This window comes from Argiope bruennichi, chromosome 9 (assembly GCF_947563725.1).
Source record: "Argiope bruennichi chromosome 9, qqArgBrue1.1, whole genome shotgun sequence".
NCBI classification, from domain to species: Eukaryota; Metazoa; Arthropoda; class Arachnida; order Araneae; family Araneidae; genus Argiope; species Argiope bruennichi.
Genome location: NC_079159.1, coordinates 55,894,442 through 55,966,530, shown reverse-complemented (window position 1 = coordinate 55,966,530; position 72,089 = coordinate 55,894,442). Strand labels below are relative to the sequence as shown.

Below are 72,089 nucleotides of genomic sequence, written 5' to 3'. Positions count from 1 at the left end.
ACAAACTTGTAAAGAGCATTTTTTTCTCCTTCTTTTGTGTGGTAATATTGACCTGATTGCTTTTCAGGTCTTTTTTTTTTTTTAATTGACAGATATTTGTCACATAATTTAAGCGATACATCAATTATTTTTAAATTAAAATTTTCAACAAAATTCGCAAATAGTTAAATTAAACCAGTTAGCGATCCCAGAATTTGCTACAAGATGATGTTTAACTATTAATTTAAGTGCGTCATTAATCAGACCCACAAATACGATGGTATTTATTTTTGATTGAATCCATTAGATACTTAAAGAATTATTTTTAAAACTGCTACCCGTAATAACCAACTGATCTCCAAACTATATTAATATATTAATCTAATTATATAAACCAATTTTTTAATTAAATATTATCACAATAAAAGAGAGCTCTGTTTTAAATTAAACTTGCATTATAAATTTAAATTATTTCGATTAGTTAGTAGTTTCTGAAAATTGATAGAATCAGACCAGCTGGGGGGACCCAATTGTGTGGAGGGGGGATTCTGTCAAAATTTTATTGCGACATGACATGAAACTTCAGGAATGTTGGGGGTAGAAGGCTCATTATGATAATGGAACATGAGTTTTCTTAAGAAATAAAAATTTTCAAAATTGATAGAATGGCTGTAGATGGAGAATTTAGTTGCTATTATCCTCCATAAAGAATGTACTACAAAGTAGAGTTTTATCAAAAACGAAAGATTAAAAAGCAGTGATCATTGATGACGTATTTAAGGGGCGTGATATTTTATTTGAAAGAAAAATTGCCAAACCCAGTTCGGTGATTTAAGGTAGTTCTACGGATTATTTTAAACATATAGAGGAATTTTTCATTAAACTGAAGATATTTTTTTTTTTTACCATAAAATGATCCAAATTAATTCGCACCCTTTGTATTTTCCCCTATAATTATCAAATGTTGATTTGCATAAGTAAGAATACATGTCAACATTTACATACAGAAACTCTCTGGAATATCCCGGGGTTTTGGCACATCACGTCACGTTCTATTGCATTTTGAGTTTGTGATTTGAAGCATTATTTGGTTTAGCAAATTAAAAATTAAATTGCATTTACATACAGAAAATATTTATCATTTGTCTGTTCTACAAATAAAAAATAATTAATATATATATATATTTTAATTTCATTTAGTCCCTGAAAGTTGTTATCGAAGTCAAGTCTTATTTCAAATTTTATTCTTTAGACCCATTTGGGAAAAATATGGGCTTTTATTTTAGTGAAAGAAATCAGAATGGTTTTACACTTTATTTTCTTTAAAAAAAACTCAAAATTATATTTTCATTGTAATCCTGCACCTTTAAGTTTAAAAAAATAGCTAATTTTTTAAATGTTCTCTACCCCCCCCCTCCCCTCCCCTTCTTAAAATGTTATGATCATTTTATTCAACGAGTTGAGCCAAATCGAAATGTGTTGATTTTGAAAATATCAGGGAATAAAATTTAGTTTGTTTCAGATTTCTTTAAAAATGGACTGTAAAACTCCCCGAACTATATAAATCTCAGCACTTTTGGTAAAACCAAAATAAGCGGTATAGAGTTTTCGCCAATCTCTGTCAAATCTTACCAGACATTAGAAATTCACCAAATATTAATTAAAGAATACAGTTAACTATACTCATCATCAATTACTATATTCATCAATTTATCGCCTTAAAAAATTATAGTTTGGCAATTGTATCGTATTCTTTAATTTAGGCGCATATTTACACAATAAAGTTATCTCTTTAAATAACATTTTAAAATTAAAAGATAAATTTAACGTCTTGTTTTACCAGAGTTTCGTATTTTAGCAGCATTTATTAATCTCCCGTTGATTGCAAATAATAACTTCTAGATATAGTATTTACATAGTAATTTGACAGAAGATGTGGTTTATGATTTCCTTAAAGATAAATAGTCGTTTTTTTTTCTTCTTTTTTTTAAAGAATAAAAAATAAAAAAAAGCGACATAATTACTGTAATGCTTGTTAGGAGTAATTCATTTCAGATTTAAAGAATATACGTAAGAAGGAAAGGGAATTAAACATCCTTCAGGAAATTTTCAGTTTGTCTTGTGTACTAAGAAACTCCTTAAGCAATCTGAATAAATAAATAAAATAAAAAATAAACCAGTGGTATGGTCTCCCCAAAACTTTCTCATATATTGTCTAATAAATTTATGCCACAGAACGATTTACATGGCACTGGTGTACAATAATTACAAAATCTATGGTGACATCTTTGGCTAGTTATTTGGCGATGAATCCTTGGCATGAGTTAATAGTATCTAAAAGTCGAATTTGTGTTTTAGACAAGTTTTTCACAACCGATTAAAACAAAAATTTGACACAAAACTTCACCTGTGGTCACAAAATCTCATATTAAATTTGATGTATTTAAGTCATTGCATGTTTAAATTATCTCGTTTATATATTTCTGAAAATAAAGACCAATAGACAGTCAACCCGTTGTTGGATTTGGCTCAAAATTTGACAGATTTCGGTGTAGATGTTGAATCTATGTACTGAATTTTGTGTATATAGCTGTTTTCGTTTTATAATTATCGTATTAAGTTATATTCAAACAGCCGGGCACACGGTCTTTCTCTGAACAGATTTTATTCAAAATATGATAGAAATCTGCAAATTTGGTGTATGGACCGTATACCAAATTTCAACCATCTAGCTCAAAATATTTTCAGGTATCTTTGTCACAGACAGACATACGGATATTTTCAAAAAATGTGTTTTTCGAACCCAGAGAGGTCTAAAACGTGGGGATTCGTCAAAATCTCGAGTTCGAATTTTTTGACGATTACTATATTTTCTCTGCACTACGTATGTGAGAAAATAAAAATAACAATAAAAATTAAAAATGGCACAGTGTGATAATGCCATTTTTTCGCAATTTACCATTTGTTTTCAGAAGCTAAATAATGACTTTTAATGTCTGTTTGAATGTGTGAATAACTGTGAGAAAAATTACTTTTTTAATACATATGAATATTAACTTATTTAATATCTCTATATCTTTTAAATTAACGATGGCAAAGCCATTACCAAACGCCAGTTTAGCGTTTCATAGATTTAAAAATCAGTATAATAAAGCTTTATATTAGGATTTTTTAAATGATTTCTGTTTGCGATTTACTTTCGGTTTCAGAAATAATAATCACAGTAAGTATAAACGCATATAAATTTATTTTGATTTTGTTGACTATGCCTTTATTTCGGAATTTCTCAAAGCTATTGTAAATTAGCCTTATAAATTTAACCGAAAATTAGTAAATAAAACAGCTGAGCTGGCATCCATTCCTCTAATTTCAATCATATACCGGTGGAGCATGGTAGCCTATTGATAGATTAACTATTAACTTCATATTTCTTCATAACGGAACATTAATAGCATTAAACTGAAAGATCACTGTTTTGAAGCTCTGTCACGTAATCATTGTAGATTTCCTCACATATGACAAAATTGTTTTATTTATTTGAAGGGTCAATAAAACATTTTTTATATTGAATTTTTTTTGTCTTTTAGTACAAAAAACAGACTGAAACCTTTCACATTAAATCCGATTTCAGGTTTGTTTTATATTCATTAAGTAATCTTATAATCCAGTATATTTCTGGGATAAAAACAGTTGATGTTTAGAATTAGATTCATTTTAACATTGTAAATGATATAATTCAGCTAAAAATTCATTCTTGCAATTTTGAGAGATAACATTGTTAAAAAAAATTTGATTAAATTTTTTAGGATTTAACACACACATACAGGTTTTGATAGTAAATGATTGAAATAGATCAAAACATGAAAAATATTATTTAACTTGAAATTTTCCTTCTCCTTAATTTGGTCTGAAGTATAGCAGGATGGCCAAATAGTAAAAAAGCTCTGAGGTATGGCAAGATCGTGAAATAGCTAAAAAGCTAAAATGCATCTATTTTTTTTTTTTACTTGAAAATATTTCTAAAATTAAAAGTTATTGCGTCTCCTTCTTCCATTATTTTCAACCTTTACTCTGACAATTTGTATTCATATGTTAAAGATACTTCACTGTGTTTTGATATCGTACTATTCCATCACTGAGCAGGTTTCTACTTTGCAACCGGCTAAATTGTCTACTTTATAGTTCCTTTAAATTTGCCTGAGGTCTTTTTTTTTAATTTTATTTTAGCTTATTATATATATATATTTTTCACAATCCCATCATTCCCTATTCTGATCGAGAGGTAATAACTTTTTCCCTAAATGTTGTTTCCTGATCGTAATTCCACAGCTCAGCGACATCTATCAAAACAAAAGAGCATTTATTTCTTGACGATTACAAAACACTACAGCCGAACAGACCAGAAAAAAAAAAAAAGAAAAAAAAAAAAGAAACGCCACACATTATCGATCCTTTTACGAGCCGGCAGTAAAACAGAAGAAAACGGCGGTCCCGACTGATGTGTGAAAAGAGCCAACCAAGGGCAATCAGTTTTGCATCGCGACACTTTTTGCTGGAGGAATTCCTGTCCTCTCCACTCTGCTGCGCTGCTGCCCAGAGCGCGAAACCGCGAAGACGATTCTTCCAAAATAAATACCACCCCCACCGCCACCTACAGAGCAAAGGAAAAAAAAGAAAGAAGTGCTAAAACAAAGCGGCAACAATCACCGACACGAAAAAATAAATAAATAATAAAAAACAAGTCTCTGAAACTGAAAAAGAGTTGTCATTGTTTTTAAGTCCGCAGTAGAGGAAACAACTCTTTTCCATTTCCATTTTTTTCCCTGCCTTTTCCATCCGCTGTAGGTTCAAGGTCAAATGCGTGATATATCGCTTTTCTTTCAACTGCCAAATCCCGAGCGATTTTTGCGTCGACCCAAGTCGACGTTCGGAAGAAAAAAGTCGTCTGTCGCTCAAACGTAAATTTCTTGTGCCCAACCACCCTGTTGTGGTGGGTGCAATGACTCAAAGCCTGCAACCTCGGGACCATTGCACGCTAAAACGCCATCTTCCCATTCGCCAGAAACAAGGGGAAGAGCACACGCGTTTTTGCAGTTTTATGGTCACGAGTCCTTCTGCCAGGCCACACCACAGCATAAAATGGAGATAGGGAAACTTATTGTTCGGCATTCTGTGTTATTGTTTTTTACCTCTGTCTTGCAGAGCATCTGAACTTCTGTGAACCCCACTGGCTGCTCCGAACGCGACAATGTGACACGGTTAGGACTCGGGCGAAATAAAACCAAGACTCAGGACTAGACTTCTATAATCACCAATTTTTCTAGATAGTTAGTTATTCCATGCTTTATAGCTATATATGTCTTTAATATACTATTAAACTTCATCTGAAACAAGGCTAAATAGTTGGATGATTTAGACAGCTTAGATTTCAACATCTGTTCCAATAAAAAATAATATGAAATAATTCTTGTTAAATCATTGGCCAGTTTTGACCATATTTATTATTATATTAGCAAAAGCAACGACATTGATGCTTATTTTCAAAATCATTTCACTGTTGTGCAACAAATTTTAAGCTAAATTCATTCACCTCAAGCAAATCAATGCTCGAATGGTTTTTAAACTGAAAAATAACTCTGACCATGTGAAGGTACTCACCTTTAAACAAATCTACTTTTGTGTTAATCAGTTAATAATAATAACGTGTTATGAACATCTTTAATTGGAGTTACGGTTTCTTATAAATTTCAGAAAATGAAAAAATATAAATGAACATTTTGACCATACAGTGTGGCTTTTAACAATCACTTTAATCATAAATTATTATTAATTTGAAATAATAAAATTCAATAGATAACGTCAAAAAATATGAAATGATTGGTATAATCTCTTGTCAAAAATGCCTGGTTTGCTCTTTTTAAAAAGATTTCAAACATAACGCAGTGTCTTGATTTGCTATTTAATTTTCATATCAAATTAGTTTAATCTAATACGACTAAACGAATTGCTTTTCCACAGTAATTAATCTCAGAACAATCTCAAATGATTGAATTTGAATTAATCTCAGTCACAACACTGTTTTAATAAACCATTATTATTTAATATGTGAAAAATGTCCTTTTACAAAGTTAAACTTTACAAATCGTTACCCTACTTAGAATGGCAGTCGTTTTTCTTCTAAAAATGGCCGTTTATTGATGACTCACTGGCAAGCCATTCCATTTACTGGAGTTTTGAATACATACCTAGACAGTCGCATTTTAACTGACCTGCTGCGCTGAATCGAGTGATGTGTTAAACGTATTTTTTTTTTATTTATAAACCGTCGTCTTTATTGCATACTTGTGTCTGGAAGCTGTTACTATTTTCTAACAATCATTGCCTTTGCTATTTTCTAGCGTCTGGAAGTTGTTAAGACAGTCTATTTAATTATGCATATTTTTAAAACGCCTTTTAAAGTAATGTGTAATGATTTTAATAGCACTAAATTTAAATGTAATAAAATATCAATTTTAATTCAGAAAGGATTAAATCATAAACTTTTTAAACTTATCTAAGATTAGGCTTTTAAGAAGCATTTCAGATATTAAAACATGAATTAATAACGAATAAAATGCATTTCACTATCACGCAATAAAAATATTCGATATATTTTAATATCACATAATACAAATATTTGGTAAGTTTCAATATAAGTTAAATATTCGCAAGTTTCAATTTTTTACAAATACTTGGTACATTTCAATATATACAAATATCCGGGATGTTCGAATATAATGTAAACATTCGGAAATTTTCAATATAAAGAAAGTATTCTTTAAGCCACAATTGGAGACGTAAACTTCCTCTCGCGTCAAGAGACATGGAGTCAAAATGACTCAATTATTATTATTATTTGTCTTTTGTAAACAGCATTGGAATTTATTTTGGAAACACAATACATTTTGGAAATCATGTAGTTACTAAAAATATTAATATTAAAAATGTTAAATGTTATAATAATAAATGTTGGAAAGATGTTAAAAGCTTTTAATGAGTATTTACTTCGTTTAGATATTACGGAATTACATTAATGTTAATAACTGTTAGAATTCAACATACAAAAATGAAGAATACAATATTTTAAAATGCTATTTTAAGAATATTTCTTTATTCTTTTTGCATTATTCAACTTAAAAGCAGTTTCAGAAACATGGGGACAATGAGTCCATAAATAACAACAAAAACTTTGAAAAAGAATAACTCGGTTATGCGCATGTGTTTATGCGTGTACTTTTGTCAACATATTGCTAAAAGAACAACTTGAAGGTACCGAGGAGATAATTGTATTCAAGGACAAAATACCACGTGATAATCAGAGGTAATGAACAATGCAGAGTCATTTTAACTCCCGCCACCAGTTACGGGTTAAAATTCAATATAATACAAATAAGTAAATTTCAATACAATGTAAAAATTCGGCAAGTTTCATTAAAATATAAAGATTCGGTAAATTTCAATAAAGCATAATATAAACATTAAATAAGTCTTAATCAAATTCTTCAATTAGTACAATTTCAATAATTAATTTTGCTTGCTAGTGTTCAAAAGTCTGACTACAAGCAAAGGATCTGAGGTCTTTCACTTCCAGCGGCAACTTTTCCAAGATCCATCCCAGGGTCATGACCAATAGTTTAAACTCCTTAATTGTGTAGCTTTCTCTGCTATCTAATTAGATGACAAATTCTGTTTTGGAAAGGCCTTGCCCTATCACTACAGATGAGTTCGTGGCGCCCTTGAGATGTTCATAAATTTCACATCTTATTTTGTATCAAATTATATCGTCTGTGAATAATTTAATTTTAACTTATTAGCTATAAAATAAGATTACTCAATGTACGAGTGACACTCTGCCACTGTAATGGATGGGTTAGAAACTATCGCATTTTTATTATTCGGTTATTTAATGATTTCTTTTTCCTTTTTTCACACATTTATTTATTTACTAAGCATCTTTGGTGTTCAGCTGATTTGCAAGTAATATTAGTCATGCTTAATTTAAATTAATTTCAGCATTCTCTCTATAAAGGAAGAATTTGTCTAATGAAACCGAATTCCGTGACATCATAGTGCTCGTAAGTGTCAGAATAATCTATTTCAAATTGCTTGTTGTCTTTTGTGGTTATGTAATTTCACCTTCTGATTTCTCATAACGATTTAAATTCCATTTCAATTCTAATTTACTATTAAAAATTATGTAAAAAAGTGTTAATATTGAAATTTAAAAAAAGACAACAACATTTGCATTTCAGTTGAAGGGCATCAGTAAAAAGATGATTTTTTTTTTTTTTTAAATTTTAGAACGGTGTATAAAGTAAATATGTGCTACAATATTTTCTTGGAAATGGTGAACAATTTCGAAAATCTTTTCTTAGTTTTATTTTAAATAAAATGTCAATTTAATTTTTGAAAAGATCACTTCGAGATGCACATTCTCACCTTTCAAAGTATATTTTGGCCAAATTTGGTATGTCTAGATCTAATAATTTGTAATGACGAAGACCGGGGGTGGGCTGTAGATGCATCGTTCTCTCTTTTTCCTGGAGAGGGACTACTCTTGAAATTATACATTTGTGCGTTTATGTCACATTTTTTAAGCTGAATATAATTAAGGGACGAAATTATAACGCTTTACCCTGGGCGCTATTTGTATTTGCTAAGTTATTGATGACAGAAGAAGGGGAGGGAAAAAATCATATTATAACCTCGAGCTTTAACCACCCTTTCTACGTCACTGATGGTCTGTTCTTTGAAGCATTGACAATAAATTCCTTTTATGAATATGAATTTATTTTTATGTTGATCTGCTGATTATTCGGTGCTTTTTGCTTCAACTTTCTGAATGGTAATTTTAAAAATGCATAGATGAGTGAGATTTTATGAAACATTAAAATAAGTTGATTCTCTTCATTTGAATTAATAATTATTAGATATTTAGGTCATACTATTTAATCCCAATTTTTTTTCCAACAATAGATATTTTTTTCCCTGCTTTCTAAGACTATTTTTTCTGAATCGATATAATACAAGCTTCAATCGTAATAATCTTTACAATACCAGTTTGTATTGCACAATAGGGTGCCAATATGGAAAAAAAGAATAAAGTTAAAAGCCTGTTTAAGAATTTCAGTCGTTGAATCATTCTTTCTACCCGCCATCATATTCTTTCTTATACATAAAATACAAATATTGTGACGTTAAGGAAGTTCATTGTTCGATGTGTGCTATTGTTTCTTTTTCTGTCATGAAGCACTGCGAGTCTTCGCATTTCTACTAAGTGAATAATATAGCACTTTTCTTTGCAAACCTTATAAAAGTAATTACAGAAAATAAAAGGAATGCTCCTATAATCTCATAAATGTCAATAATTTTGTGTTTGAAAATATAAGCGTTTTGATTGTATGAATTATCACTTTAAGATAAAATTCGTGAATTTGTATTGAAATAGAGCACATTGTATAACTATCTTGGAGGAACTCGAATCTTTGTATTTCTACTAGTTGGATAATATAGCACTTTTCTTTGCAAACCTTATAAAAGTAATTAAAGAAAAATTTAGTAAGTAATTTTAGTAATAAAAGTACCTAAATCTATTAAATGACGGTAATTTTACGTTTGGAAATATAATAATTTTTATTGTAAAAATGAATTGTTACTTTAAGACAAAGTAAAGTTGGTGAATTTTTATTGAATTGAACAAGTGTACATTATACATCGTGTACATCGTTTTTGTACTTCAAATAAAAGCAATTAGAGAAAGAAAAAAGAAACTCAACTAATCTAATAAATACCGCAATTTTTACATTTAAAAAAAATATTTTTTTTGTAGAAAGAATGAATTATTACTTTAAGACAAAGCAATGTTCATGAATAAGCTATGAAATGAAGAAACAAATCTTAAAACACTGTAAATTCCAGTATTTTTCTGTAGCGATCAATATAGTGCTTTTCTTTGTAAATCAAATAAAGAGATACTCTCGTAATCTAGATAATTATCAATAGTTGAAAATGTAATCGTATTAATGGTAAGATTGTCAAAAATTGCTTAAGAGTTTTTATAGTCACTTTAAGACAAAGTAAAATTCGTTAATTTATATTGAAGTAGCAAATGTATAATGTGATTTTATTTTGGAGTTTCTTAAATTTATGTATTTATACTAAATGAGCAGCCATACAGCACTTTGCAAACCTCATAAAAATGATTAGAGACAACAAAGAGATATTTACATATTCTAGATAATTATAAACAATTTTAAAATTGAAGATGAAGTAATTTTTTAAAAGATAAAGATGAAATATTAATTTTAAATGAAGCAAATTTTGTGAATATGTATTTTATTTTATGTGTAAAGTTGTACATACCAATACGTTAGAGATTTCTTTATGAAAATTATTATTTGCATTAAAATACGTAATATATGTTTAGAATTATGTAAAAAAAAATCAAGAAACATATTTACATTCTCACACTTTCTTCATTCACACACTTTTGAACAATAATTCATTCTTTCAATGCAGACTCAGTTTGGCATTATATAGAACGAAATGGATTGAGGCTTTAGTTTTTTAAAAAAATACTCAGATCTTTGGACTGTTACCTTTCTTAAGTATATTTTTATTTCCCCCTTATTCCGTCTCGACATTTTTTTAAAATTTGAATCGAAGTTTCCAATTATTTAAAACTGAAATTGCATTAATAATAAATTGGTCAATACATATACGCTTACAATATTTTGGCTACAAATTTTTACAAATGTGTTTTAAATTCCATATATTAAAGTAACTTGGAAACTTGAAAATTGAGCAAAAGAGTCGCAATATGTTATCTCTTTGAATCTGATGATAGATAAGAATTACGAAACTCACTTAATACATCTCATTAATACATTTAGTTTATAAACTGCTCATTTAACACATAAAATAATGAAACGATGTAGTCCTCCCTTTTTATTTTTTAAAACAATTAAAAAACGATATTTCCTTTGTCGTAATAGAATAAAATAAAGAGAATCAAATTTTATAGATAAATTTTGTAAGGTTACTAAATTTGACAGTAAGTGCTCATTAAAAAAATAATTTCAAGTTTTTCTACCAACTTATTCCAAAATTAATCAAAATTATATCGTGTTTTATCAGTAATTTTGGTGCATATTATTACATAAAATCTATTTTTAATTGTTTTAGAATTTATTTTAAAAAACTAAGATTTTCTGAGATACCGATTTTATTTCCTTATATTTTATCTCTAATTCTCATAAATTAAAAAAAAATATTAAAAGTACATTACGTTAAATACATTTTACATCATTACTTGTCTTGTTTTAGATATTGGTTTGTCACTTACTTATACGTATTCCAATGATATTAAAAACTTTTTGTGTGTCTGTGCGTTTGATTGTCATACAAGTAAAAGTACATTTAAAAAGTAAAATAAAGATAGACGAATCAAGTCTAAAATATTATCATGCTACAGTGTTTTAAACTAGAAGATAAAATCTTTTTATTTAAAGAAAAAGTGTTTGATTTCACTTTTTTACCAGATACTTTTTTTCAAAAAAATACAATTTTTATTAAAGAACTTTGATATTTTTTCTCAAAGCTTTCAATTTTATGATAGATATGTAGGTTTATGATACGTTATTTTTTAAAAATATAATACGATTCATTGAGTTATTTATTTTTATCTTCATTTTGCGAATTTAAAAAAATAATAAAATAAAAAATATATTATTCGTACGCAATAAATGTTTTGAAATGCACCCGTTTTCTTGCTGTTGCTGCAATGTTGTTATTTTTTTATTTCATCTGTGATTACCTCACATAGACACGGTCATTCGATTTTGTTTAGATTGACTTTCAAGTGAGTTGTCAGATGCAATTGCCTTGATTACTTAATAGGGACCTACGTTGGTAATTCGAATTTATTTAGATTGACACACGAGCGGGTTTTCAATTGCAATTTTTTGGATTATCCAAAATGTATTTGTATAGTGTAATAATGACGTCAGAATCATTTTCCCAGTTTTTAACTGACCGCAAAGGCGTGAAAGTGTCCATTTTCTAGAAACAATGGACGGATTTACGTTGCGGTGTGAACGGTGATTTTACAGACGTTTTACGTAAAGATGCTGGTGTAATATTGCGTCATTCCGTAAGTTCAAATAAACGCACTTGAGGCATGACAGGTTTTTTTTAAAGAAAAGTTTATTGGTGTGCATTACAATGTATTGATTTTACTGACCAATTAATATTGGCTACAAACTAAAATGAAATATAATGGTGCTTTGAAGTAGTGACTAACCTTTCCGCAAAATTAATATTTACTATAAACTGAAATTAAATACTACAGAAGTTTAATATAGTGATGGATTTTACTGCACAATTAATAGTTATTACAAGCTAAAACTAAATATTATAGAGCTATGGCATAGTAACAGATTTTCATGCACAACTCAAATTAAATACTATGAAGCTATGATATAGGGATTGATTTTATTCCACATCGAATACTTACTGCCAACTAACTTTAAATACTATAGAGCTGTGATATAGTGTTCTCTATAAACAGTTACAGTTTTAAAGGAATCAACGCATCTATTCACATATTTGTATTTTGAATGAGCATCTAAATTCTATAATTGTTTTGGAATTCTTTTATGGTATTAAAAATTTTGAATGAAATTGATTCGAATATTTTTGACATCCATTTTATTTATTTTTGAAGGAATTGTTCATAATATTCTTTTTATACATTTTTGGAAAATAAGGAGATAAAATGTTTTCGATTAAGAGCGTCACTAAATCCATTTTCTAAGTAGTTTTATTCATAAAAAAGAAAAAAAAAATAACAATCCGTCCAATTACTAGACTATTCTTTGAAATCGAATGACCAGATAATAATACGATTACTGCAAGTCCCATTATAAACATCCTCTATCTTTGGGACGCGGTGATCTGGTGGCAAGGTTCCGGCTTCTGAACCGGAGGGTTTCAGGTTCGTGACTCGATTCCACCGAAGAACCGTCATTAAGCGGGTTTGGGGTATATTAAATATGTATGGGCCGAACGTCCTTCCTGTGGTGTGGTGTGGATAGGGATGTGCTAGCTCAGGTGTTGTCCTCATCATCTGACTGCGGTTCAAAATTACGAGGTCCATCCCAAAATAGCCCTAGTGTAGCTTTAAAACGGACATTAATATAATTAAATTAAACTTAAACTAAACTCCTTTCTCTTTATGAACGTCACATGTGTGAAACCTTTGTGTGAAGGTATGTGCTGCTATCAGTGATGTGACCGTTAATCGGCTTCTTGCGATTAGAGTACTTTTTAGGAAACTTAGAATTTTTTTTTATTTACTCTGTAACTTTCAAACTTCATGTTCTTAACGGAACCCTGGAAGCTTTTTAGATTTTAATTATAAGGAAATTGTTTATATGAAAAAATATTATAATCTTAATTTAAATAATATAAAAAAATTCTTAATGTCAATTCTTACTTTCGCAAGAATTTAACTCGCATTCTTCACCTTCACGTGAAAAATATTGAAATCCTTGCATTTTACCGATTGAGCTACTGCCTGTTGATTGCAATTTTCATTACAAACTGCTAAAACTTTATTTATAAAGTATTAAAAATTAATTCAATTCTATAATTAATTAATTAATATTTGATAAAACTGTATTAACATCAAGTGTCATCGACTGCAAGTTTTAAAAAATGTATTTGAACTTGAGTGGATGAATAAAAAGTATTTTATTAACGATTGAAAATTTGAACAAGATATATAAATATATATAGGGAGAGTGTGAACTAATAGTAGAAATTGAAAAAAAGTTGGCATTTGAAGAATTCTTCTACCAAACTTTGGCAGTGTATCAAATATGATCATTCCATTATGATAAACGTGGATGAATCTGTAAAAATAATAAATATAAATAATATTATTTCTACTTCATTATCACTTCCTGTTTTTCTTTTTTGAAAATTTTTAATCACTTATCTTGTTCTTACGGATTTTTATGAAATTTATATGCGTTTATTTCTAGTGGAACTTTGTCTGCATAGCACAACCTATATTCCTCTCGCCTAGGTAACATAAAAAAAATCACGTCCTGATACATCAAAGAATCATAAAATACTCAACATGTATTTTTTTTTTCTTACACAAAATTTACTGCATCATTCATAAATGCTGTAATTTTATGCCCTTACTCGAAAGAAGCGAAATACTTTAAACGATAACTTTTTCTAGACAGTGACGAAATCGATTTTTCAATTGTCTATAGTGCTTATTCTTAATATTTCGTGAAATGGCTGAAGTAATATACTTATTTTACTTCCCAATATAAATGCTGGAGAGTTTTTGGTTGAGACAAAATGTTCCAAAGAGAAAAGTCCTACTATATAAGAATTATTTTCAGTTAAAAAAATTATGACATAATCGTGTTTCTTTCTCTACATTAATTATTATGGATTGGCCTTATTTTTCTACTTTCCTTACCTTCTCTAGCAAACAATATTATAATAAATAAATTAAATTTGACTTTAAGAAAATTATGAACTTCAGAACAATTCATTTGGCTCCCTCCCTCACGTTTTTTAAAAAAAATTTCATTTAGAGTTTCACCTTCTCATACGGTCAACTAGATGTAAGTCTGTAAATATGGATCATTAGGAAGAGTTCTCACTGACTTTCTGATAAAGTATCTGGAACATTTAATAAAATGTTGTGAAATTTGGAAAGAAGCAAAATAATAAATTAAAGCTCAAATAATAAATTAAATATTAATTAAATTTTTAATTTACTAATAAGTATTAAATTATATTAAAAAACTGACGCTAAACAAACAGATTTAAATGCGATGCTAGAAAACAGCCGAAAGACTCTTAACAATTTAATTTTTTTTCGCGTATGTCTAAAAAAATGTGACATATTTTTCTACTTTTAGTTTTTAAGTTGTTAAATTTTTCATAAAAATTTGTATTGTATGAATATGCATTTGATGAGAATCACTCGGCCGTAGCTGTCATATTGTCCTGGATGGGGCTGTTTCGATGCGTTTTGATGCTTTTTCATATGGCTTCGGCTGCAGTAGGTTAACCATGAAAATATGACTAAACTATTTTCCAAGCGAATGGACTTCTAAAAACAAAATTCTTAAAAACTATTAACTTGCCACCTTTGGTATGTCTGCATAATTAAAACTTTGTCATCTTTCTGCTTTGGTTACAAATAGAAATTGAAATATGTTTTTTCATCTTTTTAAGCTCTATTTCCAATGATCTAGATTTTCGAATATGTGGGTTCGTATTACTGGTATTCTTATGGATAAAAAAACTCTAATGGAAAATAAATTTGTGAATATATATCAAGTCTTCCTGCTTCGATATAAAATAATAAATAAAATACATTTTCTTCTTCACTTCTTTTTGACTCTAGTTTGAATTCATCAAATTTCTATAACCTAGAATTTCAGGTTAGCGAAATTCATATGAGTACAAAATTCAGGTAAGGAATATTTTGCTATATAAAATTGAAACATAATAATGACAGCAAAATTTATCCAAAATTATTTTTAAAAAAAGTGCTTTATTTGACTGTTTCCATATAAAATGGAAATAAAGTAAATCACAAATCACAAACTGACTACTTCGACCCACCCGAAGGCACAGGGAAAAATCTCAATGGCCGGACCATTATGACAGCAACACTGGCGGGAACTGTGGTTGAATCCTAAGGGCCATCACCGGCCACGGTGCAAATCTTCCCTTGGGAACTACGTACTATCAGTGATGGAAGTTAGCCAATCTCAACTTCTTTCTGTACCCGCCAGAGCGGCGAGGAACCACCACCATACTGGAAGCTCCTCATCCTTATTTTCGAGGTGCCCCCAGTGGGAAAGGAAATAAAGAAAAGGAAGCAAAGTTTATAGTAGAGTTATTAAGGAATATCTATCTTATTTCTTTGTTTCCATATAGAATATAAATGGAATAAAGATGGCAAAGTTTAGCTTACAGTTATTAAGAAATGTCTACCTTATTTCTTTGCTTCCATATAAAATTATAAATGGAATAAAGACAGCAAAGCTTATCTCAAAAATATTAAGAAATATCTATCTTATTTCTTTTCTTCCATATAAAAATATAAATAGAATAAAGGCAGCAATATATATCTCTAAAAATTTAAATATCTCTGCATACTTCTCTTTTTCCAAGTAAACTAGTAACAAAATGAGGAAGCAGATGTATCTCAAATTATTAAAGAATTTCTTCTATGCTTCCTTGTAAAATAAAAACAAAGTAAGGACGGCAAAGTTCATATCAATGTTATTAAAGAACCTCTACTATACTTCTCTGTTTCCATGTAAAACAGAAACTGAGCAAGGACAGCAAAGTTTATTGTTCCGTTCATCTTTTTTTCCCCCTTTCTTTTTCCATTTGTATGAGCTACTGAAGTATTTCGGATGTCAAAGAGACACGTTACTTCGATTGTATCTCAAACGTGAAGCTAAAGAAAAGAAGAAAAAAAGTAAAACAATTGAAGTAAGTATTCATTTGCTGGTAATCTATTTGTAGTCAAAATAAATGGCAAGTGATGGCTGCTGATCTAGTCTTTTTGAATTGTCTTTCATTCTTCCTCTTCGATTATTTAAGTATTTTGGTTAAACTGTATCTTGTTGTTTTCTTTCCTTCTGACCTCCATTTGGCATGAATTCAAAAAATTTAATTTCATTGTGGCCAACACATTCCTTTTCAGAACAAATGCTGATAAATGAAAGGTTTAATATATTGTTAATAATCAAATTATTATTATAAAACAAAAACAATTAAGCAAAATTTGTATTCACTATATAAAATAAGAGAAGTTATTCTGTTCGACTATATAGGAAGTAAAATAAATTTTACCTTAAACCGGCTACTCCGACCTGGACTGCTGTAACATCAACACTGGCGGGAACTGTGGTTGAGTCCTAAGGGCCCTCACCGGTCACGTACAATCCTTCCCTCGGGAAGTACGTCCAGTCATCAATCGGAGGAGCCGATCTCGCTTTTTTTCTGAACCCACCAGGGTAGCAGCAACCAACCACCATACCGGAAACTTCTCATCCTCAATTATGAGATGCCCCCTTCCCCCCAATGGGAAAGTAATTATTAAAAGTAGCAACTGTTATAAATGTCTTAGAAGATGAAAAATTATATTTGCATGAAAATTTGAATTTCTGATTGTAAAAATTACATGTGTCAATAATAATAATAAAATATTAAGAGCTAAAAATTTCTGTTTTTTTAAAAATCAATCATTAATTTTTATATCAAGTGGATTGTATATACCTGAAATAGGATTTTATTTGGGGAATTAATATATTTTATATGAAAATCATCAAGAAGTCTCTTTAGAATGTGAAAACAATAAAAACGCGAATTTGAAAAAGAAAGTGTGGTTTATGCAAAACAGCAACTCAATTATTTCGTTCGTTTACATAATAAAAAAACAACAATTATACGCTATGTTTGCGCAGTATCATCTGTTTTATTTGAAATAGATGTAATATACAAAATGAAAATGGTTTTAATTTGTAACATAGCGATTCTTAACCTTTTAGTCTTAGAAACGCAAATTTCCATTACAGTTTTAATTCCACCTCATTTCCCCGAATTTTGTAGAATTTCATCAAAAAATTTTAGATTTTAAAATTTTTAACAGCATAATAACTTTGCTTAGAGACAGTAAAATAAATTTGCTGTTACTAAGATATGCTTGCATAATTAAATTTATAAAATATTATTTTTGAACAGACGAAATTAATTGGTTTAATTTGTTTACTTTGATCAATTTTATTTCTTATATCTTTTTTTTTCCTACTCCATAAATCACATTCTATACTTTGAGTATCATTGCCAAACCTGGAACTTATTTATAGCTCATGGCTATATATATATATATATATATATATATACTGGATATATATATATATATATACTGGATTTCAAAGATGTTTCTGAAATATTGTTATTCTAATACAATTTTCGAAAGGTTACCTAATATTTAATTTTTATTTCAAAATATTAAAAATAATAAATTATAGTGATTCAATTCCTAAATTATTTCAAATTAAATTCTACATAAAAACCTATTTGGAAATAAAGGAATTAAGTGAATAAGTAAATAAACAATGAATAAAAAGCTTAAAATAAGGTTGCATTTGATTTTTAAGGTTAATAAATAAGTTACCACTTCCATTTTCCATTTAATAATCCACTAAAAATTATTCATATCTCGTATTTCTTTTTCAGTTAATTCATTAAAGAAAAATGAAAGCGTTAAAATCAGATTTCTGCATTCAAAATATTTTGCTATAATTATTAAGAAAGACGATTTTTTTAAATTTTTTTTTAAATTTTAAGTATAAACGTGTTGGCAATAAAGGTTTCAGAAGACAAAATGTAATTTTTTGTTTGAAATTAAAAGAAAAATTAATAGAAGAAGTTGTTTCGTCAAAATGAATACTGTAAATTTAATTTTCGAATAGTGATTTATTTTATTTATTAGAAAAATTATGATTTTAATTTTTTTTTATGCAATGCCGTGTGCAAAGCATATTTATGGGGAAAGTTTCAAAATATATCTTATTCATTTCAAAGGAAATGAAAATTTAATGTCTTTTGCAATTCTATTTAATAATTTAATTCCAAAATAATAATTTTTATCATTGTTTTGTATTTGTTTGAATTTTTTCTTTGAAAACTTTCATAGGAATTGAATATTTATAGAGATAAAGAAATCGCAATTTTTTATTATATTATTTTGCTTTTCAATAATAATTTAAAAAGTATAAATTTCTACAAAACTACCAAGTATAAAAAATTAACGAAAAAAAGTTTTTAGCATGTTGATGAAATTAAAAATGTAACTAAATTCAAGGTTTCAAGGTCAAGGAATGCCTAAATTTGACACTACATTTCTTATTGACTTCGGCCTACGAAACGTTAACCTTTTGTTTAAAATTATTGGAAATATGAAAGAAAAGAAAGCAAAGAAATTATCAACTAAATTCATGTAGCATATGAAGTTTGAGAATTTTTATTTTTTTCAAAAGGAACATCGAAAATACATTTGTAATTCAAATTGGTGTAAAAATTTAATTTACTAACACTTTTTTTGTAACTGTGAAATAATGCAAAAAATAGTTTCAGTAAAGATCATGAAATGTTATAATAATTACGAAGTGAAAACTGTTGCAGAATTTATAAAATTTTATTATCTAATTGCAAAGAGGAAGAATTCTCAAAAGTCAATTCCGTTGTTTAATTGTCGAATAATTTGGTGCTGCCATCTATATATTTAAAACATTATTAGCTTATTCTAAGTTTCAACAAAGATTAATTTAGATAAAGCGATTAACTCTACGTTACATTTTTTATTGTTATTATTTTTATTTTTGATTATATATTAAATATTCTTTTCATCTTAATTTTTGAAAATAATAAATAGGATTTTCAATGCTACAAAAAGTTTATTAATTTTAGAGTATTTTTTTTTTATTTTATTTTGTTAGTATCAGAAATATATATAGGAATTTTGTAAAACAGTTTAAATTATTTTATAAAATAGCTCATTAAAAATCTAAAGTAATAAAATTTAAAAAAATATAAGCGGGTTTATGAATATTTTAATTATAAATTACAAAAATCAGTATTTGTAATATTCTTGAAAAATTTGGTGATGATATTGAATTAAGAAACAAAAACATATGTCTCTGTTATAGTGAAGAAGGAACTTCATAAACGAATTCATTAAAGAAAAAAATGATTTTTTTCAAAGAAAGAAATGAACTTTCAATTTAATTTATTGCTGTAAAAAATTACTAAATTAAAGTACTTTTACAATTAAAATTCAAAAAATTGTAAATCTAAAAATGCATATGAAAAAAATTCAACAATCACTTGTGCTGCCATCTAGTATTAAGTTTAAACTTCAATGTTTATTAAGTATTATTAAATTACTTTCATATTTTTAAATGATTAATATTAACAAATGAGCACAATGTGATTCATAATGGCTTCAGATTCCATTAAAAGACGATTTGACAATGTCTCTATATTTTCAGTTTGATTTATTATTTTTTTATTAAATTATATATTCGAAATTTAATATCATTACTATAGTCTTTTATTGATATTTTTAATTTTACCTTAAAAACATTTAAATATGCCGCATGCTTTTTCTTGTTACCAAAATTAATAACAATCTCTTTGTCCTTTTTCCAAACAATTTTTTTAAAGAAATTCATACTGATTTTAAATGGTCAAATCTTCAGATTTGGAACATTTTTTTTTATCAATTGCATATCAATTTGTGCATATTTCTTTTCCTCCAGTTTATGCTTATTAAAATTTTGAAATAATGAAGGATAATTTGGATAGTGTTTAGGCAATTTATATGTAACGAAGAGCTTTCCGTCTAAATTCATTTATTTTTATAAGTAAGAATATAATATGAAAATGTGATTCAATAAAATTTAGTATATATTATTCTATCTCTAAGAATTATTCACATTATTTTCTTTGCTTATTAAGCAGTTCTCTTAATTTTTTTTATCGACATTTACTTCTTAATATTTAATCAATCCGTGAGATGTGCTGATATTTTTTGTCGATGAATATAAAGTTTAATAGTTGATTATAAATTCTATTAATGGTTTTTATAATCGCATGCTTCTTGTGCAGAACTTGTCCATCTTAGTGGACAATGTTTTTATGTAGCGGAGACTTTAGACGAGAATATTAACCTAATTTCTCCATGAGTATCAAGGACGAAACATAAATTAATAGGACATGAATGCGACAATCAAACAGTGTTGTTTTGTTTATTAGTGGCATTCAAAGAAGTCACTGCCATTAGAGATAAATTGAACCTTTGAGTCTATGCATTCCATTATACTTTGCACATTCTGAGACAGTAGTTTTAGAAAACAGCGAAATACTTACATGAACTTTTATTGTTTAATGGAAAATTAATTTAATTTAATAAATTAGATTCATTTGCAATTTAAGAAATTACCCAAGACTCCACCTCAATCGATATTATAATTTTTAAATTTACACACTATAAACGATACGAAGATCATTATGTTACAGGAGGTGTTCCTATTTCCTGAAAGAATGCTTGTCGCTTTAAATTATGTTAAATTTATTTTCAGAAATTACATATATATTAGCTATATAATGAAAGGTATGTTTGCCTATTATATTTAAAAATTATTTTGAGTGCATTTATTAGAAGTATTTTAAAGCATTATTTTATTTTTTGATAGATGATGTACAATTTCAGAGTTCTTGCAGGAACCAATAAATAAATACTAATTTAATTCGGTTATTGCATGTTTTCAAAATAATTTTACACACACACACACACACACACACACACACACACACACACACACACACACACACACACACACACACACACACACACACACACACACACACAAATCAGTAGAATATTTTTTAATTATTTGCATTGATACCTCACCGGTGTCGATAGTGTTTTCTGGATGATAAGATAGTTTACTGGATAATTCGATAAATTCTTCTAAAACTCATTCATATTTTGTGATGTCATTTATAAAAATTATGACTTATGAATTTCAGTCATGTTTCGTGATTTTTTCCGTCTAAATTAAGTAAAAAAATATCAAAATCGTACATATTATATAAAATTAAAACACATGGGCACAAACTTTTGATTTAAGAATTACAAGATAAAATAAAGCTTTAAAATAATCATGCATACCATAAAATGCAAACGGAGCACTTTTTGGTATACTAGCATATAACTTCGAATGTTTGCTTGCTTATAAGATTGTAACTAGGATTTTTAAAAAATCACTTAGTATAAAATTGAGTTTTATTACATTATGCACAACACACAGATGAAAGTTATGATGTGTTTTATGAAAGTTTGCAATCCTTGACTGCCTCCTGTTTCATAATGTTCCTCTCCTGAATTCCGTTTGTATTTCATAGTTTTCCTATTCTGCCTCATGTCTCTTCTTTCTCAATAAGCAAAACATATATATTTTTTTATAACCGGACAACTCTGCAGCTCCTCTCTCTCTGCATAATTGGACAACTCTGCAGTCCACCATAATTTTTTATTTTATAAGCCTAATATTCGAATTTTAATTTATTCTTCTTGAACTGCTTTTATTTTGATATTGGCTTAAATATCCAGAGTTGTTGGGGATGAAATTTTAATATTTTTTACTATTGCAAAATTTATGGTTGAATTAATTGTCACGAAAATTTAATTAAAATTTTGTTTATACTTCAGTATTTGCACGAAAAATTTATATAAAATATAGCATTTATCAAGATGTTTATATCGGTTGCAATTTTTAATCATTAAAATCTCACCATTGTCCCAAAAACGGAACATCTAAAATTTAAATTATTTCAAATTCCTTTGCATCTATTCAACTATTTATTAAATTTTGAAGATTGAACAGAAATAAAAGAAAATTTCGTGGAAATGAAACTTTTATCACAGAAAAGAACAAACATTAAATTTTGAAGTAGTGTAAAAATATTTTTTGTAAAATAATTTGTACAAAATGACGTAAGAAAAACAGCAACATTTACGCAAGTTTCTAATCAACTGAATATTTGATTAACTATTAAAAATGAAAGTATTCTTTCTCTTGTTTTAAGAAATAAGTGTTCAAAATTTTAGTTAGCTATTCGGCATAGTTGTTTAAAAAGGACTTTGAAACATACAAATAATTTTTTAAACGAATATTATATATGTATTATTTTTCTTTTATGAATGACTTTTATTTTTAGGAAGATTGTCATTTAACTAGGTTCAGTAAGGAAAGAGTTTTTCTTGCTTAATTTTTCATCTTTGAAATGTAAACTAAGAGGTGAATTTTTTATTATAATTCATGTGCTATTCCAATGAAGTACTAAATGAACAAATAATGAAAAGATCCAAATAAGAAAATCCTTAATGGATTGTTGTGGAAGATGGTTGGATCAAATGTTTTCTTACAGCACATGTGTTATATGAAAATAATACACATGTGTCATATGAAAGTTATATATAGGTTCCAAATGTCATTTTCTTACACATGTGTCATATGAAAGTCGTATTAAGAAAGTCTGAAGTGAAATTTTAGGAGTGAATTTCTTTTAGGAGTGAAATTTCTTTTCAAGAGAATTTTAAGTTTTATGTTGCAAAAATATTAATATTTTTTTGTTTCTAAATAATTTTGACTGCTATAGAAATCCACAAAAATTCAACCAATTTGTAACCAAGTAGTTTTGCAGTATAATACATAATTATTCAGAAAAGCTTCTTCAATAGAATCACAGAAATTTTGCCGAAGGGAAAGAGGATTCAAAATTGTATTGGTAATATATCTGTTTGAAAAGTTCTAGAACTAGCAAAGCATTGGCTCGATCAAATTTTGGTATATTAAAATGGTAAATATTAACTTTGTCATAGAAGAATTAAAGTTCTTCTATTTATGAAGTGTGGATTTTTGGAATATGTAATATCGAATCGAGAATCTTTCTCATTAATACTATTGCTTTATTAATAGAGAGGTACGACCCTGATAATTCTGGACAAGCGAGAAGTGCACCAATATAACAAACTGAATTACTGAATTACCTTCTTAACCTAATATTCTAAGTGCTCGAATTTGGTATTATATAAATTTATCTATTTCAGCAGTTATATTCGAAATGATTAGATAATAAGTGGTATTTAAAAATCAAACAAAAATTAGAGAAGATATTAAATAAATAAATTTTCATACACTTATGCAATATACATAAAAAGTAATACTGTATTATGATATTTAAATTAGTGTAACTGCTGTTTAGCAACTGTTGATATTTGACCGACAATATGCTCCTGAAGTATTTCTTAGATATGCGTATTCGACAGCTATTTCTTAGTTATGTGTACATTGTTTTAGGTATGTGTATTCGACGTTAACAGTGGAATAATGAAGGCATGTCTTTGAGCAAATAAAAAAAAACCAGAATCAAACCTATAAAGAAAAATTCTGAATATGTGTCATTTTGTAATTCCTAGACTACGGACTGTTTTCATCAGAAGAGAATCATTTCCTGTAAGTACAGACGAGGACAAATTGATCATATAAGTGCCACAGATGACCTCTATTTACAGCTAACAGCCAGAAGGTACATAATCTCCTAGATAATTTACATTATATCTTCACTTATAGCAATCAATGGAAAAGCGACTCCTATTTCAAAAGTGAATGGCAGGTTTTATGAAAGAGGCTTCCAGAAGTATGTATACCCTTCATGCCATATCATTAAATTAAAGGTTTAATTAGGCAAGCAATGCAAGTCATATCAGTTGCCCAAATTAATAGAGAAATGCAGACTTTATTGATAAATCCAAATTTGGATTCCAAAATGATTAAGAAGATTGCTGATCTGTCGAAATCCGACATTCCATTGATAGCCGAGTCATATCCAAGGCGGAGAATGATTTAGCTTGTTCATTATTTATGTATTCGCTGATGCCTCTTCGAATGGTCACATTATTGTGCATATAGTTCTTAAGTTGACACAAATGTTCAGTTTTTGATTCCATTTTTCATTTTCAGGTGCTATAGGTAAAGCTTTTATCCTACAAGACATCAATGCTAGTCGAAACAACAGTGAATTGGAGCTGAAATATTTTCATGAGAAGGCTATTGTGTGCATGATTGAACCACCGAGTTTTCTAATTCGAACCCGATTGAGAATAAATGGAATGCTTTTAGGATACATATTATTGTTCTTAATTTCCCCCTTGTAATTCATCAAATTCTTAGAACTTATAATAAGTATCATTATTTTGAGAAAGGAAAATTGTTGTCCATCTGTTAGAGTATATCATATTCTGTACTCGAATTAATTGCGTATTGATTTCTGATATTATGTTTTCATTTTGCGTATTTTCCAGAAAATAGAAATATTTATAATAATTCCTGGAAAAAAGGCATATTTTTTCAGAAAATATTGCTATTTTTCTTTTTGCGCTTAATTTATAAGGAGCCGTTTGATTAATGCTTTTGTTAAATTTCTTGAAACTCCAGTTGAATTTCCCATTCACAATTACTTTGGAGTTTCTTTAATTTTTAGAGCCCACCGTAATGAATTTTATATGTTTTTGTTTACTATTTATAATAATATATTTAAATTTAAAGTTCTACATTTTTAAGATCTATCTTCAGAAAAAATTATTTCTTTTAATGAATATTATTACCTTTCTCCTGTAATACTTAAATAATGTATGTCAGATTTCATATTTACTTCTTTAGACAAAATACCTAATGTCTGAGTGAGAATTTTATTGCTGATAAAATTTCTGTATCGTACTTTACATCTTTCTATTGCAGGTTTATGTACTGTTTACAATAGCGAACATTTCCATAAAATATCATTCTGTAGAGAATTCGCACTGCAAAATGATTTTTAAATGAATTCAGTATCAAAACGTAAAAGCTGATTTTTAAACGTCATTTTGTTTATTGAAATTTCAACTATACGAAAATTATAAAATCCCAAATACCCCAAAATCATCTTTTATCACATTATCGGAAATATATAAAATTATATGAATAATTCAAATTCCAACAGGCATTGTAATAAGAAATGTTTTGATATTAAAATTCTCTCTAGAAATATTATTAAAACAAATATTTTTAAAACAGAATAATTCTCTAAATATTTTTTTTCTTTTGAAATTTTATTAAAGTTTTTAAAAAAGTTTGCTTATAAATTATAAAAGAACTGAATAATTTCACCCAACGCATTTTAAAATTTCCTCATCATTTTGTCATAAATTAAATCAAGAATTCAAAAGGAGCACATAAGGATAGTTCTTCCGAATTTTTAGATTAATATTTGAATCCTAATCGGAATTCTTTCCTTTCAATTAAAATTATTTTGCAATTGTTTTTGTTTTATAAAAATTGATGTAAATAAGATGAATTAACTTTCATGGAAAATTGCGTCATGCTCGATTATTCCCCTTCCAAAGATTCGTTATCAGATTTTGAGTATGCTTATTTTTATGTATGTTTACATTTCATAACTTTCATTTTATTTTTTTTCAATGCATTGACTGTTGATAATTGCATATTACTGAATATACACAATGTCTTTTTTTAAAAAATAATTTCCTTGTGGTACGCGTTGTTTATTTTAATACTTTGCAAAATAAAATATATCTAAATTTCATTATCGATTAAAAAAGGAATATTATCTTAAAAGAATACTAAGGGCAAGACAGCAGTAAATACAAATTATTAACAGTTTGTTAAGTCTGTGGACATATATTTATGGAAAGTTAAATTTTTTTTGAAACACAAGTGCTTGCCGCAGAAATGAAACAGCTCCATTCAGGAGGAATTCTGAATTTCATGCTTTACTTTAGGTGAAAAATTAGCGGTAGTGGTTTTCCCCGAACTTTCTCGCATATTCTCGTTTTTCATCTCCCCTGCCTGAAATTGTGGAACATGGATAAGGCTGGAAATGTTTTGCATAGCATTAGCAAAAAATAACCACAAAATATAGATCTTCGGCAGGAATCAAGCATTTTTATTGAATCTAGTAGGCAGTCTTTGGCGATTAATTCCTGCTATAATTACTTATCACCAGAAGTACACCGAGTACAAAGTTTTGAAAAAGAAAGAAAGTTTAATACACCAGAAGTACCTCCGAATACAAAATTTCGAAAAAGAAAGGAAGTTTAATACACCATAAGTACAACGAATATAAAATTTCGAAAAAGAAAGTTTAATACACCAGAAGTACAAAGAATACAAAATTTCGAAAAAGAAAGTTTAATACACCAGAAGTACCCCCGAATCCAAAGTTTCGAAAAAGAAAAAAAAGTTTAATACACCAGAAGTACCCCGAATACAAAGTTTTGAAAAAGAAAGAAAGTTTAATATGCCAGAAGTACCCCGAGTACAAAGTTTCGAAAAAGAAAAAACGTTTAATACACCAGAAGTACCCCGATTATAAAGTTTCGAAAAAGAAAGAAAGCATAATACACCAGAAATACTTCGAATATAAAATTTCGAAGAAAAAAAAAAAGAAAGTTTAATACACCAGAAGTACCCCGAGTACAAAGTTTCGAAAAAGAAAAAAAGTTTAATACACCAGAAGTACCCCGATTATAAAGTTTCGAAAAAGAAAGGAAGCATAATACACCAGAAATACTTCGAATATAAAATTTCGAAGAAAAAAAAAGAAAGTTTAATACACCAGAAATACCCCAAATACAAAGTTTCGGAAAAGAAAGGAAGCATAATACACCAGAAGTACCTCAAATACAAAGTTTCGAAAAAGAAAGAAAGTTTTATGCACCGAATACAAAGTTTCGAAAAAGAAAGGAAATTTAATTCACCTGAAAATTGAGAAAATTGAATATACCCGAAATATACCCGAAAATTGAATAAGTAATTTGGATGATTTTTCCGACTATTTGAAAACAAAATTTGTCAGAAAATTAAAATTATAGTCGTAACATCAGATATAAAATTTCCCTTATTGAAGTCATTGCGTTTATGAGATATTGTGTTTACATGCATGCAAACTTCAGACTGAAAGACGGTCAAGCCTTAAAGGGATTTTACTCAAAATTTGACATGGATCTATAGTTTTAGATGATAAACTGTTAATTTATTTTACGTTTTATAGCTATTGTGTCCACTTGTACTCTGAAGCCTGACAGATGGATTTCCTTTGAATTCAAAAATCCACAAATGTAGTGTAAAATCCACATACCTAACCATTAAGCCCAAAACATTCTTGAATTATCGTGTTCACAGATAAACAGAAGGGCAGACATATTTAATTCCAGAAATGAGTTTCTCGGTTTCAGGGAAAAAGGAAACTCAAAGATTCGTCAAAATCTCAAATTAGAATTTTTTACCGATTACTATATTTTCTCTACACTTCACTAGAAAGTAAAAAGTCCTTTCCATTTTATTATTATTATTTTTTTATTTTCACATGTGCGGATGATGCAAAGAGAAAGTATTGTAAATGAACTCGAGCTTCTGACGAATCTCCATGTTTTAGACCTCTTTGAATCCAAAAAACACATTTTCGGAATTAAATATGTTTGTTTTCAGTCTGAAAAATGTTTTTTAGCATAATGTCTGTCTGTCTGTGAACACGATAGTTCAAAAACCACTTTGAACTTGAAGGTGAAATTTGCGGACATGATTAATTAAGATTGAGTACGATTGACTTACAATTAATTACGATTACGATTAATTATGGACTTACGATCGAATTAGTAGATTTTTGTCAAATTTTGGGCGAAATTTATTTACAGAAATTCTGTCTGACCGACTGTTTGATTGCAAATGAGTTCGACAACTGCAAAACGGAAAGAACTATGAAAATAAAATTTACGCATAAAAAAATTACGCATAAATAAAAAATATGCAGCTGTAGCTTTATAGTGTAGATTCTTATCAAATTTTGAATCAAGTCTTTCGAACGATTGACCATCTGTAGGTAAATACTTTCGCATGCATGTAAACGCAATAGTTCATAAATGCAATGACTTAAATCAATGAAATTTGGTATAGTATCGTGATTACAGTTGTAGTTTAATGTTGAATTTTGGTTACATTTTGTTAATGAAATTTAATGTCGGCCGGTAAAAAGGCCTCCTAAATACAGATTCTCGTGATCGATTTGTAAAAATGCTAGTTTCATGCCAATGACTTATATTTTATAACTATTTTTCCTCAATGCATTGCAAAATATTCGTGACTTTACCTGTACACAATTTTATACGTGGGTAGGGAAATAAAACAATCTATTGGAGAATATGCGAGGAAGCTTCGGGCTTCATTAGATAAAAGAATGACATGGCTCAAATTGTTAATTTTCGTGTCTCTTTAAAAAAAATGAAGCTGTATATTTCGTTAATTTACTTCAAGATAAGGTAACTATCTCCAAATTGTGACCGTTTTAATATTAAACTACCTTCAATAAATATACTGAAAGATAAAAGGGGCTTCTTTGAGAAATATTATCATGTAATGGGACTAGCGATTAAGACTGCAAAATATAAATATGCAATGGAGCGAGCTGTTCAATTGCATAATATTAAAATGCAGTGGACCTAGAGTATAAGACTGCAAAATATAAAGATGCTATGGAACTAGCTGTTACAATTGCAAAATGTAAATACGCAATTAAATGAGCTATTACAGCTGCAGAATGCAATGGAACTAGCGGTAAATGCATGTAATCAATTAATTCGTTGTCTTACTGTTTCTTATAACCAGGAATGGGGCAGATGATCTAGACGGTAACGAGAGGGATTGCTTGTCACGATTGTAAAATGAAATGTTCTTGTTTATAAAACCAGACATTTAATACATTTTAATTGTTTTCTTTAATTGGTGAAATCTTTTTTCTAGAAATGCATGCAAGCTACATTTTCTGACAGGAAAACGGGAACTCCATGTCACCTTGATGATGCATTTTTTAAGTGCAAAGACTTTCCTGATATGTAAGTACAGTTAGCAAATATATTTAAAAGCCAATTAGATCTAGACTAAATAACTGAAAAATATAATTTTTTGAACGTACAAAAGGTATATAAATGATTTTTGTACGGGAATATATTCGAAATTTATCACGGAAAAGTATCAAAATCAGTTTATTTTTAAATTAATTAAAATTCTAATTATATTTTCAAAAAAAAAATTGCTTTTAGGTTCACATTTCCATTCTCCGAAGTAACCAAAATATATCTGTGGCAAATTTGGTAGCTCAAGTCAGATTACCTGGCTAAGCTTTAAGTACTTGTTTGTATTGCTTTTTAGTATTCACACATATATGTAATCCAAATGAAGAAATAAATTTTTGTATTCGTAAAAAAAAAAGCTTTACGTTCGAAACATTTATCCAACGAAACATTATCAAACGATTATCAAAATTTTGCGTCAGCTGCCTATGCATTCAGTAACTTACCACCTGTTTCCTATTGTTTTTTTACTAAAGTCGGAGCGTTTGCTTATGTATTTAATAATTATCAGCTGCTCTCTTTGATTTCCGATATAAACACGGTTTCATAAAATTAGAACAAAAATTTTTTTCTTATTAACCGTGGATAACTGAACTTAAATCTGTCTTACTCTGTAAATTAATAATCAACTCTAACTTATAGATAGGGAAGTAAAAACAAATATATTCTAAACTTCTATTTATTTTAATCAAATTAACGTAACTTAAGTATTATATTATTTTAATTAAATAATATAATTCATTTTACAGATCACGAAAATACTGTGACTAACCGCATTAGGAACATTTCAAATTCGCAAAGCTGATAGGAGTCGGTTTATTTAATGATTAGTTAACTAATTAGGTAATTTAACTTTTTAAAAATCATTTTCAAATGATATCGGTAATTTATATTATTTATCAATATAAAAGTTATTTTAATACGCATTTTACCATTTAAAACTAAAATTCAAGAATTAGACGAATAAACATTTATTTTTGAATGAAAAATGAGTAATAAATAGCTTAAAATTATTTTTAAATTGCTAATTTGATTTGAAATAATTTTAAAAAGAAGTGTAAATAATTCGCATTCAGGTTCAAACCCAAACATCTCAAACATTAAGCCGTCGTCTTGGCAACTGAGAAACTTACTTGCAAATAAGCTATGCTTTTTAAACATTTATTTTTGAATGAAAAATGAGTAATAAATAACTTAAAATTATTTTTAAATTGCTAATTTAATTTGAAATAATTTTAAAAGGAAGTGTAAATAATTCGCATTCAGGTTCAAACCCAAACATCTCAAACATTAAGCCGTCGTCTTGGCAACTGAGAAACTTACTTGCAAATAAGTTTTTTTTTTTTTTTTTTTTTTTTTTTTTTTGTAGAAATGGGTGGATGTTTTATTTTAATATTGTTATGAATGAACATCTTAACAATATATTGCCCTTAACTAAACCTCGTCCCGAACTCAATTTTTTAACATTTGCTCCCCCCCCCCCCCTCGGTAGCTATTGTGTTCTGTAATATTATCGTTTCAAAAATAATTTTACGTTATAAACATTAGAAATGAAAGTACTTTAATTCCCTTCAAATAGGGTTTATAAGCCTATATTTCTTATTCAAAAACATTATATTTGTGTACAGATTTCATAAAAATATACTTCCAGATATGTTTTTGAGATAATCCGGGTTTAGATGCTTTGTCTGAAAATTATTGCATTTATCAGATATTTCTGTTCGTGTTTTTCAATTCAATAAAATATAAAGAGAATTAACACAAAATATTTTTATTATCATAAATAATGAGTATAGTAAATACATTCACGTCAGACATTAGTTACAAAAAATACTGTCTTCTAAATCACGTTACAATGCTACGTCACTACAAAATGATACAATAAATAATCCATCAATAGGAAAGACATACAAATGATTTACATAAAACTCTTGAGTTTTTATAAGCTTAGTATATAAGTTTATTAAAAATTTGTGCCAGAAATGTATTAAAATGTCATACATGTAGAAAAGAGATAAAAAAAATAATTGATCAACAATAAATTACTCCCCCCCACAAAAAAAAAGAAGTCAATAAACCCTAAAATTAAGTAAAGAAAATATGCCAATGGTAATAACCCTATTTAAATGTTAAATGGCTAGAGTACTAAATATTAATACTGTTTCTGAATATTTCTATAAAAACTATGCAAACTTTAATAAATTAATACATATTAAGATATCTCAAAAATTATGATGTCATTATCGATCAAAATACTTATTTTCACACCAACATATATTAAGAAATGCAAAAATAGAATATATATTTACAAAATTTATAAAAAATTTACAGTTTAAAGATAAATTATTAAAAAAAATAAATACAAGTAGTAAAATGGACGGTTTTTTAAGTTTTGAATAAATTTTAATTCCCTTAAAATCTTGAAAATTTTCTTAATATAAATTTCTATGAAGGTGAAACTGTTAGAAATAATATTATAAATTATTACTGAAATTTATAATATTATTGATTGAGAGATATAATTTAATTCATTTTCAGTTTGGCGATATCTGAAAGTAATGAATTATTACAGCCAAGACCAAATCAAGTTGACAACACTTTGAAAGTTACTACTGTCTTCATCAGCAATAAATACGTTATATGTTTTTAAAAGGGTTTTAGGGTTAATTAGTGTTATTTTAGGTTTAACTTTAGTACGTTTCAGAGCCTTAATACACAGAATATTAAATATTGTGCTAAAAATTAGATTCTATTCAAATTTATCAGTTTATTTTTCATTCATTACAATATTCATGGATATTTATAAGAATAAGAAATTTAATAGTGGCAACCTAATTTCATTTTGGCAATTCGAAAGATTTTGCCAGATCAAATGCTTGTTATTTAACGGCGAAAAAAACTATTTCATATTTAAAGTTCTAATTAAATGTACGAGAAAATGAAATCAGGGTATTTAAATTCTAATAAATGACAGTTATGATCCTACTATGCCTTCCAATAAATAGATTGGTCTATACAAAGCTGCATACAGATGCTATGATGAGTAAAAAAAAAGTTGCACGCAGTCGGTGGTCTAAAGAATAGCAAATAATGAGGATTTGAGGTAGGAAAAGAAAAATAAAATGCAAAAAAGCTACGATATGATGCTGCTCAAAGTGCATTTTGATCATTATGAGCGCAAAAGGGAGTCTTTCTAACACAGTACTATTACTTTGGATGAGACTGTGACAATATAATGACTCTCACGAGTCAATATTGAAAAAATAACTGAACGCGTGGCATCAATATTTATCGATACGTGCGTTAGAATTCCAGAAATTTTAAGGTGATGTTAGTTATCGTGTATGATTGATATCGTACTGCATTTCATACCCCATGGACAAACAGTCAATTCACAACATTAATGCTCTTTTTTAAAGTACTTGCAGCTATGCGAAAAAAAAGCAGTCTCTGAAAACCATTCGATCATCTTTCATGATAATGCTCACCTGCATGTAGCTCAGTTATTATGACTTAATTCTAAAGGTTAATGAACCCTTTTGTGGCATTTTCTACTGAAAAGTTCCAGAGTTTCTTAACGAGTCATGACCATCAACCGAATTGGTATTACACCAAGTATTCTATTTCTTCCAAATCGTTGGAAACAGATTTATATGCTACGGTCTAAGTCCGAAATCGGTCAGTTCTCGAATTGGCCGGCCAATTACCGTTTTAGCCAACGTTGCTGTAAACATACAGGCCAATGTCCGATCTTTTCTTGATTTCGGGCTTTGGCCGGCCATTTCGCGAAGTGGATTGGGACGATCGGCCAAAGTAGGAAGAAAGAAATCAAGAGTAGATTGTTTAACACACTGTTAAAAATAAGGTATTTAAAAATGAGTACTTCTGTGTACTGTTTTTTTAAGTACAATTGTTTCAGAAACGAGTTCAAATATAAATGACACCTCTGAGTTGAAAATAAGCTTGTAATATATAAAAATATAATCTCTTGTTATTCTATTCTTATGTTAAAGCCATAATAGAAATTATTCAGTGAGCGTATATGATGTAACAACTTGATAGCGTGAAGAAGATTAGATTTGAGTTCTTCAAAATGACGAATTATATCTGGAGCAAATGCGTTGCGTATCGTGTATGAATACAAAGTCAAATTGAGTACTCAATTTTTCAACTACTTTTAAGGGTGATCCTTTGTCTTTTTCTGCTCCATAAACCCAATGTTAAAGATCTCAGACCACATTGTCTTCCGAAATATCGCTTCAAAAAATATGAAATTTTTTGCAAAGGCAAATAGCTAATATAAGGGCTAATTAAAACAAATATGGTTAATCTACCATTATAGCATCGGGCTTTGGCCAAGGATTCCCAGCCACTTCACGAAATGGCCATCCGAAGTAGAATATACAATATTAATTGCAAGTACTTCGGACTTTGGCCAAACATCTTGACCTAAACTCGAATTAGCCAGCCAATTCGCAAACTGGCCGAACTTCGGGCTTTGGCCGTAACATATACAACACTAATGGTTGTAGTAAGCACCGAAGGGTTATAAATGTTTCAAGCAGATATGTTGGATATAATTATATTGTTGCCACTATTAAATACCCATCTAAAAATTTCTCTTTATGTATCACATACTTTTAACATATTTTTTTACTAGAGTTACTAAGACAAGAATGATCCTCATATATTACTATTCCATAAAAGAGAATGTGCGTGGACTTTATAAAAGCATTAATCACAAGAATGATCTTGATTAAATAGAAAAATATAGCTTATAGATTTGCAAACAACGAAATACTACACAAAAGTGACAAACATTCTCAGTACTTATAAAATATTTTTAAGCAGTTTCCTCTTAGAGGATTTAGGTGGGTTAATTGAAAGTATTCTCATAATAAAAATACAAATAAATTCCTGACGAGTTTCTTAGCAAATTAAGTAAGCACCGCAAATGTGGAAAAAGCAAATATATGGTTGGAAGGAACAACACTACATTTGTGAGAATGTTTTAAAAATTACTAAAAGCAGTTGTTAAAGAGCGCAAGCTAGAAAGAAATTTATGATATTGCTATTTGCATGCGTTTCTTTTATGTCTGAGGAACATATTCATTCGTATATTTACATATTTATAAAAAAATACATGAGAAAAATATGGGACAGAATGAAATAGAGAAAAGATGGAACATTTTAAGTCATCACTTATTTTCAATTTTATCAAAATAAGTAATTAACAACACCACAAACTGTGAGGTAATGTTTTTTCAAACATTCCCTTAAATACAGGTTGGCACTTTTCAGTGTTTTTTTCTCTTTTAAATTGCTGTTTTAAAACTGTAATAAAATATCTTTTCTCAGGAACTTGGCGATTTTTTTTCTCATGCAGAATGTGAAACATGGTCCCTTATGAGTGAATGAGCTCCCATATGGCGAGTTGGAAAGACTTCTGAAGCACCTAATAAGTTAACAAAAATTGCTAAAATCATTCATACTTGTGTGAAACGTAGCCTTTTATGCTGGTTCTTCAGATCTTGATGTGTAGAACTTTGCCATTTCGTTTAGCATCATTACTGCGTTAGTCATTGTTTGGCAGTCTCTTACAGATCTTCTAGAACATAATGGTTGGTCCATTAGAGGCTCGTTGAGTACCTGCGAATATAACTCCGAAAACTCAGATTCATCACCACTATCACTACCTTCTTTCAGGGTCAGCATGTATAGTCTGTGAATGCACAAGAGTTCTCGCATGTTCGTTGCTAAGGTTTTGGCACTCGCCAGTAGGCCGTCACTGTTGCAGGTCTCACCAATGTACTTTTCCAGTTGTGTCACTGTGAAGCATATATGAGCTGTGAGGTTGAGCATAGAAATATGAACAATTCGATTCATTTCTTCCACGTTGCCAGTCTGAAAAAGAAAAGAGAGAATATTTTAAAAAAGTGGAAATATTAAGACTAGTTATAGAAAATATGGTATAAAGGTTTTGTAGGAAGTTTAATTATAAGAATATTGTTTTTTTGATGGAAGATGTAGGTTAGTAGTTAATTACTGAAATACTAATTTAAGTATAAATTTGCATTTCGCAAAACATCTATGACCTTCCATTTGAACTGTAAACATGTAGCGAAAAAAAGGATGAAATTATTTCTATGAATTTTAGTAGTTAATTAAAAGAAATTTACATGTTGTCTATCTTATATGTCCTACTTCAAAAATATAATATTTTTGAAATACTTAAAATGGTCATTTCATATTCCATAAATGAATATGGAAGTTATTAGATAAAATGTGTTTTAAATAGGTACTTTTTAATCTTCCATAAATGAATATGGAAGTACATACAATAATCACTTCCCTGTACAAGTATAATTTATTTCAAATTCTCAAAGACCATTTGAAAATTTAAAACTAATGTTAAAATATATTCTGTGTGTCCTTTACATTAACACATTAAATTAACCCATTAGTGTCTATTGATTGCTTGATAAAATAAACGCAAATAAAGGTAAATTTGTTTTTTTTTAAAATCTTTTGATTACTTAAAAATATTTTTAACTATTACATTTTTTTTAAATATTTGGAGAAAGGTGAACATTGAAGACAAAGAAAAACTATTTAAAAAGATGATTTGGAAACATCTGAAATTAACCATCGCTTATATACAAAAAATAGGGCTTGTTTCTTTGACTGGCGTTTATCTATGACCATTTTAAGCTATTAAAATTTTAGAAAAATTCGAATTGTCCGATATAAAGAGAGAATTAAGAATATTTAATTAAGTTTACCAAGGAATTAATTGCTTAAGCAAAGCAAGGAAAATTTAGTGGGGAATTCTGGTTTGTAACTTTTTTTCAGAAACCTTTTCAAAAGGGAAGATTAGCATTATCTTTTTGTGTTTATTTCATAAATTTTAGTGAATGTTTCTCGAATGAAGAAACGACATAATTTTCTAAGAATTCTAAAATTAACTTTACATAATCTAAATGTCTATACAAGATTGAAAAACTACATCCAAGTTTTATTATTAAGATTAAAAAGAATTTTACAAATATCACAATGAATCTGATGCTATAAACGGAAATGAGCATTATTGAAATACTTACTGCTAATTCTTCCATATTAGGAACTTCAGTAACAGGAGGTAGCTTTAGAGATGAGCAATCATGTAGGACATTCTAAAAATATCAGAAGACAACATCATGTTTAGAAGGCTATTTCATATAAAATTAATAATAATATTTAATACTATAATTTTTTTTACAAAAAACCAGTTGCTATTTTAGAATGGCAAAGTTTAAAAATGCTATTTACGCATCCAAATCAGATTCTATAAAATCAATGGTTTTGTCGTTTAACCTGTCTGTTAATTTTATAGTAATTTCGATACTTTGGATATAAGTAAATGATTCACTTCGATTGACAACTGCATAATGGTATTATTATTATTTTTAATACAATTTGATACATTTTATTTATAGATGAAGAAAGGGATTAATCGAAACAACAGATACTATATAAATTAAAAATGTGTTCTTTAATAAAGTAGTTCGAACGTCATTTCCTGTATCTGTAAGATTATGCTTAAAATCATTCAAAATTTTTATTCTGTTAGCTTTGAATATGGAAAAAAAAATCAATGTAATTACTGATTCTGAAATATTCTAATACGTTTCAGAAATGAATTGCATTTATGTTTTTTTTTGCTTACATCGTCACTGATTCTATTTTTAAAAAAAGTCTTTTGTAATCCTTTATAATTGGTTTTTATAATAAACCGTTTCCACGTGTCAACTATTTTCTGTATGGGTTTTACCAATTATTATACGTCATTACCAAAGCAAAATTATCATTCACTTATCACTCATGTTCCTTACTGAAAGAAATTTTAACAATTCAAATAAATGCCATTTTTTTTAATATTGAAAGTGAAATCATACAGGAAGGAAAACTCTCACTGCATCACTGACTTCCATCCAAACAGAACCGTAATTTTACACATAATTAGTAACACGAAATATAAAATAAACAAACAAATCCTATCATTCAAGCTTAAACCTCAAGGAACATTTATTTTTTTCTTATTGAATTTCCTTATCATTCAATTTTGGAATCTTCACTCCTATCGTGCTTACAAGTAATCATGATATCATACTCTTTCAACAAGGCTGTCAACAAATATAGCAATTTTTAAGTATTTTTCGGGATCGATATTTTGCAATGGACACGCAAATGTTTTTGTATTTTTATTTTTTGGACATGAGGCATAGGAAGGTATTGCATTCGATCTGAAAAATTTGGTTTTTTTTTTTTATGCTCAAGAATTTCCAGAATCTTCAAAAGTACATTTTAAAATTGTACGTCTATCTATGTGTAAGTAGGTGTCAAAGCAATAAATGAAAAATGCAATCAATTACAGTACACTCCCGATTATCCACGGAATTGGGTGGCGCTGCCGCCGCGGATAACAAAAATCGCGGATAATCCTAAAAAAGCTAAAAACGGGTATAGCAAAAGAGAAAATAGTCATTCCAGGTTTGAAAAATCGTTTTATGTACAATGAAACGTAAAATAAACAGCAGGAAATGTTTAACTAACGCTTAATATTTTAGTATATCACTCAAAACTAACCTAAAATGCATTTTGTTAATGAAAACAGAAAAGTGCTTTGTACTTACGGGAGACGTCGAGGATACACAGAAAAAATAATACATATGTACTGTTTTAATACTATAATGCATTATGTAATTACAAAAGCATAACTGTAAAACTACACCTTTTTGAAGAAATCAGTCTTTTATGTTGGCTTCTTGCTTTAGAAGCATTTTCTCTTTGCTTGGAAGCAAAAAAAAAAAAAAAAAAAAACTTAGTGCGGCAGGCGTGGATAATCCGCTCCGCGGATAATCGGGAGTCTACTGTAAATAAATGAATGAGCCTTGGCATGTGGTCCATGCACTCATTTTTTAGATATATATCAAACCTGAAGCTACATAATAAGAAGGATATGCTTAGCTAGAATTTATGATAGATTTTCATTACTATTCAATAAAATAAATCTGCAGGAAGGAAAGGATTTTTTTAGACGTGCTTTATGTTTTTAATACCTGGTTTTGTTATTCTCGTTGCTTAACCATTTCTTTTCTTTGTTGATATTTGGTTGAGAATTGGGGCTGCAGTACTTCTATTCAGATGCAGTGTATTAAAATCATAAAGAATAAGCAATTTTTAATTATAGCCTTTATTTATAGCCTTTATTTTATATCATTGGACAATTCCTCTCAAACCCAGGAAAAATAATCGATGTATTTTTGGCTACTTAGTGTTTTACATGGATTTATCACTATTTTAAATTAATATATTTTGCTTTTTTTCTTTCATGGGAAATTATGTTAAACATAATCAATTTAAGAAGTAATGGAAATTAGAGAAAAATAGAAAGGGTTTTATATTCCACCATGGAGAGTTTATATTTTGAATCTTAAAATGATGACACTTTTTTCTGCGATGGTTGAATTTTAAGCCAATTGACATAAAATGGAAATTAAGAAATTAAACATCAAAAAATGTGGCACACCATTTTTGAAAAAAAAACAAAAACAATCTTGTATATAGTTTTATTTTGACTGACATTTAATGACTTAATTGAAAATATTCGGCTTTTTTTGGTACAAATTAAAGGAATATTGAATACACATGATATAAAAGTGATATTCTTAGGCCATCATACATGTTAAAGTCAGATCATGTTCGATTTTCTGAAACAGCCGAGATTTCTGATTTTCTGATTAACGTAAACACAGTCTCTTGCTTTCAAATATTTTGTTCCGGTATAAAATAAGAAATTTCAGGGCAACTTGTAGCACTAAAAGCCTATTGTCTTCGATCAGCGTGACGTCATTACCAGACAATCACGTGTCTTCTGTACTTCCTGTGCAAGTAATCTTCACACTTTGTCATTGTCTAACGTTCAGAAAATAGCTGTTGGAAAACCTTTAAAAGTCAACATCTTATCTATTACCGGCTTGCTATTTGATTTATTTTTTCCACATGATAATATCAGAAAATTATTCAAAACTGATAAAAAGTTTTTCTTATGTGCAGTGCTCTGGTTTTTACTATCTAAATTTTTTTTGGATAGAACTCGTGATGAATTAACATTCAATGCTAAAAATAAATTCAAATGAAATATTTGTTATTTTACATAAAAATTATATAATTACATCATGATAATTAGATAACCTTAAAAACGAATTTAAAATTCTAGGGGACCTTTTATTTTATTTAAAATTGATTTAAATTGGGGAAAAATAATAGAAAACTTTTTTTTTACATATTCGTTATCATTATTAGATAGCAAATAAAAATATACGAACATTGGAATAATTTTTAAATTAATAAAAATACGGCAATTGAAACTTTAAAACTTAATCTTTTCATTTCATGCATTATTCTTAATATAAGATGTAATTTTAAATAAATTTATATTTTAAATTATTTGTCATAAAACTGCATTAATCTCGAGAAGTATCATTTACAAAAGAATTATCGTCTGCAGTTATGTTTTTTTCAAAAAAGAAAGATATTTTGTTAAATGTCTGCCAACTTGCTTTTATCAGTTTCACATTTTGATACAATACATTTTAATTTTATTAGCCTTCCTTATTTCTTTCTTCCAGATTAGCAAAGCAGAATTAATATCTAAAACTTGTAATTTTGTGGCATATTAGGTGCTCAAAAAATTATAAAAATATTTGTCGTTTTAATTGATAATTAATGACATATGAAAGTTAGGCAATTATAATCGTTTGCCAATAAATTTGTTTTAAGAAAAGATATTTTATTAAAATGAGTGGCAATCAGTTGACATTTTAATTAAAATATTTTAATTCGAGGAATTCTTGATTTATTCTGTACCATACAAACTTTTTCATAGCTTAAAATAAATACATATTGTACTTTTATTTTTATAAACATGTGTATACTTAAACTTTTTTTCTTCATCGAACTTTTCAAGTAATACGATGGCCATATTAATATTTTTAGAAAGTAAGTAAAATTCTTTTCCTTTCAATGATTATTTTTTCATGATCCATTTTTGAACAACATTCTAATCAATGCAATATTTAAATTTTTTTTTTTAAATTTTCTTTTTTAACAAAAATCAATGTTAAGAAAGTGAATGTTAATTATACGTATTCTTAAAAAGTATATGTTTTAAAAATGTTCTCATGTGAGTGTAATTCTTAAATTAATAATTAATAAGAATGTTTTAAGAATGTAAACTTCAGTTCATATGTTCCAAGCTTTTACTATTATAATTTATTAGAATATATTTAAAACATTCATTTCAAGGAAACGTTTAGATTGTGTAACTTTAAAAGTATTAGTACAGTCGGATAATTTTATTTAAAACTAAGAATATTTTTCAGTTATTTCAAATTTCTAGAATTAAAAAGATGTGATTGAATATATAATTGAAATTAAAAGATATAGAATATGTGATAGCACGGGCCGAAAACACTTTATTTTTTCTAAATTCTATGCGGTCTACTACGCAACAGATGTCATTCGGTGTCAGTAATCCACTGAATAATTTTAAATATATTGATTAAACCTTTGAAACATCACAAATGGCTTCAGAAATGAGCTATCCAATATCGCTTATTGCCAAATAAGCGATATTGATGAAAATAACTTTATTAAAGGTATTTTGATTTTTTATAGATAAAATAGCATAAGTGAATTTTAAGCATTTGTATCTTGAAAAGAAATCCACTTTTTGAGAGACTGATTATTTTTTGTAAAACATATTATTATAAGTTTTATTTTATTGGAGCCTCTACCTCTAGTTCATACCAGAACAGTCCTGAAAAGAATTTAAAACAATCTGCAAGACTAATTTTAATACAATTGAGTGTTTATTGACATATTTCTGGTTATTAGGCCAGTGGCCTATTCACTCGGGCCACAAAGGGATTTTTGTTTTAAATTGTTCTTATTTAATACAGGTTAAATTAATTGCTTCACACATACGTATATGCATTTTTTTTGTTTCTGCAATTAATATTTTGAAAATTAGTACATCATACTAGTGCTATATATTTTTTCATGAAAGTGAAATATTAAAAATGAACAAACAAAATATAATAAATAAACAAAAATATATCACTTCCACTACGAAGATGCTTTGAAAAAATCAAATTTAAAGTATCGAATTTCAAAATGGATTTCGTTTTAAATTCAATGAAAATTAAAATTAAGGTAATAATTTAGCTTTAGGTATCTATGATATGATCTTAAAAATTTATGTAGTTTTGTCGGTTTTATAGAGTATAACTCAAAAAGATTAACTTTTTATATTCAGTAGAGTGCATTTAGTTATACTTAATTTTTCTAAAAAATGCCAAATAATTTAAGGAAACGTGTTGAGCTGTTTTTATCAATTGTTTATTTAGATTTACGCATTCTAAACTAAAGCACTAATTAGGTAAACCCACCAAATCTAATCACACTCACCTTTGGAATTTCATTCCGAGAAAAGAATTTCAGAAAGTGCTTTATATTAAAAAACATATATTTTGATTACTTAAGAAATGTAGTTTTTGAAATTTCTTTTTCTTTTCTAAATTTTATTTTCTAATATGCTTAAACGAGGAATATTAGATAAAAATGAAAGAAGCAAAGATGCATTTTATTTATCTTATAATTTAATCCTATTAGAAAATCAATAAGGAATAAATATTTAGGTTTCTTTCCAAAATGCAGTTTTAATAGATTGTAACTGAATAATTTAAGGAGAATAATAATTTTTCAAATGCGAATAACATTTTAATATATATTCATCAGTTCAAATGTGTCTAAGTTTTTCATATATATGCGTGAGAATAATTTAAAATGTAATGAATTTTCACGTGTAAGCATGAGCTTTAAATGATTTTTAATTCAAAAAATAGATGATCAATCAAACGATCAAAGATTAACTCTTGCATAAATGTCCTTCAAATAGGTGAAAACATTGATTTTTATTCCATATGTATTACAATTGATTATAATTTAAATTAAAAGGCGGTAAATTTTAATTAGATTCAAGTACAAATCTCTTAAAAGAATTTGCTGAAATTTTGAAATTTTATTGAATATCTTATCGAAATTATGTTTTACTTGGCATAATATGGGACAGTTTCAAAGGGAAAAGAGAACTCCACTGTCTGATTAAAGTGTTACTATGCCTGTAGATTCATTAAATAAAAAAAAGAAAAGGACGCTCTCATTTATTTATTTTTCCTCTAGGTTTGAAGTCGTTTATTTTAGTATTGCTGTCACGTTTGCGGTTATATAAACGAAGTGTCGGTCCCGGTTAATGAGCAGCATTTGAATCAGATTAGACTGCTTTAAATACGTCAGGGGAAAAAAATGCATTTGAACCTAACATTCTTAATTGATCAAAAAAAGTTACGTTTCCGGGTTGGAAAATCCCCCTCCCTCGTTATAATAACCATGTAATCCTTCTATTGAATTCTACCTTCAAATTTGTTACATAAATGGAGAATGAAAACAAACTAATAACGTACATCACGAACGGAAAAAAATGGAATAAAATCTATCAGTCACAAACAAAAATTTTAAAATGAGACGTTTGGGAGAATTTTTGTTCTCCGAAATTCGGTTTTCGAGGCCATAATTGGATTAATGTTTTGTGATGAGGAATTGCTGAGTAGCGAAATTTTTTATTTTCATTTCCTTACCTTTTTTCTGGAAGTTGAGATAAAAAAGAAACAACACAAGTACTGTGTTTATCTAATTACAAAGATTTCAACACAGTACTAAAATAAAAATGGCAGTTTTTAATATTAAATTTTATTCCAAATACTGAAATATTTCAGAAAGTTAGGTTTCCAGTTTTTTAATAAAATCATCTGTATTCTATTTGAGTGTTACCGACCTATTGCTTGTAATTTAATCTATAATTAATAAATGCTTTCATTAATCCATCAACGCCCAGTATTATATGAATAGAAAAATGACGTTTAATTTCTGTGGCCCTAGAATCTTTACATTAATTATTTTCTGCTGTATCTAAGAAATCAATATGCTTTCTCAAATTCTTAACCAGTTTTGAACCGGAATGCAGGCTATCTATTAGCTATAATGTTTAAATCTAAGTACCGCCATTTTGGAATTTTTTTATTTGATTTATTTTCAAGACAATGGGAAGAAATCCATTACCTCCATATCTTTCATTTGCAATTTTACTGTTCCTTAAAAATCTTTTTAATATTTAGCATAAAATGCCTTTAAAAATATCTTTTTACCAATTTCTCAACAACTTTTCTTTAAAATTTTTTTCTTCAATATTTTACAATTATCTTAATTATGGTATTTTCAATATATTTTAAAATAAATTTATTGAAATCTGTTCTATTATTTAAATGTGGTATTAACAAGTTAAAATAAGCAAATTTTGTGTTGTGATTCTCAGTATTTCAGATGTATTCATGTTTCATTCGAAGCTATTTATTAATTTCTTTTCACGCTATTATATGGTTGAAACGACTCTAAAAGTAAAATGTTTTAGTAATGGAACTAATTGATGATATGATGATAAACTCTTAATTCGCAGGTTAAAGTAATTTTTGAATCCATTCACACGTTGTAAGCAGAAAGTAGGCATCATCTAATATATCGTATATTAGTTGTGTATATATATTATATTATCGTATATTAGTCATCTAATATATATTATATTAGTCGTGCAACTATGACATCATATAAATTGGTCTAATTATTCTGGATACTGCTATATTATAAAAGGATATGTCAAAAGAAAAGCATTTTTGAACATAGCTTTAGTTAATATTTCAACTTTGTAGTTTACATTCTTTCATTCGTAAAAAATAAAATATTCTCCATGTAAAAAGGGTATATATTTATTTAGTTATTTTGCCAGAGGAAATCGAATAAGTTTGAATTTTAAACTTTATTTTATGAATAAGTCACGAGACAAAATGTATTGCATTGTTGTAAATCAATACTAAGAGAGAAGGAGCATTTGTTTTGAATAAACTATGAAAATGTAAAAAAATTTGTTGACATTTCTTATCTTAGAAATTTCGAATTCTGATGAAACTCTCGAGTCAGAATTTCCTTGAGTGGGGGAAAAATCACACATTTTTTTCAGTATAAGTAGGTTTTTACAGTTCATATTGCACAAGTTAGTGAAAGACGTATGAATAAGTTGGACGCGTTTGAATGTCATAGCCCTTTAACGGAGATGATGAAATGAGGTCAAACGTTAGAATTAATAAAGTTTCAATTTTGTAACACACTTTATGAAAGGTGTGTAAATATGTGGTAAACAATTAAGTATAAACTAAGATTCAATGTTTACTGCTGAAATTTACCTTAATGTAGTTTAAAATAGGATACGTGTATTAAGACTGAAATAGATCCATATGGAATTTTAGCTAAAAGATTTTCTCTGCTACTCTTTCCAAGTTTAACAATTCCTTTGCTTTGAAATGAAAATTTCTAATTTCATGAAAATTATAGATTCTAATTTGAGTTGTGATTTAATATATTCGGAATGAGTAAAGTATTAAATATATTCAACGTTAAAGGATTTTTTTTAAGATTTAGAAAGCATTTGACTTGATAATTAAAATAATTTAAAGTGGGTTGCAACATTTCTAAATTAATTTTTAAAATTTTAAAAGGATATGGAGAACTCTGTTAATAATACAGAAAATTTATTTATAATCAGTAATAAATTATATACTTTGTTTTGAAAATATCTGGTGGCTTCATTTTAATTAAGACATAAACATTCTCAAGAAACATTCACTATGTTTTTTTCTCAATATAAAAATAAAGGCTAGCATTTTGACATTTGCCTATTAATTAGGTGCTGAGAAAATGGAACCAAAGTTCACACACACACACACACATACACACGTGTGTGTATGTATGTATAAATTTTTTTATTATTTTGTATTCGATTAATCTCGAGAAGATGCCAGAATCATAATATTCATTCAAAATTAAATTATGTATAAAATTGAAGTAAAAAAATCAGCATTTTTAAAATATTGAATTTAATATTTTTAAGAAAAGTCATCTGGTTTTCAATATCGTGAGCCACGCCCACACACATCTTATTTCTTTCAAATCGGGAAAAATATGATCAGAAATGTTCCTTTAAAAATAGTTAAAGAAATCACTCACCGTTCTTAGTATAGTAGTGGCGCTTTCGTTGAGTAGCATGACTCTAGCTTTGAGTTCTTTGATTAACATCCCCTTGGTGTTTAGCCGTTCTTCCGGTGAAAGTGATTCCCTCTGCAACCGGGAGGCATCGGCTAACGCGCACGGGTTTTGCAACTTTTCCGCAAAGGACGTCTCCTTTACTCGGACAGTGTTGTCGGATGGCAAGGGATTGGCAGATGCAGGATTGAGAAGCATTAATATGGCAATGAAAAATGGCACGTAAGAAAATATTATACAGCAGGAACCTTGAAAGATAAAATAATATTGCTTTAGATACATAGATCAGATAATTAAATAAAATAAAATGAGCAGATTTTTATACAGAATAAAAAAGAAAGGAACCTGACTTTTTTGTAAAATGAAAGATATTATAATAAACTGGAAGTTTTGTTAACACAACTGACTTTTTTCTATTATAATTCATTTTCTGAATTCACAAATAAAATTAAAATAATTTTTTAAAGTTTTATCTAGATCAATTAATTATACTTGTGAATTAGGTATTTTTGAAACGTTTTTACAGATCTGTGCATACTCGTATACTAAAAAAATCGTAGTTAATTACCAGAAAAAAAGAACAATTCAACCTGTCACAAATTTTTTTGAAAAAGTTGCACCTGTATACATTTGATTCACAAAACAGCAGCGATTGAAGTCAAAAGATCTTTCTCTCATATAATAAATAAATTATTGAAACAGTGGGGTACAAGGAAGAAAAATGAAATTTCTAAAGCAACTTTATGTATAACTATTTTGCATGATATCACAGTTACATGGCAAAGGTTAATTAGTGAGTATGCTATATTTAATTGCAAGTTGTTTTACACTAATCTATGAAGAGTCAAGCCCTTTTTCAAGACATAAATTACTCTCCAAAATTAAATTGGCTCGATATATTTGATATTATCAAATATACATGAATTGACTCTGATTAGAAAGAAGCAGTTTAAACATAGCAATAAATTAAAAAAATCATAAAATATTTAAAGCTGGAAAGATATCCAAAAATTTATAGTATAAATAGGAATTTTTAGAATATTTATAACCCATATTTTCAATAATGAGCGTTAAAACAGTTCTCTCATGTTTTTTACTTCTAGCATTTATTACATTTCCGTTTTAATTGCAATTTCTCTACTTAGTTATTACTATTTATCTTATGTAGTTTAAAAAAATCTATTGAAAATAGTTCGCTACTATCTTGAATCTTTTAATATTTTTGGTGAATTTTATTTAGGGTATATTTTATTACAATTTTTGCATTTTTTCCAACTTTTTAGTAATAATTATCTAATATAAGCCAAGACTTTGATTTCAAGAAAAACTATAAAATTTATCATTTTAAGATACTTTTCTTTTGTTAATTTTTTTCGCTAATTATAAATCAAAATTCGTTTAAGATATTTAAGTAATCGTGACATTTCTTTTTCACTTTATTAAATTATTATCTATTAATAACTAATGAAACCAATATTTAAAAAAAATCAACAATTAACATGCTACCACTTTTTTAACAATAATTAGCTTTCAAAATTTCTTACTATTTCACTTAATAAAAGAACTTTTATATGGAAAGACATTTTTCACTTTATTCTTTAGGAACCCATCTAGTTTCGGTTCAGCAAGCAGAGTGTTTGAATAAAATTGCAGAATTTCTTGCAATAAAATTTCAAAATTCTTAGATATTTACTGTCCAGACATCTAAACCGTTGAATTCACATCGAAGACAGATGTTCCATACAACAAAAGACTTTTTTTTATAATGCAAGAGAGACAGTTCACAGCTTACATACTTCCTGCGTTTAACAATTGCGTTAAAGAGAATAGCCAAAGTCCAATGTTTCGGGAAAATTTAGAACGCATGGAGTTTCATTTTAAATGCATATAGAGATTTGCAAACATAGGTTTATTTTTAAAAGAATAACAGTTGTAATTTAATATTATATTGAAAACAATGGTCCAGTAAGTGAACCTTTAATCAGATTAGGTTTCTTTTTTCTTAAGTTTAAACAACGCTAATTGTAACATTTTTAAAGTACGTTTGCATGTTTCGTAGTCTGATGGATCTAATATATAAGCATTTCAGAGAGCAACAGTTCTGTGTTGAAAATAATGCCAATTGCATCTTTAGCCAATATGGCAACAGTCAATTTTCAACAGGTATGGAATTGTAATGCATTTGATTCCTGCATTCTATTTTTATTGACCGAAATGCTCTTTTTTTATATAAAACAGAAAATAGTAGATGAAGTGAATAAAGAATATAAAATATAACAAATGATTTTTAGTAATTTCGCTTTGATAAACAGAGAAAAATCTTGAAATCAGTATTAGTGATAGTTATGACAATGGCATTTACAAGAACCTTTAAATTTTAAAGTAAATTTTCATCTTTATAAAAATAGTTTTTTTTTTAATTTTATAAAAATCTTTTTTTTAAAATTTTATAAAAAAATTTTAAAAATTTTATAAATTTTTTTATAAAAATCTTTAAAAAAAAGATTTTTTTCCTTTTTTTAAAAATAAGATTTTCACTTTTCCATAACTAAATATCTTTCGCGTAAGAACCTTATCTTTTTAATATCTAATATTAATTATTTTCCTCTTTTTCCTCGTTATCATTTCAATAAATGAAAGACTGTTGTTAACATTGTAAAGTATAAATATAAATTATTACTGTTATGCATAATCAAACAAAATGATTTTTTAATATTCTTATTTTTTTTTAATATGAATAATGTTTCTGATGATATTGTATATTCTTAATAAAGTAATTTCCTAAATGTTTAAATATTATCCATTCAATTTCTTTATGAACTAAAGAACCATCCATATAATGATATTTGAAAGTTAAACATTTTCACAAAATATTAAATTTTAATTCTGAATATTTCAAACGTTCTGTTTTGAAGAAGACTGGAGATTGTCCGATTTTATATGGCAAGCAACGCATCCATTTTCTGTTTGTAAAGATATTTGGTTTATGATTGCAAAAATAATGTCCACTTGTCACATAAAGTATAACTGAGTAATGACCACATTTCACATTTGTGAATGTGCTATTTTATACAAAAAAAAAAAAAAAAAAAGGATAAGTTTGTTCGACTGCATAGCAGCATTTCATGCGAAGCATTTTTCAAGCAATTTCTTTCAATGACCGTTTATCGGAATATTTTCTTCTTTCGAACATTTTGAAATATTTTGAAAGATATGCATGTTCCGATATCCGTAATTTTATGGAACACAACTCGCTTTTATATAAGCTAAATATTAAAATGTAGTTTATTCAGTTTTAATGCATTAGATAATGCCTGACCAAACTCATTCATAAAAAGGAAAACCATTGTTTCAGAAGTTGCTGTTAAGAGGAGGAGTAGGGGGTAGGAGAAAGTGAAAGAATAAAACACACACCAAGCCCATTCCTAACCAAAACATCACGTCCTTAGTCACGTGTGAATTGTGCAATGGTCACGATAAAAATAGCAAAGCGTCTTCGCCGCACACACGGCCGGCCGACCTTGCATTGACCGTACGATCTCAAACCGATTTCACAATTATGCCTTTGCTCTGATCCAAACAAACAATTCTCATGACATAACAGAACTCTTGTGGAAATTCCAATGGGAACTGAAACACTGGAAATTCCCTGATCGAGAATCGGACACATTTACGTCAATGGAAGCCCTTACGAAACGCCGACAGTTTGTGGATACAATTCGAGTGTATATGTCAAATGGGGGGATTTGAAGTACCCGCCCCCTTTTGGGTGGTAGAAGGAAATAATAGGGCTTAATGAATATAGTTTAAGTTTTAATGTTCTCTCAGCACGAAGCATTTAAAAGTGGGTTTTGTCGCAAATCACCGAATTGAAACAATGAACAGTAGAATCCCCCTTCCCCCGTCCTCATCTTATGATCGTCATCCGGATTCACTCTGGGTACTGATGGCAATGCCGCGTGAAATAGAAATTGTGCAAGAAATTCAAACCAGAGTGAAATATTTGGGAAAAGTATATGTTCTAAGTACGTTACATGTTTACTTCCTTATAACTGTTTTCTGGAATTTAAAAACCAATTGCGCTCCAAGCAATGGTAATAAGTAATAAAGTGCGAAGTAATGGTAATAATATCTTTTTATTAAATATGTGCTACGCGCTTAATTCTATCAAAGCAAATCAAAAAACATTAGTAAAAAATTTGAGTAACACTTAATTTAGAGCTCGGAATAAAGCATGTCAGAATTTAACATTTATATTGTAACTAATATTTCCGTTAAATACTAAATATTACCCAATTCTCTAAAATGAGCTCATCACGAATGAATATATTTTTGGTTCTCATTAAAATGAATGTGACTCGTCTATTTAAATTTGAATAGAAAATTTAGTTCTGTTCGTATGATAAGTTTATAGTTCACAAGTAAACAAACCAACTCATTACTATTGCAAATTTTCACAATCTAACTCATCAAGAGCATTATTAAAATAAAAAGATATTAAAAGTTAAGCTTGATTTCAAACCTAGAACTCTCTAGACTCGAATCTGAGATCTTACCAGTTGCCATTGCAGTACTGACAGATAATTAAAATTGAAGGTCTTTACCCTTAGAAGCTACTGCGCAAAAATTTGGCTTAAATAGTCACACGAAAAAAAAATAATTTGTATGTATCTTTATTACTGAGTTTCAAAATGATTTTTATGAAAATTCATATATTATTAAGCACAGATTTCCTTTCCTTTCTATGATATAAAGGACAGTTAAATCTGTTTCTATAATTTTTTAAATCTAAAATATTTATTTAAGTCTGTTCGAGTTTGTGTTTGCGATAACTGGAAGCATTAGATATTAGTTCTTAATGCAAAGGAAAGGAAAGTATATACATATGTGCAAAATTACTTTATGTAAATGTTATAAATTTGCATAGATTTTTCTCTACTTTTAGTTATACTTTTTTAATATGGAACATGATCTTTACACTTCAGTTAATATAAACCACTTTAAACTATATTTAAGAATGAAATCCATTAAACTATATTTAATAAAGGAATAACTTGCAAAAAATAATCTTGATTAAATTATATTTTTAGATTCTGATTTTCAAAGTATTGATTCTTTAAAAATTTAAATCCAAACGTTCTCTGCACATCATTTATGAAGCATTAACAGAACGACTTAACTTAACGACGTAACTTGAATATATATGCTAAGAATCAAGCAGAATTCAACATTGATTTGAACATAGTGACGAAGCTAGAGCATAATATATCTCTCGAAATTTACTTAAAAATAAAACAAGGCATAAGAACAAGTTTGCGAAATTTTATAATTCTTACTAGTGAACTATATTTTAGAAATAATACAGTTAAAGTATATATGCCTTGTACAATTGAAGTATAAGTATGTGTATGTATATATACACAGACTTATTAAATGCTCCTAAAAATACGCCTCACAGAAAATAATAAAATATTACTCAATAATTAGAAAAACCATTTTCTAAAACACAAGCGGTTTTAACTGGCAAATTTAGCCAAACTTATATGCTTAACATAAAATAAATTTAATGTGATAGGAAAATTATATTATTAAATATGTTTTAATACATTTAAAGAAAATAAAATAATTTATAAACTATTACTAATAAAAACTATAACTTATAATTTATTACTAATAAAAAAGATAAAATTGTTGTTTAATTTTCCACACAATTACAATCAATAAGAACTACAGGCTCATTGAAATATTATTTGTATAAACAGGAATGAACAGCAATAAATTAATGCTGTCTTTTTATTAGTTATCTATTAAAGCAATATGTCTACTGAAACACAATAACGGTTAAAAGCAACGAACCTTATTCTGCGAATTTTAAAATAAGCAAAATGGAAAAAAAAATCTTTGTATAAATTCGATGGCAATAAATATGTAAGTAATAGTTGAATGAAAGAGAAATTCTTTTTCCAGAGCCGTTGACATTATAATATAAGTGATCATCGTCTACAGCAAGTAAAAGAACTTAAGGATGTCCGCAGTCGAACTACAATGGGCCGTCGCATTCCAGACAAGAGTAACCGCACCGCAAGTGAAACCGAATTTCTTTAAAAAATCATAAACCCAGCTGATCAGCAAAGCGCGGAAAAATAAGCGCATCAACGATGCAAAAAGCTTTCTCTCTGTCTCTGAGGGCTGTTATATAAGAGCAGACGATTTCTTTTTCTTCTCCGTTCTGCTTTTTCTTTTTCTTTCTTTCTTTCTTTCTTTTTTTCTTTTTTTTTTGGTAGTTCGCGCTTCACTCGAAATCGTTTGCCCGATGAAGAGAACGTTGACAAAAGAATATTTAAATTCAAATTTCTCTTCTTGTTCTTATTCACTAAACAGGATTTTACAAATCAGTTTGTATTGAAAAGATGCTCGAATTCCAAGAGATCTTAAAGCTTCTTTCTCTTTTTTTTTCAACATGGTTACTTCTTCTCATTGAAATCAATACTGAGAAATACTTCAATCACTTTTTTGTATTTTTTTATGTTTAGAATATATTTATGACGAAAAAATGCCTAGAAAGTTAATTTTGAAAATGATAGTTCTCAGTTTTAGTGAAAATATGACTGAAATATTGATTGACCCATTGATTAGTACAAATTCTTTCCTCGCTGAAAAAAAGTTGAAATAAAATTAAGCACCACTTTAGTAAATACAAAAGCTTTAATTAGTGTAAAGCTATTTTATATTTATATAAGAAAAGTTTTAATTAGAAAAAGGACCAAATATATTTTGAATTCAATATAGTTATTATCTTTTTAGCTTTGATTTGATGAGAGTGGAAATTGTTATTGCTTTTATTTTTCTTAAATAAGAAAATTGTGGAATTTCAAGTTCTGTTTTTCGACATAAATTTATCGTCTTCTAATAGAAGTTTTAATTTTGTATCTAATAAAGTAGCTAGTTTGAATTGATGGATTTTTCAAGTTACTTTAGATTGCTATGTAGGGACATCTAAATAAGGGGCATTTTAATAAATTTATAAACGAGTGAAACTGTTAAAATTTAAATAATCTTTGTGAAATCGAGTTTGCAAATAGGAAAAGATTTTGTTAATAGGATGATTGAATTCTGCTTGGAAGTTTGTGAATAAATATGATTAGTGTATTAATTGTGTATGCATTTTATTTTAACTTTCGGTAACTTTATGTAAATAACTATATGCTAGATTTTGTTTTTGTATAAACTGGCGATTGCAGGTTTCTGAAATCTTTTTCAGATGCTCATTCTTATTTGATTTTACAATGTAAAAAATATGAAATGTAATTGTGAATATAAAATTATTCAGTTCCATTGTCTTACTTCATTTTTAGGATGATCCATAAAGCAAACATGAGCAATTTTCCGAAATAAAGTTGAAGGGAAAAAATAAAAGAGAAAACAATTTCAACTCCTTCAATTTGATCTCTTATAAATACACATTTCATGTAAATTTTTAAAAATATGGCAAAATCCTTATTTACTTTATATGCGGTTACAAAAACATAAAAACATCATCAATATATTAAGAAATATTTAGCTTGAGATGATCCTATGTAATCTAAATTTTGTTACAACATGCCCAACAGCAGTTTATAAATAATTTATTTTTATAAAAACTTTTAGCTGAAAAAACAAAACAAGAATCTTTAATAACATTTTAAAGTTTGTCAAATAGCAATAGTTTTAGATTGATCACATCTTTTTTCTATTGTGGCCTTTAATGCAAAGTAGAGTCGAATTGCAAATAAAGCAAAGCCTCTTATTATTTATTCGTTCAAAAGCAATTATAGTATTTATCTCTGAAATATCCTTTTAGATGTTTTTTATGACAAAATTAATAACTATGCATCATTTGTATTTATCTAAAATAAAAGCAACTGATTGGTGCCGATTATCTCGTGTTTGATGCTTCACCTTCCTTTCTGTTGCAATTCAATAGAACAAGGCTTCACCTCCTATAATAATACGTTTCTTGCCTCGTGAATTTACTTGAATTTAGAGTTTCGCGTTCGGGCAAAAAGCTAAGGAAAAAAGAAAAAAAAAAAGACTTAACGGGAGATAAGCGAACTGTTAAAACTGGCAGTATGCCAGCTGTCAGTCGGTAAGAAAATTGAAAATTATTTTTTCTTTGTGTGATTTAATTTTTTTTTTCTCATTGCATGACAAATTTTTGAAATCAGACATGCATCTCAAGAATACCATGTTTTGCTCATTTAATTTACCGTCTTTCATCAATGCCACAGAATTTTATCAAAAAACAAAGTCAAATGAATGATTAATAGGCTCAGACGCTCAAATAACACAGAAAGGTTTTGTTTTGTTTGAAGGGAATTAGAATAAAAGATAATCCAGTAAGAAATGGAGTTACGCTGTTTGTAATCGTATAAGTTACTGTTTTAAAATTATTTTCAAACTGAAGAGCATGTTTTATATATTTCTTTAGTGTATTATTTATTAGTTTATTATATATATTTCTTTAAAAAAAATTTGTTTGAAAAATGACATAGACTAGTATCAGTTCTGAGTATTTTAATTTCATTCGTGAAGGTTTTAAACAAGATAACTGAATTCCCCAAAACAATAAATAATTAAAAAAAAAGAAAAGGAGCACTTTGATTTCATAATTATATCTAATTTTTAATTGAAATTGGGAGATTATGGCGGTATAACCATTTGCACCTTAATTATAATAATTTAAAGATTTATAATGTAGCATAGTCAAATTACAAATAAATCACATTACTTTTATAACATAAAATACGAAAAAAATATTGGTGTATTTTTAGATTATATTCAATTTTTCCGCAGGAAAAAGAAAATATCGAATTTCATTTTTTAATAAAATATAAATATATAGTTTTAAAAACTTAAAAAAAGGTTTTGTATATATGTCCTTTTATTTTTCTTAGATAACTGTGTAATTCATTCACATGTTTAAAGAATTTTTATGGGAAAATCTAAAATTGAAAATGACAATTCAAGAAAAATTTTAATACAATAGTTTAATTATAGAGCTGGCGAAAATAATTAAAAAATACTTTTATATATGTGAACCTTAAATCTCATTTATAGAAAAGACATTCGAAAATGTAATTCTATTCTTTAGTTTGAATGGAATTACAAAATCTCTATTGATGAGAACCAAAATATCTTAATTTGTATTAGCTATAATTTTTTTAACCGATAGAAGCAGAATCATTTCATGAGGTTATATATTTTTTGCGTAAATCAACATTTCAAATGTCGCGTAGCGAAAGTTTTTCACGCATATTTGTAGAAACTTATTTCATTCTAATGAATTTTTTTTCATTTAATGAAAATCTATAAATAATTCTGCAAGACATAATCTCGATAACTGCAAGACAATTACATTACATTACATGCCATAAAACAATGCCAATAAAGCTGAGGCTCTGAGAATAATAATTTCGGATATTATAAAATTACATTAAGTTAAAATATGAATTCTTCATATGTAATCAAAAATTTTAAAAATGCAAGAAATGATTAAGTATAAATCTTTTAATATAAAAAAAAATTAACTCAACCGCAGAAGGAAAAAAAATCGTGAGAAATTTTAAAAGGTTTCTATTCTTTTTTCCTTCAACGTGCTACTTCATATTGAAACAGAAGCCCATGAATATTTCACTTGAAATGTGATGGGCTTTATTTCTTAATATGATAAAATTCATAGCATTATTAATATAACTGCATTAATGCATAGCATTTTATGGCATATTAAATACATAATGTAAAAACAAAATAATTCCAAAAATCAAAAATGCTTTTGAATTTTTGATAAAACTGTTAAAAAAATTTTAAAAGCAAAATTTTTTAATGTAAATATGTATTCTTAAGAATAATTAATACAGCAGGAATAAATAAAAATAAAAGATTAGACAATCAGAACAAGGATTGCAATAAATATCTTTCCCAGTGATTCTATTCGCCAGATTGAAGTAATTCTATACTATTATCTTTTGTATATTGCTTCGATTATTTATATTTTAAAGTTTTTTTTAATGTATTTTAAAGTTGTAATTTAATTGTAACACATGGAGAATAGCAGCTTAATTTTTAAAACTCACACGATTTTTTTCCTTTCATATTTCTATTTTTAACTTTCACAATTTGAAATTTCAGAAAATGTTATCTTATGTACATTTTGAGATTGTAACAAAGGCAACAAAAAATATAATAAAATAGAATTATTTGGCAATATAATGATATGTTTCAAAGCAATTTAATCTCTATTCAAATTTAGCATCATCATTGAAGAAAATGCTCTATGTTCTAGAAAAATACAAGATTTGCTGCCTCACACTACTGTTTCAAAGCCTTGAAACTGTATCAAGAATTCATGCTAAGGAATCAGTAAGTTTAGATATATTTTAATAAAATGTAATTAATTTTAACGATACAAATGTTTGCCACATGAGCATTTTTAAAAATTGATGGTATTCTTACCTATAATTTTTATTTCCGTCTTTCGATGTTCCAATGTGTGGTTGGATGTATACGCTTGAAGATTCTGTTCCACCATTCCCACTCCAATAAAATCAAAATTAAAATAATGAAAATCTAGTAAATTTATACAAAGTGTGGGTAAAAGATTCTCTAAGTTTGTTCGAGCAGTTCTCAGTAATTTTAATTAAACACCTTAACTCTTCAGCTTCCACAATCTGTCCTGAAAAAAAGTGTTCACCGATGACCGAATGACAGACAAGTGTCCCATCACTATCCATGTCGTATCTCCTTATATCAAGAACACGCCGGCCACACGTTTCGTCAAAAGAAGACACGAGCCTTCGGCGGCTCGCTACATTCAAACCTTTATCAATTTCATTGGCGAGTTTGGCGTTGTCATCACAAACGTTACGTGATCTCGAGCACAATTGCGGAAATCTCAGAACAGAAATTAAGAGGTACCTAAGAGGGATTAACCTGGTTATTGCTCTTAGAACGTGAAATTCCTCTCGTGAGTGTCATTGTCAAGATCACCCTGTCCAAAAAATAGCAGTGAATAAAAGCTTGTTTCTGATACGGATGCATCAAACTGCCGACAATTTTTAGAAAGTGAATATTAATTATAGTGAAACTTCTAATTTCTAAATTTTTTGCTTTTTATTAAAGAAAACACGCACATGAAAAAGGAAGCTAAAAGCCTAAAGGCTGGGAATGGATAAGGGATAAGTAAGTAATACTAAAATAAGCAATAATTACTCATGGTGAAAAAGACACATCAATGAATTGAAACAGAGAGCTCTTGAAGAATTTATTTATCACATTCTACATATCCTTATACATATTTAAGTAATAAAAGTAATTTAAGTAAATAAAAGAATTCAAATGCAAGTTTTATTTAGAACGTAATCGTTTAAATTCTTATGATAAATATGTTACATAATTAATGATTTTGATTTCAATTTTATTATTACTATTTAAATTTCCTAAAAATGATTTAGGTACAGAAAAAATATGGAGGATTTTAAAATTTCATGCGATTTAGATAAGATGACATTTTTTCTTAGTACTTATTTCGTTATGCATTCTTTTTTTATTATACATATCTATATCTATGTTTCTCTTTCTATATATATGTATACTGCAATTGGTAACAAATGAGTATAAATAATAATAATGTCAGAAAGACATAAAATGCCCTTATAGATATCCCCTTCAAAGGAAGCATAACTGTATATAAAGCCCAATTACAGATAACATGCGAATGTATAGTGGGCTGTCTCTTCTCCGCGGAAAGTGCTTACAATATCTTGTTTTACATACATATTGTTTGGAACTCACCGTATGAGCTAGGTGACGCGTTCGATTTTACAATAAATATATCGTAGCGAATCATTCAAATTTGCAATTCTAATTTCCTTCTGGACTACGATTGTCTTTCATTACTATGTAAGAACGCTCCTATGTGCATATTCCTAGTCAAGTGCCGAAAGGAAGGAGCCGTAAGTTCGAGATTGTGTAATATTTAAGTTACTACTAAACTTTAGGACCATAAGAAAATACTGAGACAGGTATCTAAGAAGCAAACACACACACACACACACACACACACACACACACACACACACACACACACACACACACACACACACACACACACACACACACACACACACACACACACACACACACACAATCCATGATACATAAGATCACTGCAAACAGGATATCTCCTTTTGCACGAGTCTCATCTGCTGTTCTTCTAATGCATAAGTGCATGTTTGTATTAATAGAAGGGAATAAGGATTGTCATAAACGAATAACTGCTCAGAATAAAAAAATGATAAACTCGTCAAGAGAAAGAAAAAGATCCCGGATTCATATATATTGAAAAAAAATAGTCATAGTTGAAAAATTAAGTCTACTAAGTTACATTCAATGGGTAATTAAACAGAGTATATATATATATAATTTGCTTTTTTAAAAGTGTTGTGATGACAAATTTATTATTTATAAAGTTACAATTTTGTAACGCTTATTAACTAAATGCTTATTTCCTTAGATTGTCTCCTATTAACTGATGCTGTCTAAGCGATATAACAAAAACAAAAGAAAATTCTTTTTTAATTTATAAAAGGGAAATAGGTTGTAATAATTGTTTGGTATTTTTTTTTATCCCAATGCTTGCCGATATTCCCTTTGTTACCACGTGCCACATTAAATAATTCATAGCGTGCTTGGGACTTTCAATTTTCATACGCATCGTTTGACATAAATGAAGTAGCGAAAGCATCATGAAAATATTTGACCTGAATTCAAATGAAATCGAATATGATTTTCCAAAAAGGACTTTGATGTAAGAAGATATTTATTGTTATTAGGTAAGTAGGGTATCCAAGTAGGCTTCTTATACTGAGAGGAAAGGAGATATATAAAGCACGCGATTTGACTGGGTTAATGTTTTACCGAAGAAATTAGAAACATACGCAAAAAAAAAAAAAAGATTTTATGAAATTAAAAATAAATTTTATTTGAATATTGCACGAATTACAGCAAAATTACTAATGCCGTCATTTATTCTGAAATTACTAATTTCAGAAGTTTTTATTTTTAAATATATTAAGCTTATAAAATGGCGCTTTCTTTATATAGAGGAAAATTACCTAGAAAATGCTATATCAATTTGTGGTATATTTTATTTTTTGAAATGCTATGTCAACATTAAAAGTAAAGTATTATCTAAATAGTGGCTTCTGAATGCTGAATTGCGATTCTTAATTTTTAAGAAATTTCAGCGATAGAATATTGAAAAATTAAGTGAAAAAGTTTCTAATTTCTAAAAAAATATTTTTAAATTTTTTTTAAAGAATCAGATTATATTCTGAGAAATAATTTAACAAACAGACTATTCATTAGAAACGTTGTTTTTAAAATGGGAATAAATTTGCTATTTAAAATAAAGAATTAATGAAAGTACAAGGTTTTCATTATTATCTCATTAGTTTTATTTTGTAGATTGTGCTATTTCAAATTTAATAGAATAAAAATAGAAAATATATAAAAAAAAATCTGAATGAAATTCAAAAAATTTTGTCTCATAGACATTCTCGATAATGATGTTTCCGAGAATGCAAATACTTTTTTGGTGGATTAAATTGCAAGAGAATTAAGGAATCTTGAAATAAGAAACTATAAAGATAAAAAATTACTTGAGGTCACAAAATAAGTACAAGATAAAGGATAAGGTAAATAAGCATAAGGAGTAAAGTGTAAATTAATACAAAATAATTTTACCTGAAAAAAAATTTAGCAATTATTTCGTTCAAAAATTTAACAGTTAATTTAACTATAATGATAAACTAAAAATGAAAATAATTTTTTTATTAAATTAATTTTAAAAAAATGGAAAGAAAAGAGAAAGAAATGGAAAAAAACCAACATATTTTTTATTCTTTCAAAATATTTTAAATTGCACATGATTAATAAATATTGGCAGTATTCCAAGCGGATGCAATAAATAGCACGCACGATAAAATTTTTGCAAAACAATGGAAAAATTGCTCTTTCTCAGAAATGTCAATACATTTGAGTTTAAAGTAGCAGATACCGCTATTGATAATTAAATGATCACTTTTCACAAGAATAACATGTTTTTAAACCTTTTAACATAGTTCTTTTATTTACAAAAATACAATTATTTAAAGCAAGCGGAAATTATATTTTTATCGCTGTCATTGATCTCATTTAAAGATAGTTAGCAAACAATTCCTTAAAACGCATCGGTAGCGATTATTTAAGTATCGAATCAAGATCTTTAACTTGGCGAGCGATTTCGGTCAACAGATGTAACCCTTCTCGGCATAGAGCATCGTGACGTCACACCGTAGGTAACCGATTCTCTTTTCATTCATGTTTCTGGCAGAAGTCGGAGAATTTTTCACAGATAACTTGTTCCGAACGCGCGCTTTTTACCATTCATTTTTCTTTTACTCTCTAGACGTTTGAAAATCCGTTAGACATATGTTAAAGAAAATTATTTCGACTGAGCATCGGTGGTAAATTGATGTGCAAATTTTTGTTTAAGTGTACAATAATATTTTCTCTGTATTGTGGAAAATGCTATTTATTTTCTATTTTTCTGAACAAAGTGACGAGCTAATGCCTGTATTCATTCTATATGATAAAAACGTTAGCGCAATAAGAAATTATTTATTCTTTTGTAATAATTGGAACAAAGCTATAAACATTAAAATTTAGCTTGTTCATGATTTACTTTCGAGAATGTGAAAAGAATACAATACATATATATATATATATATATCATTAAATGTTAATTTTTTTTTCTCATTTAATTCATTTTTCATTTCATTTTCAACTTTTCAGAAGACAGTCTTTTTAGAAACTGATAAATTTTATTTTGATGAACTATTAAAAATATTCCTCAATGCATACTAGTTTTTTTAAATACAGAAGGAAAGATGGATATGTAAAATAGAAAAAATATTACTTTTAGAAGTTCTTTTTAATAATTTGAAAATTCTGATTAAATCAATGTATAAATCATTTGCGCGTTATGCCTTTTAAATCTTCTTTCTATATTAAAAATTGATAAAATTTTCAATTAATTTTTGCTTCAATTTTTGCCAGAATGAAGATTATTATTGTTATGTATTAATATATTTGATTTGATTTTAAAAATGAAATTTAAAAAAGTTTGTAAAGCATTCTGAAAGATTAAGTCTTTGCATTTTTTGAAATGGTAGTTAATAAATACTCAAAAAGTGGTTTAATTAAGTTAATTAATAATAATTATAGATTAAACAGTATTTCAAATTTTAAAAATAAATTTTGGCTTTAATGCTATACAAATTCATGATTAATATTAGGAGCTGTCGGAAAAATTCTTTCTGGTGACGTTACTATTTAATCTGTATGATTAAACATAAAATATATGAATTAATTAGACTGAAGACTGAAAACATATTTTCATGTCTTTTGCAAATAATTCTTATTCATACTTTTTTTTTGGAATTATTAAGAATTTTTTCAAAGAACTAGTAAAGAATGTTTTCTATATATAAGCAATGATATTAGAATTTTTTCTTGTTCAAATGACGGGACGATCAGAGTTAAATACTTGCATGAAATGTTATATTGAGAACCCTACAGTAATTACCAGTTATTTAAAAAAAATATTTGACTGAATAATTATTTATTTAAGGCAGAGATGAAAAAACTTATTTTTAAAGAACACCTATAAAAAATACAAACAAAACAAAACAAGACCTCCTAGATGATCAGTATAATTTATTTCAAAATTCAATAATACAGAATATTTATTAAAAAAATTCTTTTAATGATAATGCGATGAATAAAACCGAGATTGCAAATCTAAAATCTAGAAATGTAAGCATTTCTAATATTAATATTTATTCATATTAGAAATGTATACATAGAACACATTTCTAATATGTATAGTGTTTCTATAGTATAGCATTTATAATGTCTTATTATTTTTTTATATTATTAATTTTAAATCTGCGGTGGATGGCTCAATATTATCTCTATGAGACCGTGGGTGGTAATTTGCCAATCATTGATTTAAGATATTCATACCGACTATTTAAACTGAATTAATTATCTTGATAGATTATTAATATAAATGGAATATTATTCTATTAAAGAAAGCTATAGTACGGCTAACTCAAAAATAAACAACTAATTTAAATAACAGGAGATGAGCAAATTTCATCTACTTTCTCTCATATTCTTGCTTTCCAAAAGTCATTTAACTCTCGGTAAATTTTTAGAGGCCATGATTCAGAATGTCTTGGGTCACCTTTCTTGTTTTTGAATTCCTGTACCATTAGGTTGAATACAGAAAGTGCCTGAAACAGTTTCATTTGAATGTATTGTAGTATGAAGTGAGATAATCTAAAGCCCTTATTTTAAAGAGAAACAAATTTTCAAGAATTATTTTGAAGAAGTATTGCTTTTAGTCAACATTTCGTAGTAGAGTCGAAGTTTAATAGAATACCAGAATGATAAATACTTGATACATTTCAAATCTTATGTTGTTCAGGGAAATATATTGCATTAAAAATTCAATTAAAAGTATAAATACACAATTATTATACTTTAATGAATATTTTTATGAACATCATAACAAAAGAATTCAAATATTTTGCATTAATTAACATAGCCTAGTGTATTTGACAAAATACCATAACAATTGAAAACAATGTATATTGTATATCAGAATGTCAGATCTTATTCGTGTTTGTAATTGCTTGTAAGAAAAATTTCTTATTTTTTTAAATTATACTTTGTCATAAACTTTTAAACATTGATAGCCATCTAAATTTCCTTCAAATATAAACAATTCTTGATCACAAATTTTGATAAATGAAACGGAAATGTCCATTTAAAATGTTTCTTCGCATTCTATTCTAAATTTTCATTTCATTAAAATATTTATCTCCATTTGAAATGTTCATTCAAAAATTTTATATTGGTTATATTTTGGGAATATCTCAAAGATTTCCTTCGCAATTTTTTTTACTATGATACATACAACAATTTGTTTCTCTACAACTTATAGACCTAATTTTAAAAACAACAAAAAATTTCAGAAGAATTTCATATGAAATTTTAATTTATAAACAAATAAATATCAAAATTTTTCCTATAGATTTATAATTTTATAAATAAAATTATCACCTTCTAGGAAAGAAATAGAGAATTTTCGTTTATTTAAATGAAGGTATTAAAAAAAATTTGGAACATTTTCAACTTAAAAATTTATTGCAATTTAATTCACTAGAAAATCGTTTTTAAATCTGCTTGAACCGAAGTTCTTTAAAAACGAATAACTGAAATATGATTAAACGAATTCAATAAGATGAAACAATTCTGTTGAGGAAGTGTATTATTTTTTCATATACAAGTTCAGTAACATTTAAGTTTGCTTTCTTTTTCGTGTTTAGTGCGGTGAATTAAAATAATGAACAAATAGAACTCACAGTAAGCAAAGAAAGATGTAAATAATCTAAAACTTAAATTCATTGACATAATATTAAATCATAATAATATAATTATAATGACCAATTCATGGAACGTTTGTAGTTTAAAAATTAGAATATTTAATGAATGATATGCAGTCATTTTACAAGTTGTATTTCCTTTAAAAAGTTTGAAAATGGGCACATTTTTAAAAATTAAATAATTATTTAAACTTATTTATTACAACATCATTTAACTATCTAATATGTAATACAAATAGATTTACATAAAAAAAATATTTCATACACTAGAGTTTCATTTTTTTTCAATGAAATTCAAAGAATCCCGAATTAAAATTAGTTTTAATCTTAAGAAAATAGTGCCTAAGGCTCTGTACAGTAAATCAAATAAAAACTATTAACTTAAATTTTTATATACATGAGTATTTATTTACAGATGTTTCTATTTGTATTAGTTCTCGTATTTAAAATATGATAAAAGGAAGGAAAAAAAAAAAACCCTGTAAAAGTTTGACCTTGATATTTTGACGAATTCCAAAATTCCGTTTGGTGGTGTCATGTTTATGAACACATAATCGCCAATAACTAGAATCGCCAATATTAGAATACAACATTTTCTGCAAAACAAATTCTCTAGTAAATTTTGGACTATTTCCATTTTAAGGATGTTTTCCCATCAGTGTACATGTAAACGCGAGAATTCAAAAACACTACATACCAAATTGGTGAAAATTAAATATGTAACTAGCCAATTAGAATTATTGATCTGATTTTGTACCAAATCTGCCAACGAGTTAAATATTCTTTGCCATATCTCTGATAGGCGAATCTAATAACTGCAAAACACAACAAACTAATTAAGAAATTAGGTATAAGGTCTTGACATCAAAACGCATATTATATCAAATTTTAGAGCTAATCGATAAAGAGGAAAGAATCATATTCGACCCTATACTAAACCCAACATGAACGGTATTGTTGTGTTAGTGAGAAAGTAGAGAAAAGAACATCTCCCACTAATAAATTCTGTTGTTATGGATGCCGAAAGAAATAACTTTCTAACGCTATTACTATTGATGTATAAGTTTTCAAAATCGCATGTGCTTTTAATCAAGATTATAAAGTTCTAGCGCGTGGTAATTCTAGATTCAAAATTAATATTAAAGATGGAGAAATACGAACAACCCTAAGAGTGTTTGCGGATAGATTACAAACATTTTAGCGAAATCAGGCGAAGACAAAACAAAATTAGGTAGTTACTGACAGATACTTTCAAACTCGTTATATCTTATAACTTCAAACAATATCCATAAAATATAATACAGAATTTACATATAATAAGTAAAAGCTTAGAAATTACAAAAGTTTTAAAGAATTTTGAGATGATAAAGTACTTGAAATAATAAAATAAAATACAGAATATCAAACATAATATAAGATAATAACAATAAAAGTAAATGAAAAATGGAACATAAATAAAAAACGGAAAATATAAACAAATATAAAGTATAACATCCCATAAGAAAAAAGAATAAGATAATAGAATAGATAAAAGATAATTTAAGATGCTTTTTATAATATGAAAAAGAAGTATATATGCAAATAATATATGACATTTAGCAAAGCATAGCAATGCTCAAAATCTCATTTTGTAAGTTTTGTACTTTCTAAGTATTAATATGCTAAGTATTAATATGTCAATATATTTTTACAATGTTTTTGATTTCAATTTTTCCCGTCTTATGCCGAATCAATTTCAAAATTCCCATAGTTCTATAACTGTTTGGATAGAATTTTGCTCTTATTAGTTTGTAGTTTGGGCATCCATAAATATAATGTCCAGCATTTCCCTCATTAGTACCACAATAGCAATCTGATGATTTTCGAAAGAAACGACTTTGATATATTGGAAAACAACCATGAGTTATCAACATTTGATTTAACATTTGGTTTTCTTTTTGAATTAACTGCAAGCCAAAAAGAAACTTTGAATTATTATATAACTTCCATCTAGTTTGCCATTTTCGCATAGTTAATTTTCTAATTTTAAGTTTAATCCATGACTTGGGAATTTTCAGATGATAATCTATTGTTTCTCTTTCTTTTGCCTTTTTTGCTAGAGAATTTGCATACTCTTTACCCATTTTAATAATATGGTTTTTATACGATGAAATTTTATATTGGATTTATATTTTAACATTCCTTTGATCTTAATAATAATTAGTTATTAGTGTTTTGTGGATTTGCCATGAATACTGATCGGGAGTTGGTATAAAGATGAATTTCTCCTCCATTTTCTCAATTGCTTTAAAAATAGCTACTGCCTCTGCCACTTTATTGAATTTTATAATTACTTCCCAAAGTATTTTATCGTTTCATTAAGGTATACAGCACCACCACAACCTTTTAAAACAATTTTGAACTGTCAGTGACTATGGTTTTGGTTTTATTCCCAAGAAATAGTGATATTTTCCCAAGGTGGGAAGTCAATGTTTTCAGAAGCTTTCGTGTTTCAACACTGCTAATCAATGCAAAAACACAATGGCATATTATGTTTTTGTCATTGTAAAATCAAATAAATAATATACGTAATTAAAAGTAACACTTAAATTGATTTAAAATTTCTGCTTTCAGAGAGAGATGATAAAAGATGCTGCAAGGATTGTTTGGAAATGGTTATATTTCACAGTTACGATGTTTTTAATATTTATAAAGCTTAATTCCCAAACAATTATATCATTTGTATATTATACATAATATTTACCGTTAGGATATCTACTAAATTTTAATGCATTTTCTATTAAATCGTGAACAAAAACTAAATTAAACATTTTCGTGTTTATTTTTTTTTAAAGGAATAAGATCGCTACTGTAAAAGTTTTCTTATATTCAAAGCTTATTACAAGAGAATGAGATAAATTTCATTCTTTTTTTCATTGGAAAAGATATGCAAACCCTAATGTTAAAATTTAATGCAATTTGATAATAATACCGTATTTAGAATCAATTATATTAAAAAGATAAATTATTATAAAAATTGAAAAATATACTATATAGTTACAGCTCACATTAAAGAACTGCTTTGAGATTACTAAAAAAATTACTAACTAATTAAATATTACTAAACAAAATTATTAAAAAATACTAAAATAATGAAATTGACTTTAATCTCATGTTCATTGAGTTCGTTGCGGTATTCAGTTTCTGCACATGATGCTTTCATGATGAGATACATTAACAACTTGATCTTATTTTCGATTTCAGTGATGTGTTAATGCTTCCATGCAGAAATGAACTTATTATTTTTATGTTGCAATGGCTAATTCAATAATTGCAGAAAGCTTCCATTAAAGATTTCGCTATCACAAATTTCGTTTGAATTTTATGAATTGAGAAACGTGATACGCATCTTAAGCTTATATAAACTTGAATATCCTTTCCTGAGACAATCTAAAAAATTTGACTTTGAAAATACTGCCAAACCTTTTTTTAAAAATTATTTTATAATGGTAATCAAAAATACTTAAACTTATAAGTATTTATTAATCTCACCTGTCAGGAATTAGAATTTAATAAAACTATTTCTGGTTATGCTAACAAGTAGTAATAGTAAAAACAAAAATGAGTAGAAAATGAAAATGAAAGCAAAAATAGTATATTTCAGAGTATCGAAACGTTTTATTAGTTTCAAAGAAAAGTAAATTTTATTGACTTCCATTTTTTTTAATAATTTTATTTTCAAAATGTAATCGAAATACACAGTTAAGTTGCACATTAGTCGGAAAAATCTTGAAGGAAACTTTTTGCATGCAGTTATTACACATATTTAAACAACAACATAAAGCCCAGCAGTTTATACGTCATAACTCAAAATTAATAGAAGTTTACAAAAGCAAAAATCTTATAGTTAGAAGCTATAGGCAAAGAAAGAAACAGATCGCGTGAGAGAAGCGGTGTTCATGAAAACAAATATATTAATATCTTTTTATTGCATTTAGTAAACGTGAGCTTTCATCTAGAAGCTAAAACGAAAACACTAGTTTTCCTCTTGCTGCTGAGGAGAAAAAAAAAAAAAATATTTGTGTACATTCACGTTACTCGGTGAAAGAACCTGTTTACTATCTTTAGATAATTCCTATTGCGCAACCTTTCCAGGTTTCTAAATTTAATCTAAAAAAAAGTGTTTTTAAAAATCAGTCGTTTAATAAGGAATATCTTTGAGTATTAAACTCTTTAACCCTTTAAAGGGCCATTTTTTCTAATCATATTATGTTGAAATATTTTTAGGCTTGAAATTAGAAAAAGAAAAGGGATTCATTTAGCTTATTAGATAAATTTAATTTGATTAATTAATTAATTTGGTTAATTAATAATTAAGTACCAAATCAAGACACATCATTTTGTCTGAGATAAAGAACTGAAGCATCTAAGTTTCTGACTTGCTAAAAAAATTTGTCAGAACTTATGCCAACCTACATAATTTCATACAAAGATTGATAAATTTGGTGGGAAGCATACTTCCCACTGCCCTAGAAAGGGTTAACCTGCGTTTTGAACGAAAAAATAAATCGCCCAATGATTTTAATGAAAATTAGAGGAGATTAAAATCAAAGCAAAGAAAGATATTTTCTGTTGTTCTAAATCGAATTTACATAATAAATTACAAAATAAAATATTTGACTACTATTTCTTTACAATAATTTCTGAAAAATTGCATTTCAAAAATAATGAAGAAAATAAATTCATTCCCACAAATAAATTATTAGAATATCTTTACATAGGGATATCAACTGGTTATAATTTAAGGTGCGAAAGTGGAATATCGTGACTCAGATGAAATTTTAAGCATCTAAAATCTTGCTGGAATCGAAAACACTTTCTTAAATCATTCTTTCATTATTTCATTGATAAAATATGCAATAATCATCGTGTATAAATTGATTTATAATACAGCATGATAATTAAATAAGTGTTTATTAAAAAGCATTCTTTTTCGTATATATTCTTTTATATACACTAAATATATTCTTTCACGGAGTTAATGCTATCCGCGCTCTAGAAAACTGTAAAATCGGCGGTTCAAAAGCTCCGAGTGAAGGGATAAAAATAATTAATGCTTTGCAACATTCGTTTAAAGATGTCTAAATTACCTTACATGACACGTGTCAAAGAAATCTCTATCACAATCTCATAGTATAAAATCACTGCGGAAAAATATTTTGTTCTCTTTTTGCTCTTTTGCTCTTCTCTTGTGTCGTGGACTGACGTATCTCGTCTAAACAATATATTTCTGAATTACAAATGATAATTTAATAATACATTACAAGCATTAAATTAGATGTATGAATACAATGATTTTTTATATCAACATTTTTGGAATTCATTCATAGAGTGGATTAACCATTATAAAATAATACCAGCTTTTAATGGTGAGAGAATTAACTCCCACTATTAAAAGCTTTCATAAAAAGAATTTCAAGAAATTTTAATTAACCTGAAATTTGAACTGGTATCTTAACTATAGGATGATAGTTTGCATAGGACATCTGACAATAATTAAAAAAATAAGGAACATTTCCTGTATTTTTACAAAAACTTGATGTAAATTCTATTAAATTTTAAAATGAAATTACAACGATAATTTGATGTTCATCTTTTTCCTTGTTACAGTTTTTTTCGATTTTATTTCTTTACTTTTTCTTCCCTCTCTTGTAAGTAAATGTGATTACTTTATGCTAATTAGTCAGCATAGGTATTTTCGAATTACTGGCGCCACCTAAGAGCCTTAAAATAAGCAATTTGACCCTTATTCTCTTTCATGAGATCTAGAAGTCCACCTTTGGTGATTACAAAATTCTTCCTCCTTAATGCTTAGCACGTGTCAGGAGATAGTATTCTCAATTTAATGGCGCCACAAGTTTCTGTGGTTTTCTGAGAACTCCCATGTAATTCGGTACGCTATTAGAGACAATATTAATTTTAATATGCGGTTTCGCAACACGGAAGTGAGCATTAAGATCTTAGAGCACACCATCCGTCTTCCCAATCAACCATAGTCTTAATATTCATATCCATTTGAGGTCAATAACCAATCATACAATTTCTCAGAAAAGGCTTGCTGGACAATGTGACTTCAGGTAAGGCGACTGATTTATGGAAAGGGTACAGAAAAAGTACGAAGTCGTGCTCACTACTGTGGCGGGCGCCATCAAGGTACTGGCGTCAGAAACACCTTTGGTGGGCCAAGAAACAGGGCGTGAGCGTGCACGGACTTAGGAAAGTTCCTGTAGCTAAATTACTGAAGAGAATTGTTTTATTTTTCAAAGTATATTCCTTTTACATGCAAGGAACTTATAAGTAATATTTAGATTAGGACATGACTTATTAATTGCAAATAAGATCAGACATTTGCATTTCCGACAGAGATACATTCCCTGTGGGAAGTAATTATTTGTTAATCTCACAGCTTTGGTAATTACTTTATATGAACTCATTAGTAATGAAATAAAAATGCTTTACCATTATAAATGTCTAAAGAAGGATATTTGTTTTGATGCTGAGAAATCATTGACAAATGGTATTCGTCCAATATCTATATCTTCCTTTTCTTTTTACACTGATTCTATAAAATAGTGATGTACAACAATTCTAAAACATGATTGTCAGTAGTTCTTCTTCTAAACTTTTAAGAATCGGCACAATGACTGATAAATATTTTAAAATAATCCATAAGATCAACTATCACATCTAAAATTTGCTACAATTTGCATGTATTGCAGTAATTAAGAACATGAAATCAAAATACTTAATCCATTTCCAATTCTTTATTACTATAAAATAAAATTTCTGTTTCTAAATGTGTAATACAGTTTTTAATTTTTTAGCCACAAAAATTTATTAATTTGAATATGTGAATTGAGAAGTAAAATACTAATTTTTAATTCAATGAATAACATCAATATTTACATTTACACGAGAACTAGGAACATGTCTACAGGGATAGTTTTACAATAAATAGAGCAGTTTTTATTACTTTTCATGTATACACCTTCTTGTTAATCTATAAAAGTTTGATTGAATTATAGGAATTTTTGGTGCATGACAATTTAAAATGCTTCATAAAGTTTAAGTGAACTTAACTAATTAAAACATATTGATCTTTTGAGAGATACAATTTAGTAAAATTATATTAGCCTCCTTCTTTTTTCTTCATATACATGGGCGAGAAGTTAATTATAAATAACCGGTTGTATCATCTGGAGGAAGGGGTATCCTAATGGGTTGGGGTCAAGTTTCCTCCATATCGATGATGAAATGTACTTCCCGTTATTTGTGTTGTGGTTAGTGATGTCTGTTTGGATTTTGACATCAATTCTCTTATTGATGTCTTGACAACCGTAATTCAGAATACCTTATGCGCCAATGCAGGGCGGGAATTTACTAAACAAATACCGCCCCCCCCATGAAAAGATGAATGGTTTTCAGTGTTATTTGTTGTCGGTATATTCCAAATAAGATTTTCATGCATAAATCTGCTTTTATTATAGAGGAACTACAATTTTTAAAAAATTATTTATTGTCTAATTTTTTTTTGTGAACATGCTTGGCAATATAGGAAATAAATGTGCTAGATTGTATAAAGTTTCGAATCTACACAGAATATAATTTGTGGGTCTATGTTAGCCATTGTTAGTCATTAGTCCTTTGTTATAAGCCTGGCTGATCGACCTTAGAGAATGACCATTTTTTACACATCGCCTAAGTGCATGAGAATTTTTACTGCTTTCATTTAAGTATTGCATCGGACTAAATAATATTTGAATCACTAATGCCTTGTAACAGAAAAATAAATAAATAAATAACAAGTTTGCCAATGAATTGTTCTTGTGAAATTTGCAGTTAAAAATTTAAATTTCGGATATCTGAAACGCCTGATTAGTTTTTTTTTCTTTACGACTGAATATCCAACCTTTAAATTTATTTGTAATATAGCTTTTTGTATTTTTTGTTAGCCATTGTTGGATACAACACTAGATCTTCAGCAACGAAATACATATTTTCAATCACAGAACCAATAATTAGAAATAAGTTTTAAAGAAAGTAACATCTTCTTTCTTTATTTTAAACACTTGCTTTTGGCCACTTGAAAAGTAATTCTTGATTTTAATTTTGGCCACTTGAAATAACTCTTGATTGAGAAGTAATTTTTGATTTCTTGCTGAACTGTTGCGGCTCATATGGCTTCAAAATAAAATTAAAAAAAAAACATTCTTTGCTTTCCATATTTTGGGTTGTTTTTTTCACTCAGAGATGATCAAAATTCTATTTTGATGTTGTTAATCTAAATCTGAAATATGACAAATGGCCATGTAGAAAATTTTTCAAATTTTATGACAACTGAAATATTGGAAGTTAATTATTGATCATTATTGAATTATTTCGATCAATGCAAAGGATAGATCCATAATACCCGATTTATTACAGAAACTACTAGACTACCGAATGTAAAATTATAAGAAAAAAGTGACATGTCTAGCAAAAAATTTAAAAGGTATAACGCTATCTTTTATTAGCTGAAACATTTCTTAAAATGCTTTTTTTTTGTTACTTTCAATATTCCTTCTATTTCTTGTTAATTAAAAAATAATATATAAATTTGAATCCCAGTTTTGCAACGACTATATATGAACAGAAAAAAAAATAATGAAGTAGTTTTTTAG

At 27.7% G+C, this 72,089-nt stretch overlaps 1 protein-coding gene across 1 annotated transcript; it reads right to left on the bottom strand.

Moving 5' to 3' along the window:
- Positions 1 to 31,363: 31,363 nt before the first annotated feature.
- On the bottom strand, positions 31,364 to 56,673 carry LOC129985279 (uncharacterized). The gene is made up of 4 exons (XM_056095249.1): positions 56,351 to 56,673; positions 45,824 to 46,107; positions 36,709 to 36,780; positions 31,364 to 35,512 (listed from the first exon to the last, which is right to left on the bottom strand). The coding sequence occupies exons 1-4, from the start codon at positions 56,424 to 56,426 to the stop codon at positions 35,120 to 35,122; spliced, it is 825 nt and encodes a 274-aa protein (XP_055951224.1). The 5' UTR covers positions 56,427 to 56,673; the 3' UTR covers positions 31,364 to 35,119.
- Positions 56,674 to 72,089: the final 15,416 nt, after the last annotated feature.

What these genes read in the sequence shown, in the direction of transcription:
- LOC129985279 (XM_056095249.1), bottom strand. Translation starts at nt 56,426, where the DNA reads ATGGTGGAACAGAATCTTCAAGCGTATACATCCAACCACACATTGGAA. An exon ending in CCACTACTATACTAAGAACG is followed by an intron (nt 36,781 to 45,823) that starts GTGAGTGATTTC and finishes TGATATTTTTAG; the next exon opens with AATGTCCTACATGATTGCTC. An exon ending in CTAATATGGAAGAATTAGCA is followed by an intron (nt 35,513 to 36,708) that starts GTAAGTATTTCA and finishes TTTCTTTTTCAG; the next exon opens with ACTGGCAACGTGGAAGAAAT.